Source organism: Camelus ferus, chromosome 14 (assembly GCF_009834535.1).
Source record: "Camelus ferus isolate YT-003-E chromosome 14, BCGSAC_Cfer_1.0, whole genome shotgun sequence".
Taxonomy (NCBI): domain Eukaryota; kingdom Metazoa; phylum Chordata; class Mammalia; order Artiodactyla; family Camelidae; genus Camelus; species Camelus ferus.
In genome coordinates this window covers 61,623,028-61,695,116 of record NC_045709.1, presented here as the reverse complement: position 1 = coordinate 61,695,116, position 72,089 = coordinate 61,623,028, and positions in this window count along the sequence as shown.

Genomic DNA, 72,089 nt, shown 5'->3' with positions numbered 1-72,089 from the left:
TGCAGGGAAGTTTTATAAACAAAGCTGAAGGTGTTGTAGCATGTATATTACTTGTGCTAACATGTATGTTACTTGTGCTCAAATTGCATTTCAGAAAATATAGGCAAGTAGTCAATTCCAAAACATCTGGGAAATTTAGTTCAGTTGTGTGGTAGAGAGGAGAAAAGAGAATAGAAGTTCAAGTGGTACAATTATGACTATGGGAAACTATGAACCGACTCCTAAGATATCTGAGAAGAAAATTAGAATCGTTGGAATAGAAATGATGAAAGAACTTTTCCTTTCTATACGTCAAAGAAAATTTAAAAAAAGTTTATCAAATTCTGCAATCACAGTATGTAAGATCTAGACCAAAATTTAAATAAAATAAAAATTACCCACTCAACTTGAAAATTCACAGGTCTTTAGAGACCTTAACAAACAAAACCTAAGCACAAGGGACAGTAGAGGCAAAAGCCAGGTTGAATTGAGCAGAGGAGGTACAGATTTAGAAACATCAAGTGTAGACTCCTTTGTGAGAAAGATTGGCAAGGAAATGACAAAAAATGTTTGTTGGTAGAGGTGAGCTTAAAACTGAGGAAAAGTGTTGTGTGTGTATGTGTATGTGTATGTGTGTGTTGAGTGTGTGTAGGATTACCAAGACAAAGCTGAGAATGGATAAAAATATAAAATGGAAATACTCTTTCTAATGTACCAACATGCATGTAGAAATATGACAGGGAGAAATATTTATTATGAGTGACACACTGAAACAATTCATAAGTGTTGGGGACTTTATATTGTAATAGCCACAAGAAACCTATGAGCTAAATACTATTTTTTAATATATCATTTTGAAGTTGGGGATATTGAGTAATATCCCTAAGCAAAACTCCAGCTAAGTAATGAAGAATCTAGAATTCAAAGCAGCAGCATTCTGATTTTAGAAACATAATTCTTAAATACTGTGCTTTTACTATTACAGTATACACTTTCCAGATGTTGATTAGAAGTAGAGAATACACTTAAGAGTTGGATGAAAATACAAATAGCTTATTAATATGACAGAAGAAATATAGGAGTAAACAATGGTCTAAATTGTATCCATTCAGAGGGAACTAAGTTCATATTCTATGAATGAGAGAAAGTTGTTGGAATTGGGTTCTTTGGCAATGTAATGAGGAATTGGAACAGTTACTGATAGCAATTAAAATATTAGTTATTTAGGAATCCATTTTAAGATTATAAGACTGAGTTGAAGATCCAGATGAATTCAGAAGCCATTCATCAAACTCCTACAAACCCAGTTTCTAGAAGAATTACTTAAATATGCCTCCTCTTTAAGCATGGTATTGAAATGATATTTGAGAAGTGTTTCTCTTCACATTGGCTTAGTTAGTAGTATAACTCTTAAAAAGAACTTGAGGTGAAATTTGATGTATGATGTTGACCTTCATTTTTTCAAGAAGAAAGCAGACCACTTAGGATCTAAGATTGTTGGCATGCTGAAGTTCATTGTCTTCGGAGTAACATTATTGTTTTACATTGCTTGTAAAGCTTCTTTCAAATATTTGACATTCTAATTTTGTTCATGGTTATGTATGAATTTGAATAAGCTTTAAGATCTTCAGGAAGAAATAGTTTTCTTGCCATTTCATCATAATGTCTATGATATTCTCTTACATTTATTAGACATTCAACTGTTGTATATTTAAATAAATAAGAAGTGTTCAAAGATAAAATGTTTTCAAAAGTTTTTGAAATATCAACAAGATAAACACCCTTGATCTCTGTGTATAAGAATTTTCCTGTGGATATGATTGTCAGATCTTTTGTAATTCTTTGTTTTATACTAGAAGTATTTGCAGGTTAACTTGATTAAGTAGATTACACCACACTGGAGTAAAAAAATGTATAAAACTTCTATGGGAAAGTAATTAACAGCTAGAGTTTTGGTGATGAATATAGGAGAAGAGATGAATATAGAAGAAGAGATGCTAGTTATTGCCTTTCACAAGTTTAAGAATTATACATATATAAAAATATATATAATATATATAATAAAAATTGCATATATATATTCTGACTATGTATGATTGAAGTATCTTCCCATTGTAAAAGGATGTTATATTTTGAAGACTTATGAGTTATATTTTCTAAATTGCCTGATAACAGGAATTTACAGTAATAAATAAGAAATACTATATTAATAGGATCTCTGGTCCAAAAATGTGTACCAAAAAGCCTTTGGGTACTTCAGCAAACTCACAGGAGCACAGTATGACATTATGAATGTTCAAGGGAAACATGGTAATGCACAATATCTGTGGAAAAGCACATAAAACATTTGCTCAAGATAGTTTATAGTTTTCTTAGTAGATGGTGGTACATTTTTTTCAATGACATTATATCTTCTTCAAGCTGATTTTCAGCAACTATTGTGGTAAAAAGTGACTATTGCATGAAAATTAATATGGAATGAGAAATGAGGGCTCAGTGTGCAGTCTGATTCCTAACAGTGTCCATTCACAACAACACACCCCATTAGTAATTGTGGTTATTTAACAATATTTTTTAAAATTCAAGAATGCTATTAAAAAATTACTTAGTTGTTAAAATATAATTATACATTAAGTAGATTGAACATAATTTCCTAATAAATAGGATTTTTAAGTATTTCTTTTTGCCTGGGGAATAGTGAAAAAAATTACTGCATAACTAAGACTGTGGTGAACTGAGAAAGTTTGAGAACCTCTATAATAAAATAAAGAATTATTAATATTAATGTATGATCTATTGTCTCTGATGCTCTTTTTCCAACAATATAAAATTAAATTGGCTTTAGGCACCAACATGTGGTATTATGGACTTTTTTGGAATATTTTTTTCATGCTGAAACTTCTATGAAATATCATCCTTGCTCTTAAGTTATCAAACAATAGAGCAAATAGATAACAACATATTTCACACCTATTAAACATAAAGATGATGTTTGGCTTCAAGAAGAAATTATTTTACCAGCTGATGTAAACTGAAGTTAAACCACTTATACTTCCTCAATTATTATCTTAATAATAAGCTACACTTTTGGTCAAGAAGTGTGTGGACTCTAAATTTTCCTAAAGTTTTAGCTACTTGATTTATAAGCTGGGTGAATGTTAACTTCTGTCATTAAATTGGACATCTACCTAGTCCTTAGCCAAGATACCTACATATAATGGTATATTCACATTTGTGAGATACTTGCTCAGTCTTTCAATCTATAGTTTATAGTCCTTAGATAAGCCTCTGAGACTTGGATCATTCTAGTCATATGATGCTGACATTATGATGTTTACAACTGACTAAAATTAAAAGTTCAGTGGTCTTTACAGTGGTAGGCAAACATATACAAGCTAGGTTCTCCTGTGTGAGCAAAATGGCAACAGCAGTCATATTTATGATCCTCCGGTAGGCTTAGATTCTACCACTGGTACTGACATACCTTGGTGGATGCCTGTCCAAAAAAATAAAGAATCCTTAATTATCTGTAATCTCAAGACCCAGGTAAGAGATGACAAATCTGAAAATAATCAAAATTATTTTACTTCAAACATTTAAAGTTTTGATCCTGGTTGTTCCTTCCCCTCAGTTGCAAACTAGATGATGTGTTACTTAGACCACTGGTTCATTCATTTTTTTAACCATAATACACTGAGAGTTTAGTGATCTTTTGTTGTGTCAACTTGGCTCTGCTACAATGCCAGATATTTATCAAACAGTAATCTCAATGTTGCTGTGAAGTTTTTTTTTTTTTTGTATATGTGATTAAAGTCTATCACCAGCTTCAAATAAGGAAGAGTGTTGACAGCATCTCTTTTGTCAACCAAAGGACATCCTGAACATATCATGTTTTCTGTCTGCATTGCCCATAGTGTCCACCTTCTTGTCTTTTATCCACACTGTTATCAAGAACTAAAATATAAATATCCTTGTTTATCTGTGATATTCTAGTACATACAGGAATGATAGAAGACATAGTTTATTTATTAGACTCAACAGGCAGAGAAACCAAATTAGAGGAGGAATTGAAGTTGTTTAATATTAACATGAATATGACATATGTGTGTAGTCAAAATCAAGATAATGAGAAAAAGTTGTTTTAAGCAACATTAAAAAGAGCAAAGTATGAGGCAGGAGCAATGGCTAGGTATTAAAATGGCACTTTTTCTTATGTTAAGATATATTTATCCAATGAAGAAGGGTGTTTGACCTTACCATTTTGAATAGGACAACTCAGATCTAAGCTAAACAAAAATAAGTATTATGAGGACAAAAAAAAACAAACAATGTCCTAAGAATAAGAATTTTATTTTTAACACAGTTTTGCATTTAAGATTCATATAATCATTCCAACATGGAAGCAATGCAGTAGAACAGGAAAACCTAGTCCAATCAGATTTTATCTAAAGCAACCAAGTTGATTTTTCCATTTATTTTGAGCAAAATCTTTTCTTCTTAATTATTTGTGGGGGCTGGTTATTTATTTATTTATTTACTTACTTACTTACTTACTTACTTACTTATTTATTTATTTATGGAGGTACTGAAGATTGAACCCAGGACCTTGTGCATGCTAAGCAAACGTTCTACCACTGAGTTAAACCCTCTCCATGAAACCTTTTATTTTTATTCAAACTAACATTTTTGGTTTTATCAATCTTAAAGATACTTGTATAATCAGATTTTAAGGGATAGAAAAAAAAGTTTTCATTCCAGAAGTAATCACACATCCAAACACACACTTTACTTCTTTTTACCATTATATCAGTAATCTGCACAGCTGGAGGCTGCACTTGTAATTAAATGGACCAGAAGTAAAATGTGCTTCCTCAAAGTCAGATAATTCATGAAAGAATAAAATATTGGAGTGCAATAGAATGTAAGTTATATTGATATAGCTGAATATTTGCTCATTAGGCAAATAAAGATACTGAATGTAAGTTTCATACAATGTGACTATATGTGTGTGTGTGTATATACACACGCACACACACATACATACAGAGAGAAAGAGATAGGGAGAGAGAGACAACAGATTTTAAGTGACAATCTACACTACAATATCTTATATTCATTCAAGCAGAGGTAAGTATAAATTTAATTACCCAGCTGAAAATATCTAGTTTCTAAATATAAATAAAAATGTCAAATTATATTTTTGCTTTAACCATTTTTAGAACTTTCAAGTAAAGATCAAGAAAACACAGGGAAGTTGTGTTATGCCAACAGAAATATAATTAGAATTTATACAGCAGCAGATGTCTGAGAAAAAGCCCCTGTATATCTCCCCTTCCAGTTCCCAACCTTAGTTCTCTCTCTCTTTTTCTCTCGCTCTCTCTCTCTCTCTCTCTCTCTGTGTGTGTGTGTGTGTGTGTGTGTTTGTGTGTGTGTGTGTCTATGTGTCTGTGTATCTACACATGTGCACATTCATGTGTGGTGGGAGCCAGGGTGAGTATTAAAGAAAGTACAGATAAATTTGGAAATCCCTGAGCAGAAGGACTGTTATTTGGTTATCAAGGATGCAGGGAAATAGCAGCATATTATTTCACTTCCTACTGATAAAAAAGAAAAGAGACATAAAAATGCTGAGATAATTTTGGAGAGCAAGGTAGCCCAAGGGTTAGAACAAGAATGATGAACAGCACTGTGATCAGAAATTATAGTTGAGTCAGCAACTTCACCTTTGGTTGCTGACCAATAAATGCCCAAGATGAGCTAAGAACAGCTATATGTGGCCATGTGGTCAGTGTATCCCACATACTTGACAGTTCTATTTATTAATTTTTTATACTAGGCTAAAGAAAGGGGAAAACTCATGTGTAAATCCACCTTCTTCTTAAAATCATTGGCTCAGAAATAACATACGTTATTTCAACTTAAGCCTCATAACTGAGAACTATTGTTTGCCCACATCTAAATTCTAAGACAGAAGCTATGTGCTCAAGAAGAAATAAAAAGCATGCATTTTGATAAAGAGCTAGGAGTCTTTATCACAAATAACTATTGGATTTAGAGATACTGTTATCATGAAAGTTGTTTCAAAAGAGTGATAAAAGTGACATTGGAGTGGATTGAGAAGTGGAAAAAAAGCAAAGTCAAGGCAGTAGGTGTAGACCATGCTTCCAAATGTGGGTGTGAAGAGAAGCAAATTATGACTAGTAGTTGCAATGGGATGTGAACATGAGGTTTTAAAAATGTTTTCTGCTATCAACTCCATTAGCAGTATTATTTTTTTTCAGGATTTAAGGAAAGCTTCCTGAAACCGTGCAAAAGTTATAATAATATACAAGGGAAAAACTGAGAATATAAGAAATAAAAATATATTAATATTAGAAAATGCCTAAAAGAAAAGTGTATTGAGAAACATATGAAGAAGTATTTTATCTATTTAAGTGTATGTGTAAGCTAGTTGTGCCATTTGAAGGAGACAATGTACTCTGTTAACTAACTACACTACCAAAAATTGTACCAACACCTTTACAGAGGAAGGAAAAAATAGTAAAATATGTATTTAATTTTAGATTTTTGATAATCAGTGAGCTTTTATCTGTCAGTTATGGGCTACGGGCATTGAAAAGTGAGGATATAGGAAATATATGAGATAACAGGTATGGGAAAAGAGTTAGAGATTTGAAGAAAGGGGGCTTGGGGAAGATTTAAGATATTTTTTGGGAAATGTGGATAAACAGCAACAACAAAAAAGACCAATTTTTTAGTGTTTAGTGCTAGTTGTTTTGAATTTATATGAAACTGATATGTTCTTTTACATGACCCAGAATAAGTAAAAATTGAGTGTAGGCACAGACAAATCAATAACTTAGTCAACCCAGAATTGGGTTTGCTCCAGATTGGTGTAATGAAATGTTAGAGAAGCAAACAGAATACAAGGTGTTATTGAAAGTATTATGAAAATTCATATAGATAAGACATGAAGAAAAAAGAGGACTCACTAATGGTGCTAATTATTCTAGCCAATAATACAGTCAAATGAGATTTAGTTGTGGCCATAATGGAAGTAGTTGAACAAGCAGTCTAAGAGAAGTGAAAGTAGTCAAGGAATGAAATATATGAATTATTGTAATTACAATCAAGTACTTACGAATACTGATGATGTTAAATTCCATGTTTTTTTCCAGAAAAGGAAGTGGTAGAGGTGCAATGGAAGTGGGGGATAATGAGAAATGAGTCAGTCAAGGGAGCAGCCAAGATGGTGGAGTAGAAGGACGCTCTTAACTCACCCTCTCCCATGAATACACCAAAAGACCCACCCATTCACTTAACACTTGCTGAAATTTGACAGAATTTTGCCTTCTTCAAAAGAAAAAAATGTTTCTCATAAATTCTGGTAGGCGAAAACAAAGAAGAAGAAAAATAAAATTAGTTTGAGACTTGCCCTGCAGGGAGGAATCTTCAAAGGAGGGATAGTGCTCTTACACATGGATGCCCCCCTCCAACAGAGAAATCAGCTGAGATAGAGGGGGAACCTCCAAGGCTCAAAGGAGTGCACAGCAGCTCCTTGGCTAGTAGAACTGAGAGTAGTTGGCACAAACCCTCCAATCCCCAGGCTTAAAAGTGAGCCAGCAGTGGTGGGGTAGGGACTGGCTGCCCAAGCTGGGTGGAGGGCTGGGGCCAACTCCTCAGAGATAGACTCAGGAGTCTGGAGTGTGCTATGGGGCCATGGCTTAGAGCATATAAAGAGTATAATAGCCTGGGCCCTTCTTAAATTTTTTAATGAATAAAGGTGATGCTGGTGCACTTTCCAGGCAGGGGAGCAATGTGGCCAAAGGCCACTGTCTCCTCAATCCTGAGGTACCATTGCTGGCTTGTTCTCCAGAGAAGAGAGGCAGGGATCATCCATATCCATCATATTAGCTGGATACATGGTTTCCAGGTGGAGATGGGGTTGAAACCTCAATCCATATTTAGGGGCTCTGCAACTTCATAGGTGGTACTGAGATCTGTTTATAGCCCCAGGTAGAGGGGACTGATTTGTTCCATTGGTACCTTTGTGGACACACACATGTAAGACAAATGAGCAGGAGTGGAGTTCTAGCATGCAACAGGGTTGAGGGCCTAGCTACCAATATACAGATACAGTGCTGGGGACAGCGCTGACCCAATAGCATGACTGCACAATCCCTACAGGTCTGGGGGCTATGTGAGTGCAGGCCTCTAAGACTAACAAGAAGAGTTTTCACAGCAGGAGCCAGTGCAGGGGAGTTTGCACAGCAGTGGCAAGTGCAAGAGCAGCATTTGGCACTGGGGATGGTGCTGACTGGAGAGTATGCCATGATCCAGGTGAGCCAGAAGTAGGTAAGCCTGCATTGGTAGCACTGAGGGCAGACAACTGGGGGACAACAGAGCAGAGCAGAGTATCAACATTCCACAGTTAAAGAAGGGACAAAGGCAGCATCAACAATGGGTACTTCAAGTGCTCCCAACCATGCCTATCACACACTGCAGCTCATAAATGGATCTGGAAGCTTCCATTAGAACAAAAAGGGAACAGAGCTGACCCCGTCAGTGCTGTAACAACTACAGAACAAAAAGGAGGCCCCACTCCAAATCCAGGGCAGGCTCTGATCACAAGAGAATTGGCTACACCCCAAATCAAAAGAATAAGTGCCAAAACATAGAAAAAAGATGTGGCAAGCATAAATACTAAAAATAGAATTCACAATAAAAGTATTAGATGTGTACAGTCTACAAAGGAATGCATCCTCCTTAAAAAACAAACAAACAAAGAAAAGCAACCCTTCAAGACCACAGTACATAACTGAAACTCCATAATTCATAGTGGCAGAGATATATAAGTAAAATGAAGAAGCAGAGAAACAATTCTCAATTAAAGAAAAAGAGATGTCCCTTGAAGAAACAATCAATGAAATAGACCTCAATAGTCTACTAGATCATGACTTCAAAAAGGAAATGATAAAAACACTGAAGGAAATAAGAGAGAATATGAATAAATGTGCAGAATAATATGAAAGGAAATACTAGAAAGGAAATAGAAACTCTAAAGAGGAGCCAATTAGAAACAGAAAACTCAATGGATGAGTTAAGAGCCAAGGTGAAGGCATCAGAATCAGACTAAATAATGCAGAGAGATAAATAAGTGACTTAGATGACAATATAACAGAAATTACCTAATCAGAACAATAAACAGAAAAACAAGTGAAAACTAATGAAAGCAAAATAAAAGACTTATGGGATAATATAAAGCATCCCAATCTATGCATAATAGGAGTCACAGAAGGAGAAGAAAGAAAAAGGTACTGAAAAGGTATTTGAAAAGTTTATTACTGAAAACTTCCCAAATCTAAAGAAGGAATCAGATATCCATGTATAGGAAGCACAGAAGGTCCACAGCAAGAAGAACCCAAATAGACTTACACCAAGACATATTATAATTAGAATGGCCAAGTTTAAAGATAAAGAAAAGATTCTAAAGGCAGCAAAGGGGGAAAAAGAGTTAACTACACGAGAAGCCCCATAATGATTTCAGCTGATTTCTTAACACAAACATTGCAGGACAGAAAGAGGTAGCAATATATATTCAAAGTCCTGAATGAGAAAAATGTGCAACCTGGGTTACTTTATCTAGCAAGGCTAACCTTTAGAATTGAAACAGAGAAAAAGAATATTACAAACAAGCAAAAACTAAAACAATTAATCAATATTACACTTATGCTAAAAGAAATATTAAAAGGTCTACTTTAAATAGAAAAGAAGTGGGACAATATAGAACAGATAAAACTATAATTGGAAATGTGATAACTAAAATGATTTGCAATAGAATAAACATGAAGCTGTAAAGAAGGACATCAAAATCATTAAAGATGGGAAAGGGAAGCAAGAAAATATAGATATTTTCATTCTTTTTAGGATGAACTTGAACCTCTTTGACTATCAGTTTAAAGCAAACAGATATAGTAATGGTTTAATATACTTGAAAAACAAGGTAACTACAAATCAAAAGCATACAATAGTAAAAAAATCAAAAAGAAACCAAGCCAATACAAAAGAAAATTATCAGACCACAGAAAGAAAAAGAAAAGAACAAAGAGAGAAGTAATACCAAATCAACTGGAAAACTAAGTTCAAAATGACAATAAACACACATCCATCAATAATTACTGTAAATGTCAATAGACTAAATATTCCAATCAAAAGATGTAGAGTGGCAGATTGGCTAATAAAACTAGAATCTACAATATGTTGCATAAAGAAGACCAACTTTATGGTGAAGGACATATTAATTAAAAGTGAGAGAATGGAAAAAGATATTTTATGTAAATGGAAATGACAAGAAAGCAGGAATAGAAATAGAGATTTCAGAAAAATGGATTTTAAACCAAAGGTTGTAAAGAAAGATAAAGAAGGACACTACATAATGATTAAAAGAGTAATACAAAATGAGAATATTGCATTCATTAACATATAAACACCTAATATAGAAGCACTTAAATACATAAAACAAATAGTAATAGACTTAAAGGGGGAAATTGACAAAACACAAACACAGTAGGACACTTTAACACCTCATTATCATCATTGGACATATCTTCCAGACAGAAAATCAGTAAGGCAAAGGGAATACTAAATGCCACAATGAAACAGATGGAATTGGTTGATATTTTCAGGATGTTACATCCAAAAAAATAAAAAGAATATTCTTTTCAAGTGTGCATGGATCATTCTCTAAGATAGATCACATAAACTTGAGGCACAGAGAAGCTTCAACAAATTTAAGAGGATAGAAATTATTTCAAATATCTTTTCTGACAATGAGGCCATGAAACTATAAATCAACCACAGAAAAACAAAGGAGAAAAAAAAGCATGGAGATTAAAAAACATGCTACTAAAAAAAAAAAAAACAAAAACAAAAATCAGTGGGCCATTGATTAAGTCAAAGAAGAAATTAAGAAAATACCCTGACACAAATGGTAATGAAAACACAACCACACAAAAACTTGGAATACAGTAAAAGTAGTCCTAAGAGAGAAGTTCATAGAGGTATATAGGCTTCCTCAAGAAAGAATATTCTCAAGTAAGGAACCTAAACTATCACCTAAAAGAATAACACTGATGAACATAGATGCAAAAATCCTCATCAAAATCTTAGCCAACAGAATCCAACAGCACATAAAAAAGATCATACACCATGATCAAGTTGGGTTCATCCCAGGAACACAAGGATGGTTCAACATACACAAATCAATCAATGTAGTTTACCACTTCAACAAGAAAAAGAATAGAAAACACATAATCATCTTATTAGATGCAGAAAAAAAATTTGATAAAGTTGAACATCCATTTATGAAAAAAACCCTCACCAAAGTAAGTATAGAGGGAACATAGCTTGACATAATAAAAGCTATTTGTGACAAATCTATAGCCATCAAAGTACTCAATGGTGAAAAACTGAAAACATTCCCATTAAAATCTGGGACAAGACAAGGTTATACACTCTCACCACTCCTATTGAATATAGTTTGGAAGTCCTAGCCACAGCAATCAGGCAAGAGAAAGAAACAAAAGGGATCCAAAGTGGAAAACAAGAGGTAAAATTGTCACTATATGCAGGCAACATGATATTATATATAGAAAACACTAAAAGCTTTTCAAAAAAAAACTAGTAAAATAATTCAGCAAGTTAGCAGGATACAAGTTTAACATTCAGAAATTAGTGGCATTTCTGTACACTAAGGATGAAAAACAGGAAAAGAAAGGAAAGAAACAACTCCTTTAAAAATAACACCCAAAGTAATAAAATACCTAGGAATAAATCTAACCAAGGTGGTGAAGGAATTATACATGGAGAAATGCAAAATGTTGATTAAGGAAATTAACGAAGACTTAAAAAATGGAAAGATACCCCAGGCTCCTGGATTAGAAAATCAATATTGGTTAAATGGCCATATTGCCCAAGACAATCTACAGATTTAATGCAATCCATATCAAATTACCTGGGACATATTTCACAGAACTAGAATAAATAATCCCCAAATTTATACAGAATCACAAAAGACCCAGAATTGCCAAAGCATTACTGAAGAAAAAGAATGAGGCTGGAGGAGTAACCTTTCCAGACTTCAGATAATACTACACATCAAAACAGCATGATATTGATACAAAAATAGGCATATGGATCAGTGGAACAGAATAGACGGCCCAGAAATGAACTCACAAACTTTTGTCACTTAATCTTTGACAAAGATGACAAGAACATACCATGGAATAAAGACAGTCTCTTTAGAAAATGGTGCTGGGAAAACTGGACAGCAGTATGTAAATCAGTGAATTTAGAATACTCCCTTACACAAAATAAACTCAATTACAAAATAAACAAAATAAACTCAAAATTAATGAAAGACTTAACCATGACAGGACACCATAAACATCTTAGAAGAAAACATAGGCAAAACATTGTCTCACATATATCTCAGCAATGTTTTCCTCAAGCAATCTCCTCAAGCAATAGAAAGAAAAGCAAAAATAAACAAGTGGGCAAGCTTTTGCACAGCAAAGGAAATCATAAGCAAAACAAAACAACAACCTACAGAATGGGAGAAAATATTTGCAAAAGATGAAACTGACAAGGACTTTATTTCCAGTATACATAAACAACTCATATGACTTAATGAGGAATAAAACCAAACAAACTCAATCCAACCAAACACAAAAATGGGCAGAAGACCTAAACAAAAAATTCTCCAGTGAAGATATATGAATGACCAATAGGCACATGAAAAACTGCTCGATATTACTAATTACCAGAGAAATGCAAATCAAGACTACAATGAGCTATCACCTCATACCAGTCAGAATGGCCATCATTCAAAAGTCCACAAATGATAAATGCTGGAGATGGTGTGGGGAAAAGCAGATCCTCTTACACTGTTGGCGGAAATTCAGTTTGGTGCAGCCATTGTGGAAAATTGTATGGAGTTACCTCAAAAGACTAAAAATAGACTGAACCATATGACCCAGCAATCCCACTCTTGGGCATATATTCAGAAGCAACTCTAATTCTAAAGGACACCTGGACACCAATGTTCATAGCAGCACTATTTACAATAGCCAAGACATGGAAACAACCTAAATGTCCACTGACAGATGACTAGATAAAGAAGTAGTGATATATTTATACAATGGAATACTACTCAGCCAGAAGAAAATGATAAAAGAATGCTATTTGCAACAGCATGGATGTCCCTGGAGAATGTCATTCTAGGTGAAGTAAGCCAGAAAGAGAAATAAAAATACCATATGACATCACTTGTATGTGGAATCTAAAAAAAAAAAAAAAAAAAAAAAAAAAGACAAATGAACATATATAAAAGAGAAATGGACTTAAGTAGACAAAATACAGGCTTGTGGTTGCCAGGGGAGAGGCTAAACTGAGAGTTTGAGATTTGCAGATACTGACTGGTATATGTAAAACAGATAGACAAGTTTATATTGTAAAGCACAGGGAAATATATTCAATACTTTATAATAGCTCATAATGTAGAAGAATAAGAAAATGAATTTATGTGTATTTATGTATGACTGAAGAATTGCACTGTACACTATAAATTGACACAGCATTGCAATCTGACTATACATCAATTTAAAATATATATATATATATCATACAAAAGAAGAAAAAGATAAAAATAAGAAAAAAATCTATAGTCAGCAAAAGGAAAGAAATAAAGATCAAGGAAAAATAAATAATATAGAGATTAAAAAATAAGAAAAAAATAATCAAACCACGAGCTGATTTTTTGAAAGAGTAAGCAAAATTCACACACCTCTGTCCAAGTTCACCAAGAAGTAAAAATAGAGGACACAAACAAAATAAGAAAGGAAAATGGAGAAATCTCAACCAATAATACAGATATACAAAGAAACATAAGAGAAATCTATGAAAAACTATATGGAAACAAGTTGGATGACTTTGTACAAGTGGACAATTTTCTGGAAAATTACAGTATGTCAACAATGAATCAAGAAGAAACAGACCACTTGAAAAGACTGATCACTAGTAATGAAACAGAATCAGCAGTAAAAAAAATTTTCCCTGCAAACAAAAGTCCAGGACTAGATGGTTTCACTGAGGAATTCTACAAACCATACAAATAAGAACTCATACTGATCTTTCTCAAACTCTTCCAAAAGATTGAAAAGTAGGGAATACTCCCAAATCATTCTATGAAGCAACCATCCATCATCCTGATACCAAAACCAAAGACATACCCTCAAGAAAATTATAGACCAATAACAATGATGAACATAGATGCAAGAATCCATAACAAAATTTTAGCAAACAGAATCCAAAAACACATAAAAAAATCATACAACATGATCAGGATGGATTCATCCAAGGGACACAAGGACATTTCAACATACACATATCAAATAATGTGGTAAACCACATCAAAAAAGAAAGGACAAAAATCACCTGGTCATCTCAATAGATGCAGAAAAAAAATTTTCATAAATTACAACACCCATTTATGATAAAAACTCTTATCAGAGAAGATATATAGAAAACATATCTTAAAATAATAAAAGCCATTTTTGACAAACCCACAGCCAGCTTAATACTCAATGGTGATAAACTGAAAGCCTGCCCACTAAAATCTGAAACAAGACAAAGATGCCCTCTCTCATCAGTTCTATTCGACATAGTCTTGGAAGTCCTAGCCACAGCAATCATGCAAGAAATATAAATAAAAGAGATTCAAATTGGAAAAGTAGAGGTAAAATTGTCACTATAGGCAGATGATATGATACTATATATAGAAACCACTAAAAGCTTTACACAAAAACTACTACAGCTGATAAAAGAATTCAACAAAGTAGCAGGATACAATATTAACACACAGAACTCAGTTGCATTTCCTTACACCAGCAATGAATTAGCAGTAAAAGAAAGTAAAGGGAATAACCCATTTTAAAATTGTACCCAAAACCATAAAATATTTAGGAATAAATCTGATGATGAAAGACATATATGGAGAACTACAAAATATTGATTAAGGACATAAAAGATGACTTAAAGGAATGGAAAAAATCTCATGCTCTTGGATTGGAAGAATCAATATTGTTAAGATGGCCATACTGCACAAGACAATCTACAGATTTAATACAATTCCTATCAAATTACTGAGGACATTTTTCACATATCCAGAACAAATAATCCTAATATTTATATGGAATCACAAAAGACCCAGCATTGCCAAAGCAATATTGAAGAAAAAGAACGAAGCTGGAGAAATAATCTTCCTAGAGGTCTGGCCATACTACAGAGGGACACTAATCAAAACAGTGTGGTTTTGACATAAAAATAGACATACAGATCCATGGAACAGAATAGAGATACCAGAAATAAGCCCACAAAGGTCAATTAATCTTTCAAAAAGAGAGCAAGGATATACAGTGGAGAAAAATTGTGTTTTGAAAACTGGATAGCAGCATGTAAATCAATGAAGTTAGAAAACTCCTTAACACTGTACACAAAATATATATTCAAAATGGCTTAAAGACAAATATAAGACAAGATATGATGGAACTCCTAGCAGAAAATATAGGAAAGCATTCTTTACCATAAGTCTTAGCAATGCTCTCCTGGGCAGTTTAGGCAGGCAATAGAAATAAAAGCAAAAGTAAACAAATGGGACCTAATTAAACTTATAAACTTTTGCATAACAGAGGAAACCATAAGCAAAACAACAAGCTATGAAATGGGAGAAAATACTTGCAAAGATGTGACAAAGTTTAAATTTCAGAATATATAAATAGCTTATACAATTTAATAACAACAACAACAACAGCAAAACTCAATCCAAAAATGAGCAGAAGATGTAAACAAGCGATTCTCCAATGAAGTCATACAAATGACCAATAGGCACATGAAAAAATTTTCAATATCACTAATTATCAGAGAAATGCAAATCAAAACTAAAATGTGGTATCATCTCACACCAGTCAGAATGGTCATCATTAAAAGTCCATAAACGATGAACATTGGAGAGGGTGTGGAGAAAAGGGAACCCTCCTAAACTGTTGGGAATATAGTTTAATGCAGACATCATTGAAAACAATATGGATATCCCTCAAAAAAAAAAAATAGACTTACTGTATGATCCAGCAATCTCAATCCTTGGCATATATCCAAATGGATCTCTACTTCAAAAAGATACATTCATCCCAATGTTCATAACAGCACCATATACAATAGCCAAGATATGGAAACAACCTAAAGTTCAGCAACAGATGACTGGATAAAGAAGTTGTGGTATATTTATAGAATGGAATACTATTTAGCCATAAACTATAATGAAATAATGCCATTTACAGCAATATGGATGGGCCTGGAGATTGTCATTCTGGATGAAGTAAGCCAGAAAGAGAAATAAAAATATATTATATCCCTTTATGTGGAATCTAAAATAAAGAAAAAAAAAAAAGAGGCCACTAATGAACTCACCCACAAAACAGAAACAGACTGTCATAGTAAAAAATTCTTAGTTACTGGGGTGGGAAGAAATAAATTTGGGAGTTTGAGATTTGCAAATATCAACCATTATGTATGAAAACAGATTTAAAAAGGAACAAAATTCTTTATAGCACAGGGAAATATATTCAATATCTTTTAATAACCTCTAATGAAAAAGAATCTGAAATGAATATATGTATGTATATTCATGATTGAAACACTGTGATGTCCATCAGAAACTGACACATTGTAACTGACTTTACTTCAATGAAAAAAATAAAGGAACAAGGGAGAAAGGAAAGAAGAAAGAAAGGAAGAGAGAGAGAGAGAAAGAGAAAGAAAGAAAGAAAGAAAGGAAGGAAGGAAGGAAGGAAGGAAGGAAGGAAGGAAGAAAGAAAAAGAAAAAATTAGTTGGTTAAGCAACTATATGAGTCTATGATGTTGAAATTTTTCTTAATGATGGCCAGGACTTGATAGAGAGGAAAATTGAATCAAGTTATAAAATTTTAAATAATTTTTGGGACATAAACAGATAAAAATCATTGATGTCTGGGGAAAATTGTACAGGAGTGACATGGATGCTGTCCCAAAAACAGAGTTGTTGGTTTACTGGGTGTTTTTATAGGACAGTAAAGAGATAATTTTTTTAAAGGAGCAGTGCACATAAGGAACTGTGATGCAATCTCTCTCTACATTAGGTTATGAGAAAAGGATCACACTCAAGAGAATGGCAGGAAAATCAATGTCTTATGAATAGAGCCAAATTTTCAGTTCAATTAGTAGAGGCATGTGGAAATGTTGAATTTGCTAAATTTGGAATAACAGTTGCAAAATTCACACTATGAAGATGTGGAAAATAATGACATTTTGATATTTTCATGTACTAAAACCTTATTAAGCTCCTATTACCTACTTATCCAAACTGGACAAACATTTATCTCTGTCGATTCTAAAGCACCGTGAAAGCTCTTAGGGTCAAAAAATTAAACATTCTTCAAAACTGAATGTCAAAACATACAATTACCATCTGTTTGAATTTATCATCAATATTTTGTTGAATACTTAGTATTTTAAGAAAATGCTAATCAATTCCACTACTCTGAGAAAGGAAACTTTCCCTTACACAATATAGATGGTTAGAAATACTGCTGACAGAAGAGTTTGCAGAATGTGAGCTGGCCTTGAGATGAGTTAAGGCTGTGGGACCCAAGGCCACAATCAGAGCATGTTTGTAGTATGCAGTAAATAATTGCTGTACACATGTGTCAATTATATAAGATTTAGAACAAAGAAAACAGAAGTACGCATGTGCTAGAGATATTCTGTAAGCCTAATGAACAAAGAAATTCACATTGCGCATGTGCTGGCAGAGAAAAAGCAGGACAGGTACATCATAGGTGCACACCACCCTGTGGCAATAGAATAAAGTGTTGTTAACCCCATTGTGTCTCCTGCTGAAGTCTGTCTGGCTGTATCGCAACTATTCGTACATATTTTTCATTTTGGCCACTCACCTTCGAGAACCCCACATCAGCCTCCATTGGCTGACACATTATATTTTAAATAATTTATAAAAATATAACAAGTTAATATTCCCAACACAGATTTATATTTTCATGGATGATAATAGCTTTATTTTAAATAAGATTAAGAAACATTACATGATATTTTGTTTAGTAAAATAGATTTCTAATGCTTCACCAAATATTATCTTCTAATTTTATTTAAATTTTCTAGATATTGAAACACTGTTCATTCTTTAGTTGATAAGGCATTATTTGTTAAGAAATGAGCAGTGGCATCCCCCACAAGGTCACAAAGAAGCTTTCATCAGTAACAGCTTTTAGAGCACAGTTGGCAATCTGTGAATATTTATATTAGTAGCAATTGCACCAGATAATAATTATCTTATCACAGAAGAGAAGGTTAAAAGAAGCTTCTCCATTGGGCACCCATTGTGTGGGTAATTAAGTGTCTCCACAACTTCTTTCATTATTACATTCAATAATAGTTAAATCCTAGGGAATCTGGCTCTAAATCAGATGTGATTTGATGAGACAGAGAAATACAAGAACAAACCATTTTTATCTCTAGTTTTACTTGCTAAATTCCTTAACTTGATAGACAATGATAAACACTTTTTATATCTTCTAGTTACCTACTATTGTCCAAAGAATAAATGTATTGAGTAGAAGTACTAACTTGTATCTTGTGCATTTCAGAAAATATATTAGGATATCTAAAACAATGTTTTCTTTTAAAAGTGTATTGAAAGTTATTCATGAGGATAATTATTAAAAGCAATTTATTTCTGACACATTTAGGTGATATTTGGATATTTTGAGTAAAAAATTCTTCTGTATTAATTTAGCCCTTGGATGTCTCTCAAATAAAATTATATACATTCTCTCTTTCAGATTATTAAAATAAAATTTCTTTAACAAACTACTTATACAGGTTAGTATTAGTCATCTGAGAAGCATTGAAAAATACTGCATTTAATTCAACTAAAATTTGTATAGAAAAATTTAAAGAAACGCCAGTAACATTTTAAAATTATACAGAAAATTAAAGGGCTTGATGCTTCAGTTTCTTGCAAAAGGTATTGCCTTATTACATACATTATTACTAGTTCTTCCCTTCTCTCTTCATAAACTGTCACTTCAGAACTCATGCTTCAGTAATCTGAGAACATTCTGTAGGCACAGATTGTGCCTGCTCATGCATTTACTTATTAATTTAATAAATGTAAAGTAGGTGTTATTTCCCAGGAACAACTCTAGGCACAAGATATGCATTGGAGATAAACATAGGATACAATTATGTAAATGAGAGAAATTAGAGTGCCATATCGATGGTCAGAAAAGACTTAAAATTTTATCCCACTACACTCAATTCTAGAAATTAAGGCATATAATTTCTTCATACTATTGCATTTTAGAAAGCAATACATTCACAGATTAGGCTTCTATCCATATTCATAAAACATTTTATTAAAAAAAGTATCTCCAAAATTTTGTCTCTCCCAGTTTCCAGTTTCTCATGTTAAATGAAGAGTACAGAAATAAATTTCTACAGACTTTCTAGTGATATATAGTAGTGCATGAGGAGAGGTCAAAAAAAATTTTTTTTAAATGAGGAGTCAGGGAATTTTAGATTGAGTAACCAGTGTGATAATAGGAGAGCTGTGATTATATCAGGGAAGTTGTAACATGATTCAAAGACAAAATGATTAACTAGATAAAATGCTGTTGATAACTCGAATAATGACAAAGAGATGACACTGGCAGATCAAGCTGTCTTTAAACTTGACAAGAAAAATTTCAAAAAAAAGTCAAAATCAGAATTACTGATGGAGGTTGAGAAGTAAATCCAAAATGAATATTTATTTTAAGAAGTTTTGATAAAATAAGAAACACATATGGGGCATAGGCAGAAATAAAGATGGGTCTTTATTTTTAAGGTCAGAAAACATTTGAGCAGGGTTCTTAATATAAAGTTCATGAACAGAATTCATAAATTTTGTGGAATTGAAAGGGGGAAACGTTCATGCTTATTTTCATTGAGTTCTAATCAAATTCAGTATTTCATTATTATTGAACAGGAAACACTCAAGTTATATAAAGTTATAAAAGTCATTCAACCAGTTTCCCCTATTGCAAAAATTTTATATTGACACAATAATTTTATCACAACAACAAAAACTTATATTTTATTATTAACTAAATTGCAAACTTCAATAGTGATTTCAAGTTTTTATATTAATGTTCCTTTGCTGTTCATGATCCAGACCAAGAGACCACTTTAGTCAGCCACATCTCCTTAGCTTTTTCTGGTCTGTGACAGCTTCTCAGTCTTAGTTTTTCATGACTTTGACAATTTGGAGGAGTACTACTGGTCAGAAATTTTGTATATGTTTTCTTAATTTGTTCTTGAAATAATCTTCTGGTATTTCACTGCTTCACACTCATCTTTATTTTTTCTTGTTGCAGCCTAATATCAGCTATTTCTCCAAGATATGCTAATTATTTTATGGGAAAAGATCTGTGTCTTGGATGTGCTAATTGCTATTAGGGTCTCACTGCTTCTAAACTGTCTCAGCAGACAGAGCTTGAAAATATATGTATGTATACTAATCCATATATATATACATAAAACTAATATGTGTGTGTGTGTGTGTGTGTGTGTGTATATATATATATATATATATATATATATATATATATATTTTCACAAGATTATCTTTGTTTTTCCCTTTTCTTATCTTGTAACTTTATATCAATATAATTGCTTTCTTTTGTAATCTCATGTGTTCTTATTTTAGCCAATTATTATTATTTTTTTCTTTTTCAAAAGGGATCCCTGGGCAAGACTGTCAAAGATAATCACAGTATAGAAGGTTAATAACTTCAGGTATTAGAACATATTTTCATGCTAATAAGAAAAATCCAATATAAAAATACCAAAAAAATTAATGTAATAAAAAGACATATACAAAATCAAATATCTGGGGTAAAAATAAATGACATGATCTGGAACATACCTGAAGGAGTAAAACTGAACAGGACACTGAGGGACCCTCCCAGGTACTAAAACTTTTCCAAGTCCCTTGTTTCTTGTTAGTAGGAAAAAAGGTTAACCCTCTAGACGTTCCCTGATTTCCAAAGGGCTGGCTCAAATAGTTTCTAGTTAGAGTGAGGGAATGCAGTAACAGAGGAAAGAGAGTCAAGAAACAAAAGTGCAGAATTTACCTTTGAAGCCATGTGGTCCTGAACTATTGTTTTTGGAAGTTTTAAAATTACTGATACCAAACATTTAGAGAAGAGTTAACACCTGTTCTTCTGAAACTATTCCAAAATCTTGCAGATGAAGGATCACTTCCAAAGTCATTCTATGAGGCCAACATCACCATGATAAAAAAACCAGACAGATATATCACAAAAAAAAAAAGAAAGAAAGAAAATTAGAGGCCAATATCACATATAAATATAGATGCAAAAATTCTCAACAAAGTACTAACAGGTCAATTCCAACAATGCATTGAAAGTATCATACACCATAATCAAGTGGGATTTATCCCAGGGATGCAAGGAATTTTCAATATCCACAAGTCAATCAATGTGATACATCACATTAACAAACTGAAGAATAAAAACCATATAATCATCTCAGTAGATTCAGAAAAATACTTTGGATAAAATTCAACATCAATTTATGATAAAAATACTCTCTAGAAAGTGGGCATAGATGGAACAAACCTCAACATAATAAAGGCCATTTATGATAAACCCACAGCTAACATCATACTTAATGGGGAAGAGTAGAAAGCATTTTCTCTAAGATCAGAAACAAGACAAGGAAACCCATTCTGTCCACTTTAATTCAACATAGCTTTTAAAGTCCTAGCTAGAGAAATCAGAGAAGTAAAAGAAAAAAAGAAATCCAGGCTGGAAATGAAGAAGTAAAACTGTCACTGTTTGCAGATGACACAATATTGTACATAGAAAACCATAATCAAGCAACCAGAAAACTACTAGAACTCATCAATGAATTTGGTAAATTTGCAGGATACAAAATTAATATAAGAAATCAGTTGCATTTCAATACATTAACAACAAAGTAGCAAAAAAGAAATTAAGGAAACAATACAATTTATCATTGCACCAAAAAGAATAAAATACCTAGGAATAAACCTACCCAAGGAGACAAAAAAACCTGTACTCTGAAAACTTTAAGACACTGATGAGAGAAATTGAAGACCACATAAACAATTGGAAAGATATACCTTGTTTCTGAATTGGAAGAATCAACATTGTTAAAATGTCCATACTACCAATGGAAACATACATATTCAATGCAATCCCTATCAAATTACTAATGACATTTTTCACAGAGCTGGAAGAAAAAATGTTAAAATTTCTATAAAAACACAAAAGATCCCAAATAGCCAAAACAATCTTGAAAAAGAACAGAGCTGGGGGAATCATGCTTCCTGTCTTCAGACTGTACTACAAAGCTACAATAATCAAAATAGTATGGTATTGTCATAAAAACAGGCACATAGATCAATGGGACAGGATAGAAAGCCCAGAAATAAACCCACACACTTATGGTCAATTAATCTATAACAAAGGAGTCAAGAATATACAATGGAAAAAAGAAAGTCTCTTCAATAATTGGTGCTGGGAAAACTGGACAACTATCTGTAAAAGATTGAAATTAGAACATTATCTAACACCAAATACAAAAATAAACTCAAAATGGAGTAAAGACTTAAATGTAAGATTAGATACTATAAAACTCCTAGGGGAACACATAGGCAGAACACTCTTGGACATAAATCACAACAATATATATTTTTGAACCAGCCCCTGGGGTAATGGAAATAAAAGCAAAAATAAACAAGTAGGATCTAATTAAACTTGCAAGCTGTTGCACAGCTAAGGATGCCATCAACAAAATGAAAGACAGCCCACAGAATAAGAGAAAATATTTGCAAATGATGTGACCAACAAGAGACTAATTTCCAAGATATACAAACATCTCATACAGCTTTACAAAAAAACAAAAACTTAATCAAATAATAGACAGAAGACCTAAAATTACATCTCTCCAAAGAAGACATACAGATGGCCAACAAGCACATGAAGATGCTTAACATCACTAATTGTTAGAGAAATACACATCAAAACTACAATGAGATATCACCTCACACCAGTCAGAATGGCCATAATTAAAATCTATAAGTGATGAATTCTGGATGAGATGTGGAGGAAAAAGAACCCTTCTACACTGTTGATGGAATTTTAAATTAGTGCAGCCACTTTGGGGAACCATACAGAGGTTTCTTAAAAAAAAAAAAAAAACCTACAAATAATTACCTTATGATCCAGTAATCCCACTCCTGGTCATATATCCACAGAAAACTATAATTCAAAATGCACATGAACCCCAATGTTCATAGCAGCAAAATTTATAATATCCAATACATGGAAACAGCCCAAATATGTCCACTGACAGATGACTGGATAAAGATATATATAATACTACTCAGTCATACAAAATAATAAAATAATGTCATTTGTAGCAACATGGCTGGACCTGGAGATTGTCCTTCTAAATGAAGTTAGTCAGAAAGAGAAAGAAAAATATCATATAATATCATTTATATGTGAAATCTTAAAAATAAGACACAAATGATCTTATCTACAAAAAAGAAACAAGCTCACAGACATAGAGGATGAACTTATGGTTAGCAGGGAAAAAAAGGGGGTGGAAAGTGATAAATTAGGTTTTTGTAAATTGTACCTCTTGGGGAGTGATGGAAATGTTAGTTGTCTTGGTTGTCATACTGGTTTCACTGGCGTATATACATGTATCAAAATTCATCAAATTGTACATTTGAAATATGTGTAGTTTACTGTACAGGAAGCATACCACAATAAAAGTGTTAAGAAAAAATAAAGAAAGAAAGAAAAGAAACAATAGTGCAGCAATGGAGCAGCATCCTGGTTCCTCCTCAAGGAATATACAGAACAATCTGATGCATAACTTTTGAGTTCTTTTGCAGGAACTAAAAGCCCCACCCAGGTGGGGGATGGTAACTTCAGGATAAGCTGAAGCATCTTGACCCCGACTGGTTGTTTCAGACAGCTGATAACTGAGATTCCTGGGTCACCATCTTTTCATCTCACCACCAACCGGTCAGAGGAATATCACATACCCTGCAGTCCTCCCTCAAAATTTGCCTATAAAAATTCTTCCTAGGAAAACCATCTAGGAGTTTGGGTCTTTTGAATTTGAGTGGTCTATATATTTATTTATTTATTTTTGTATGGGATTGCAATAAATGTTTCTGTGCTCCAAATTTCAAAATCAGGCACAGGAAATTGCATTCATCAGCAGGAATTAAAGCAAGGGCATTTATACTGTGGCATAGAGAAAGAAATAATTTTGAAAAAATTGTGTAGTTTTTTTGAAGAAAGATGTAAGACAAAGTTTTTCACCAGGCATAGAATTGGAGAGGTACCTTGGACATTTGAGAAGTGAGTAAATAACTTGAAATCATTTCCTCAGGAAAGATTTTAAAATTAAAGTATATTTGGATTTCCTTGTAGTTTTGAGAACCCATTAATTTTATTAGAAATGAGTCAACAATTATTTGTAAGGTTGTGTGTGTTTTGTAATATTCATCTTCTTATGAGAAAAATAGATCAAATATATGAGGGATTTCCATTTAAGTATGCTTGAAAGAAGGGCAAGGCAATTGAGTCTTTTTTCAAAAATAATTAAACTATATTTCAGTGGAACATATGAATAATAAGGAAGGCCATTAATGTGTTTGTAAAAAAAGATGAAAAATTGATTCAATTGAAATATTAGAATAAATATGATGAAAATATTGACAGTGGTAGTCAGAAATTGGGAGAATTGAAACTGGGCTTTAGATAGTTGTGTTGTTTTTAATGAGAAGTTAGCACAATTAAGATGATACAGCTTGGTTTTCTTGAAAGTTTTGTTTCCTGAACATGATGACTAAAGTGATGATGAATGAAAAGTGACCAGGATGCTGGCAAATGACAATAACAAGGTGTAGGTATTTTTACTAGAATTGACCTGGCCTTAAAAATACTGGTTTTATGAAGAGTGATGTAAGAAAAATATTTCTTCCAAGCAGTATTAGAAAATCAGAGAATATATTTCCTGACTAAGTACATTAGTAAGGACAGATAAAGAGCACAGGCTGTATCTTGCTTTAAAAGAATAAAACATCTAGAATTTTAGGAGAAAATTCCATTGATAAAAAGAGGGAATGGTTGATTTCTCAAAAGTTTTGATATTATTTGATCAGTAGCACAGAAAAGAGAATGATTAGATGCAACAGTAACCATCTTGCTGATGTAAATATAAAAGTTGTTGAGGGAAATTTAATGATGTCTTAAAATCTGTTTAAAAATATACAGGATTCATGGTAACACAAGTTCTTGCTTAAGTTAAAGGAAGAGCATTAAACATGACTCTGAACAGAAACTGGTGGGGCTGAGAAATTAATTGAACAATTTCTTTGTTTTACAAAATAAAATTTTAGAGGATTAATGCCTGTTAACAAAAAATTTAGAAACAGAGAACTGACTGAAACAAAAAAAATCTTTATTTGGGGTTTGTTAGTACTGCAGCCTTGGATATAGTTTCAAGAAGTACTTGAAGTGTGTTCTGTCAGACTAGAAAGTGGGAGAGGCTTATGAAGGCAAAAATCACAAAGTTACAGTTAGTAACATGTTACATTTATCAAGAATTATAATTGGAGTTGGGTGTTTTTTAAGTAACGATTGGTTGGGGTCCAAAATGGTTGCATAATTATGGAGACTTTGAGACCATGATGTTACAGGTTACAGGTGTTATTCTGAATACAAATGATAGTGTCCTTGAGTCTGGTTTGGTTCAAAGAAAGTTCTCAGTGAGGCAGAGGCATCTCTGAGACCAGACTCTCAATGGACACTTGACTCCCTATTTGTATGACTGAACTGTGATTATCCCATTATAATTTTAATTTGTCATTATGCCCATTATTGAGGAAAATATATATCTTAAAATATATTACTTTTATTAACTATACATATTACATATTTATATATTAATAGTTATAAAATTTAAGTACAAAACATATTTTATTTAAGTATTTTTATTGGAAAGTCAACTAAATTTTAAAATGTTAGTCAAAGAAATTATGGAAGACTGCATGGTTAGATTAAACTTTAAAAATTTAATTATGAAGATTTGATTTTTTTGGTAAACCCAATAGTCTTTTCCCTAGCATGTTCCTTTGTTCATTAAAAAAAAAAAAAAACCCAAAAGACGGACTTATGCTTCTATTATCTTCTTCAAAACTTATATTCACATGTTCTTTTCCTTAAATACTTTTGGAAATGTTTCTTTTAAACTGGATCTAAATTTCTTTCACGTAACTTCTAAGTGTTTATTGCTGTTAAGATTGACAATGAATGCACCAGGAAGAAAAGTTCCTATAATTTTTAAAAGATTATTTTCCTGTTTTCTTCTGATATGCATGATAAAATTCAACCTCATCAAAACACTGATATATGGTTAAAATAAATTAATTTTAAGATGCAGAAAAATATCTACAATAGCATTAACTAAATATGCATAATATACATGTATATATACATTCTAACATTGTCATTTCAGAAAATTGAAATGATACAATAGAGTGACAGAAAAGATGGTGGAGTAGAAGGATGCTCGCCGGTCACCCTCTACCACAAATACACCAAGACCCACATCTACAGACACACTCAGGAAACCAGAGCACCTGCACAACTCCGACAGAACATCGCCCTCTTCAAAAGATAAAGACACCAAAAATCTGGTAGGAGAAAAGGAAAAAAGAAAGAACAAAAGGCAAAGCAGCGTGGGACAGGTCCCGCGGGGAGGGAACGGCAAAGGACAGGCACTCGCTCGCTGGGTCTCCCGTCTACAACTGAGAGGCCAGCGGGACAGAGGGGGAGCCTCCGACGCTCGGATCTGTACAGGGCAGCCCTTGAGTAACAGAACTAAGTTAAACAGGCACAGAGCGTCCCCCCGACACCCAGCCTGAGACGCGGGCTAGCAGCGGCGGGCAGGGCCAGGCTGCACAAACCTGATGAAGGACGGGGGCGGCTGCACGGAGGCAACCCCGGGGGAACGTAAGGGGCTGCGCGCCCTGGCTGTGGGTGCACAGGGCAGAACAACCTGGGCCCTCCATAAAACAGCAAGGTTGATGTGCTCTTGGGGGAAGGGTGCACACCCCCATCTCTGAAAACCACGGAAAGTTTTCAGGGGAAGAGAGGCGGGGCTCAGGCACAGCCGCCATATCCTCCGGCGCTGAGCACCCAGGCAGGGGCGGGGGCGAAACCTGCATCCTCACCGAAGGGCTTAGCAGCCTCAAAAGCCAGACTGACACTGGCCTGCAGCCCAGGGCAGATAGGATCCTTCCATTCTGGTCCCTCAGAGAACTTGCTCCATAAAGGCAAACAAGGAGCTGGGTTCTGGCTTGGAGCTAGGAAAAGGCTGTCCCTCCAACTTCCCCGAGCCCACCTGCGGAGCGCCGACCAGGGCTGAGCGCGCAGCTGCACAGAGCAGTGGAGCTACCAGCGGCGCAGGTAGAGGGAGAGCGGCCCCCCGCCTTTCGGGCAGGAACACAGCCCCTGACCGAGGTGCTGGGACGGGGCACAACCCACCCTCCTACCTTGCCAGTCAGCAACATCTGATTGCGGCATCGGGAGGGGCAGCGACCCGCCCGCCCACAGCAGAGGAGAGCTGCACTTGACCCAGTGTTAGGAGGAGGCGCGATCTGCTTGCCGACAGGTGCTGGGAGCAGCACAGAAGAGGGCGCCAATGGAGGGCCTCTGAAAAGAGCAAGCTGAGCTTCCAAAACAGGACGAAGACAGAAAGACTTCACATTAAAAGCACACAGACTACAGGAGAACACCGACAACTCCCCTCCTCCTTTTATTTTAATCTGTTTTTACCTGTTCTATTTTCTATTACCCTCTTAAATTTTACTTCTTAATTCATTTCTATTTCTCTTGGGTTTTGATGTCCTGCTATTGATTAGACACAGGTTTCAAATACATCTATTCATCCTACCCCCCTTTTTTTTTTAAAAGGTTTTAAAAGGACGTCTCAACCCGATTAATACTCTGCTTCAACTCGCTCTTCTACTATTCCTTATACACTGTTTTCGAAGCCTCTTTGTCCCTTCTTTTAAAATTCTTTCTCTCTCTCTCTTATTTTTTTCTTTTTTTCCTAAGTTCTATTCCTAAATAGGCATCAGATAGATAAAATCCTTAAGGACCAAACTAAACAACTGATACTCCATAAACCACAGTGCCAGAGAGGTATGAGCAAGATGAAGAAGCAGAAAAACCTTTCCCAATTAAAAGAAAAAGAGAACCCCTGAAAGCAAGATCAACAAAATAGACATCGATAGCCTACTAGATCAAGATTTCAAAAAAGGAGTGATCGAATTGCTGAAGGAATTAAAAGAGATAGTGTTTAGAGATATAAAATATGTCAAAAATGAAATTGAAGCTATAAAGAAGAGCCAAGTAGAATGGGTAAACTCATTGACAGAGATGAGGAATGATCTAATAGCTGTGCAAAGCCGAGTAGATAATGCAGAGGAACGAATTAGTGATCTAGAAGACAGGGCAATAGAAAGCACCCATTCAGAAGAACTACAAGATAAGCAAATAAAAAATAATGAAAATAGCATAAGGGACCTATGGGATAATATAAAGCGTCCCAATCTTCGCATAATAGGGGTCCCAGAAGGATCAAAGGGGATTGAAAAGGTTTTTCAAGAAATCATGACTGAAAACTTCCCAAACTTAAAGAAGGAATCAGATATCCAAGTACAGGAAGCTCAGAGGGTCCCAAACAGGGAGAACCCAAATAGACCCACACCAAGACATATCATAATCAAGATGGCCAGAGTCAAGGATGAAGAAATGATTCTAAAGGCAGCAAGAGAAAAGCAAAGAGTAAGTTACAAGGGAACCCCTCATAAGGCTGTCAGCTGATTTCTCTACACAAACACTACAGGCCAGAAGGGAGTGGCAAGATAGATTCAAAGCCCTGAATGAAAAAAAGATGCAGCCTAGGATCCTTTATCCAGCAAGGCTATCCTTGAGGATAGAAGGAGAAATAAAGAGTTTCACAGACAAAAAAAAAGCTGCATGAGTTTAGCAACACTAAACCCATGCTAAAAGAAATATTGAAAGGGCTATTCTAAATAGAAAAGCAGCAGGATGCTACAGAAATGAGAAACACACAACTGGAAAGGTGATAACTGATGAATTACAAATAAAGTAAACATGAAATTATAAAAGAAGACATACAAATCACTGAGAGTGGGAGAGGGAGGCAGGGAAATATAGAATATTTTTCTTTCTTTTTTAAATTTTTTTAACAGTAGGATGGGTTTGAGATCATGTTACTATCAGTTTAATAAAATCAGTTATAGTAATGGGTTAATAGATTTACAAAAAAGGGTAATCACAAGCCAAAAATTTACAAAGGAGTCACAAAAATTAAGTAAAATCCATGATAATACAAAGGAAAATTACCAAACCACAAAAGGAAGAAGAAAGGAACAAAGAGGATATACCAATTGAACTGCAAAGATAAGTTCAAAATGGCAATAAACACACATCTATCAATAATTACTGTAAATGTTAATGGACTAAATGCTCCAGTCAAAAGACATAGAGTGGCAGACTGGATAATAAGGCAAGAACCTTCAATATGCTGCATACAAGAGATCCACTTTAGGGAGAAGGACGCATATAGATTGAGAGTGAAAGGATGGAAAAGGATATTCCATGCAAATGGAAAAGCTAAAAAAGCAGGTGTTGCAGTACTGATTCCAGACAAAATAGACTTTAAAACAAAGTCCATAAAGAAAGATAAAGAAGGACATTTTATAATGATTAAAGGAGTGATACAAGATGAGGATATTACACTCATTAATATATATGCACCCAATATAGGAGCACCTAAGTACATACAAGAAATACTAACAGAGATAAATGGGGATATTGATGGGAATACAATCATAGTTGGAGATTTTAACACTGCATTAACATCACTAGACAGATCTTCCAGACATAAAATAAACAAGGCGACAGAGAAATTAAATAATACAATAGAAAAATTAGATTTGATGGATAATTTCAGAGCATTACATCCACCAAAAATAGGATATACATTCTTTTCAAGTGCACATGGAACATTTTCCAGGATCGATCATGTGCTTGGACACAAAAGAAACCTCAACAATTTTAAGAAGGTAGAAATTATCTCAAGCATCTCTACTGACAAGAATGCCATGAAACTGCAAATCAGCAAAAGAGAAACAAAGGAGAAAAAAATGAAAGCATGGAGATTAAATAATATGTTATTGAAAAAACAATGGATCAATGAGGAAATCAAAGCTGAAATTAAAAAATACCTTGAGACAATTGATAATGAAAGCACAACCACTCAAAAACAAAGGGACACAGCAAAGGCAGTGCTAAAAGGGAAGTTAATAACGATACAGGCCTTTCTCAAAAACGAAGAACAATCACAAATAAACAATTTAACCCACCACCTGAATGAATTAGGAAAAGAAGAACAAAAAGCCCCAAAAAGCAGCAGAAGGAAGGAAATAATAAAGATCAGAGAGGAATTAAATACAATAGAGATTAACAAGACCATAGAAAAAATCAACCAAACCAAAAGCTGTTTTTTGGAAAAAGTAAATAAAATTGACAAATTCTGGCCAAACTGACAAATAAGAAAAAAAGAGAGAGCATAAATTAGCAAAATAAGAAAGGAAAATGGAGAAATTAAAACAAATATAATAGAAGTACAGAATATCATATGAGAATATTATGAAAAACTATATGGAACCAAACTGGATAACCTAGAGGAGATGGACATGTTTCTGGAAACATACTGTCCACCAAAACTGAATCAAGAAGAATCTGAACACTTCACCAATCCGATCACTAGAAAGGAAATAGAAATAGCAATTAAAAACCTCCCTACAAATAAAAGTCCAGGACCGGACGGCTTCACCAGGGAATTCTACCAAACATGCAAAGAAGAACTCATACCACTCCTTCTCAAACTCTACCAGATGATTGAAAAGGAGGGAATACTCCCAAACTAATTCAATGAAGCCACCATCACCCTGATAACAAAACCAGGCAAAGACACTGCAAAAAAAGAGAATTATAGGCGAATATCACTGATGAACATAGACACCAAAATCCTCACCAAAATTTTAGCAAATAGAATCCAACAACACATAAAAAAGATTATGCATCATGACCAAGTGGGGTTCATCCCAGGGACAGAAGGCTGGTTCAACATACGCAAATCATTCAATGTAATACATCACATCAACAAGAGAAAGGACAAAAACCACATGATCATCTCAATTGATGCAGAAAAAGCATTTGATAAAGTTCAACACCCATTTAAAATAAAAACTCTCTCCATAGTGGGTATAGAGAGAACATATCTCAACATAATAAAAGTTATATATGAGAATTCTACAGCCAGCAGAGAACTCAATGGTGAAAAACTCAAAAGCTTCCCAGTAAAATCTGGGACAAGACAAGGATGCCTACTATCACCACTCCTATTCAACATAGTCCTGGAAGTCCTAGCCACAGCAGTCAGGCAAGAGAAAGAAATAAAAGGGATCCAAATTGGAAAAGAAGAGGTAAAAGTGTCATTATATGCTGATGACATGTTACTATATATAGAAAACCCTAAAAGGTCCACACAAAAGCTACTAGAACTGATTGAAGAATTCAGCAAGGTAGCAGGTTACAAGATTAACTTTCAAAAATCAGTTGCATTCTTTACACTAATGATAAATCTACAGAAGAAGAAAGCAAAGGAACAATCCTTTTTAAAATAGCACCCAAAGTAATAAAATATCTGGGAATAAATCTAACCAAGGAGGTGAAAGAATTATACACAGAAAACTATAAACCATTGATGAAGGAAATTAAAGAAGAATTTAAAAAATGGAAAGATATTCCATGCTCTTGGATTGGAAGAATCAATATTGTTAAAATGGTCACACTGCCCAAGGCAATCTACAGATTTAATGCATCCCTATCAAATTACCTAGGACATATTTCACAGTAGTAGGACAAATCATTATAAAATTTATATGGAGCCATCAAAGACCTAGAATTGCCAAAGCATTACTGAAGAGAAAGAAACAGTCTGGAGGAATAACTCTCCCAGACTTCAGACAATACTATAGAGCTACAGTCATCAAGACAGCATGGTATTGGTACCAAAACAGACATATAGACCAATGGAACAGAATAGAGAGCCCAGAAATGAACCCACAAACTTTTGGTCAACTCATCTTCGACAAAGGAGGCAAGAATATACAATGGAATTAAAACAATCTCTTCAGCAAATGGTGTTGGGAAAACTGGACAGCAGCATGTAAAACAATAAAGCTAGAACACTCCCTTACTCCATATTCAAAAATCAACTCAAAATGCATTAAAGTCTTAAACATAAGACAAGATACAATAAACCTCCTAGAGGAAAACATAGGCAAAACACTATCTGACATACATTTCAAAAATTTTCTCCTAGAAGAAATAAAAGCAAGAATAAACAAATGGGACCTAATGAAACTTACAAGCTTCTGCACAGCAAAGGAAACCAGAAATAATAAAGAAGAAAACCTACGGAATGGGAGAAAATTTTTGCAAGTGAAACCGATGAAGGCTTGATCTCCAGAATATATAAGCAGCTCATATGACTCAATAAGAAAAAAATAAACAACCCAATCCAAAAATGGGCAGAAGACCTAAACAAGCAATTCTCCAAGGAAGACATACAAATGATCAAAAAGCACATGAAAAAATGCTCAATATCACTAATTATCAGAGAAATGCAAATCAAAACTACAATGAGGTATCACCTCACACCAGTCAGAATGGCCGTCATTCAAAAATCCACAAATGACAAATGCTGGAGAGGCTGTGGAGAAAGGGGAACCCTCCTACACTGCTGGTGGGAATGCAGTTTGGTGCAGCCACTATGAAAAACAGTGTGGAGATTCCTCAAAAGACTAGGAATAGACTTACCATATGACCCAGGAATCCCACTCCTAGGCTTATATCCAGAAGGAAATCTACTTCAGGATGACACCTGCACCCCCATGTTCATCGCAGCACTATTTACAATAGCCAAAACATGGAAAGAGCCTAAATGTCCATCAATAGGTGACTGGATAAAGAAGAGGTGGTATATTTATACAATGGAATACTACTCAGCCATAAAAACCGACAACATAATGCCATTTGCAGCAACATGGATGCTCCTGGAGAATGTCATTCTAAGTGAAGTAAGCCAGAAAGAGAAAGAAAAATACCATATGAGATCACTCATATGTGGAATCTAATAAAGAAAAACCAAAACAAACAAACAAACAAAACAAAGCGTAAATAAAGGACAGATATAGACTCACAGACAGAGAATACAGACTTGTGGTTACCAGGGGGGTGGAGGGTTGGAAGGGATAGACTCGGATTTCAAAATTGTAGAATAGATAAACAAGATTACACTGTATAGCACAGGGAAATATACACAAAATGTTATGATAACTCACAGAGAAGAAATGTGACAATGAGTGTTTATATATGCATGAATGACTGAAAAATTGTACTGAACACCGGAATTTGACACAACATTGTAAAATGATTATAAATCAAAAAAATTAAAAAAAAAGAAATGATACAATAAATTTTTATTGTTAAGTAAATTACATTTTTATTTGGTTATTATTTTAGAAAATTAATTTTGCATGATATTATGAATAATATTGGGAAATTATCCCTAGTTTTTGTTGTTTATATGTAGTGAAGTAGCATTATAATAGAAATTATTTAAATCAATGTAGGAAATTAATAAAGTTTTCATTAACCTTAATGAAAAATGCTTTTATTTTGTTTTATTTTATTTTTAAGATTTTTTTTATTGAGTTTAGTCATTTTACAATGTTGTGTCAAATTTCAGTGTAGAGCACAATTTTTCAGTTATACATGAACATACATATATTCATTGTCACTTTTTTCTCTACAAGCTACAACAAGATCTTATATATATTTCCCTGTGCTATACAGTGTAATCTTGTTTACCTTTTCTGCATATGCCTGTCAGAATCTACAAATTTGGAAATCCCAATTTGTCCCTTCTCACCCCCCAAACCCTTGGCAACCACAAGTTTGTATACTATGTCTATGGGTCTGTTTCTGTTTTGTATTTATGTTCTTTTTTCTTTGTTTTAAGATTCCACACATCAGCATTCTCATATGACATTTTTATTTCTCTTTCTGTCTTACTTTACTTAGAATGACATTCTCTAGGAACATTCATGTTGCTGCAAATGGTGTTATGTTGTCAGTTTTTATGGCTGAATAGTATTTCATTGTATAAATATACCACATCTTCTTTATCCAATCATCTGTTGATGGACATTTAGGCTGTTTCAGTGTCTTGGCTATTGTAAATAGTGCTGCTATGAACATTGGGGTGCAAGTGTCATTTTGAAGTAGGGTTCCTTCTGGATATATGACCAGGAGTGGGATTCCTGGGTCATATGGTAAGTCTATTCCTAGTCTTTTGAAGAATCTCCACAATGAGGACACTTGCTAATATATGTGCACCCAATGTAGGAGCACCTAAGTACATAAAACAATTACTAACAGAAATACAGGGGGATATTGATGGGAACACAATTATAGTTGGAAATTTTAACACCACATTAATATCACTAGACAGGTCTTTGAGACAGAAAATAAATAAGGCAACAGATAAATGAAATGATACAATAGAAAAATTAGATTTGGTGGATATTTTCAGAGCATTACATCCCCCCAAAATAGGATATACATTCTTTTCAAGTGTACATGGAATATTTTCTAGGATTGATCATGTACTTGGGCACAGAAGAAGTCTCAACAATTTTAAGAATATAGAAATTATCTCAAGCATCTGTACTGACCACAAAGCCATTAAAGTAGAAATCAACAACAGAGAAATAAAGGAGGAAAAAAGGAAAGCATGCAGATTAAATAAAATGCTATTAAAAAACCAATGGGTCAATGATGAAATCAAAGTTAAATTAAAAAATACCTTGAGACAAACTAAAATGGAAACACAATGACACAAAACATGGGAGGCAACAAAGGCAGTGCTAAGAGGGAAGTTTATAAAAATACAGGCCTTCCTCAAAAAAGAACAATCTCAAATAAACAGTCAAACCCACCAGGTAAAAGAATTAGAAAAGGAAGAGAAAAAACAACAACAACAACAACAACAACAACAACAACAAAACCCAAAAGTCAGCAGAAGGAATGAAATAATAAAGATCAGGGAGGAAATAAATAAAATAGAGATTTAAAAAAATAGAAAAAATCAATCAAATCAAAAGCTGGTGTTTTGAAAAAGTAAATAAAATCAACAAACCTCTGGCCATACTCACAAAGAAGAAAAAAGAGAGAACACAAATAAGCAAAATAAAAAGGAAAATGGAGAAATTTCAACAAATAACATAGAAATACAGATTATCATATGAGTATTTTATGAAAAACTGTAACGAACCAAAATGGATAACCTAGAGGAGATGGACAAGTTTCTGGAAACATACAACCCACCAAGACAAAATGAAGAAGAAACTGACCACTTGAACAAACTGATCACTAGAAATGAAATCGAATTAGCAACAAAAAACCTCCCTACAAATAAAAGTCCAGGACCAGATGGCTTCACTGGGGAATTCTACCAAACATATATAGAAGAACTCATACCAGTTCTTCTCAAACTCTTCCAGATTATTTTAAAGTAACATTTTAATTAAATTTTAATTTAATTTAATTTAATTTAATTTAATTTTAATTTAGGTGAACACAGATGTATTAGTATTCTCCAGAGAAATGTAACCAATAGGATATTAGGAGTGTTTATTTGTATGTGTGTGTGTGTGCAAAGAGGTGTATTCTAAAGAATTGGCTCAAATAATTGTGGGGATGGGGGCCACAAAAGTTTAAGGGCAGATTGACAGTATTAAAATTCAGTCAGAATTTCTATGTTACAAAGTTGATGCAAAATTTTCTTTTTTTCTGGGAAAACTCAATCTTTGCATCTTAAAGCCTTCACCTGATTGAATGAGGCCCAGCTACTATTACCCGTTTAATGTTCTTCATTTAAAGACAACTAATTATAAAGCATCAGTGTTTAAACAAATAACTGGGTACTATGGCTATCTTTCTCTTTTCTAGCTGCTGTGATAGAATGACATAGCTGAGATAGCTCATAAACAACAGAAATTTATTTCTCACAGTTCTGGAGAATGGAAAGTCTAAGATCAAGGTTCTGCTAGATTCTGGTAGATTAGGTGTCTAGTAAGAGTCTGCTTCCTGATTCATAAAGGACTTTTTTTTTTTTTTTTTTTTTGCTGTTTTCTCACATAGTAGGGGAATGTGGGCTCCCTCTGAAACCTTTATAAGGATGCAAATCTCATTCAGGAGGCTCTACCTCATAACCTAATCACCTGCCAATAGTCCTCCATACAAATACCCTCACATTGGGCATTGGGTTTCAAAATATGGATTTGGGGGAGGTACAAACATTCAGTCCCTGGCAATTGCTTAGCTAAGTTGACACATAAAATTTTAGCATAACAATGGGTCAATATATTTATTTAAAATTTAAAATTAGCTTATATTCTAAGCCCATCAAAAATGCTTAATTTGCACTTGCACAGCATTTTGATGTTCTGTAATTCATTTATCTCATTGTTCCTAGGTAATATACCAAGCATGTTGAATAAAGTTATTTATGTTTTTTCGCCGAAATTTCCAGGCAATGTATACACTTAATGTCATAATTAACACATTGTAAAGAAAGTTCTAATTACCCTCACTTAGCTAGATATTTAAAACTTATATGTGCATCATATCAGTCACTTTATTTGCTTCCCACTGAAGGACACAGCTACACAGGTGAAGTATAGAGATTTGTTTTTTTTATGAAAACTAGTGCTGTAAAACATTCATCACAAAAAAGGACAAAATCATTTATTAAAATATAATTTTATTCTGATTTTATTTCTCAAATAAATATTTTGAACACTTAAATCACTTATTACAGAATAAAATAAAACTCTGTCCAACATTTAATACATAATACATTCTCTCCCATATTATTAGATTCAATATTGTCTTTTTTCATTCACAATATAAATTTCCACCAAAGTTATTCTCATATGCACAGTTTTTCATGTATATGCCACTTGAAATTTCCACTGCTAGAGTTTTAACATTTTGTGTCCACTTTTTGGAATATACCTATTTCCTTTGTAATATTCAAATTCTACTCATGTTTCAATGTTGTTTAAAATGACCATCCTGCCTACAGTTTGTGGTATTGTTACAGGTACATTCAATAATATCTTTTGTTACTCTTTATTACTACTAAGATAAACATATTATTTCCAAATCTAAGCACATTAAACATGAAACTAGTTGTGTGAAAATTGATGTAAAGTATTTTTTTTCAAATGACAAATAATGTTCTTATCCTTGAACAGTAAGGCTGCTGGGGGGAATAATAGTCAAAAATGGATAGATAGGTAGGTAGATAGATAGACAGACAGATAGATAAAAGCATGTAGATGAAAGGGTGCAGGAAAATAAGGAAACAAATTACCATGATATTCAACCTTTTAAAAAAATTCTATTTAAAAATATATCAATAATATTACAGGATTTTTCCTGAAACAATAAATAAACATTATCTTGTGCTAGGTCTCAATGTTATGCATTCTTTATATTATAATCTTATAATTTTTTAAAAGAATACATAGAGTGTATCAAATGGCTCTATTACTGAAAGACATCTTTTGAGTGAAAGTTTAATGAGGAGAAGTTAGCATTTAAAGGTAATATGACTACTAAGTTGTATTCATTTATCAGAACACATAAAATCTAAATTTATATTTTCATAGAGTTAATGAGAGTATCACTGTATATAAGTTTAAGTCATTAAATGGTAATTAGCATGGAAATGTAATTTACTATTATTTATTTATTTTTTAACGTTTTTTATTGATTTATAATCATTTTACAATGTTGTGTCAAATTCCGGTGTAGAGCACACTTTTTCAATTATACATGCACGTATACATATATTCATTATCACATTACTTTCTCTGTGAGCTACCATAAGACCTTGTATATATTTTCCTGTTTTATACAGGATAATCTTGTTTATCTATTCTACAATTTTGAAATCCTAGTCTATCTCTTCCCACCCCGCACCCCTTTGGCAACCACAAGTCTGTATTCTATGTCTATAAGTATATTTCTGTTCTGTATTTATGCTTTTTTTTTTGATTCCACATATGAGCAATCTCGTATGGTATTTTTCTTTCTCTTTCTGGCTTACTTCACTTAGAATGACATTCTCCAGGAGCATCCATGTTACTTCAAATGACATTATGATAATCGGATTTTATGGCTGAGTAGTATTCAATTGTATAAATATACCACATCTTCTTTATCCAGTCATCTGTTGATGGACATTTAGGCTGTTTCCATGTCTTGGCTATTGTAAATAAAGATGCTATGAACATTGGGGTGCAGGTGTCATCCTGAAGTAGGGTTCCATCTGGATATATTCCCTGGAGCAGGATTCCTGGGTCCTATGGTAAGTCTATTCCTAGTCTTTTGAGGAATCTCCATACTGTTTTCCACAGTGGTTGTACCAAACTGCATTCCCACCAGCAGTGTAGCAGTGTTCCCTTTTCTCCACAGCCACTCCAGCATTTGTAATTTGTGGACTTCTGAATGATGGCCATTCTGACTGGTGTGAGTTGATATCTCATTGCAGTTTTGATTTGCATTTCTCTGATAATTAGTGATACTAAGCAATTTTTCATGTGACTATTAATCATTTGTTTGTCTTCCTTGGAGAATTGTTTGTTTAGGTCTTCTGCTCATTTTTGGACTGGGTTGTTTATTTTCTTCTTATTGAGTCATATGAGCTGCTTCTATATTCTGGAGTTCAAGCCTTTGTCAGTTTTCTTTGCAAAAATTTTCTCCCATTCTGTAGGTTGTCTTTTTGTTTTACTTATGGTTTCCTTTGCTGTGCAGAAGCTTGTAAGTATCATTAGGTCACATTTGTTTATTCTTGTTTTTATTTCTTCTAGGAGTAAAGTTTTGAGATGAATGTCAGATACTATTTTGCCTATAGTTTTCTCTAGGAGGTTTATTGTATCTTATCTTATGTATAAGTCTTTGATCCACTTTGAGTTTATTTTTGTGTATGGTGTAAAGGAGTGTTCTAGCTTCATTGCTTTAAATACTGCTGTCCAGTTTTCCCAACACCATTTGCTGAAGAGACTGTCCTTATTCCGTTGTATACTCTTGCCTCCTTTCTCGAAGATTAGTTGACCCAAAGTTTTTGCGTTCATTTCTGGACTCTCTCTTCTGTTCCATTGGTCTATATGTCTGTTTTTGTACCAATACCATGCTGTCTTTATGACTGTAGCTCGATAGTATTGTCTAAAGTCTGGGAGAGTTATTCCTCCAGACTCTTTCTTTCTCTTCAATAAAGCTATGGCAATTCTAGGTCTTTGATGGTTCCACATAAATTTTATTATGATTTGTTCTAGTTCTGTGAAATATGTCCTAGGTAATTTGATAAGGATGCATTAAATCTGTAGATTGACTTGGGCAGTGTGATCATTTTAACAATATTGATTCTTCCAGTCCAAAAGCATGCAATATCTTTCCATTTTTTAAATTCTTCTTTAATTTCCTCATCAATGGTTTATAGTTTTCTGTGTATAATTCTTTCACCTCCTTGGTTAGATTTATTCCCTGATATTTTATTACTTTGGGTGGTATTTTAAAGGGGATTGTTTCTTTACCATTTTCTGTTGATTCATCACTAGTGTAAAGAAATGCAACTGATTTTTGAACATGAATCTTGTAACCTGTTACCTTGCTGAATTCTTCGATCTGCTCTAGTAGTTTTTGTGTGGACCTTTCAGGGTTTTCTATATATAGTAACATGTGGTTGGCATATAGTGACACTTTTACCTCTTTTTTTTCAATTTGGATCCCATTTTTTTATCTCTCTTGCCTGATTGCTGTGGCTAGGACTTCCAGGACTATGTTGAATAGGAGTGGTGATAGTGGGCATCCTTGTCTTGTTCCAGATTTTAGTGGGAAGCTTTTGAGTTTTTCACTGTTGAGTACTATGCTGGCTGTAGGTTTGTCATATATAGCTTTTATGATGTTGAAATATGTTCCCTCTATACCCACTTTGGTGAGATTTTTTATTATAAATGGGTGTTGAATTTTATCAAATGCTTTTTCTGCATCTATTGAGATGATCATGTAGTTTTTGTCCTTTCTCTTGTTGAAGTGATATATTACATTGATTGATTTGCATATATGGAACCACCCTTGTGTCACTGGGATGAATCCCACTTGGCCATGATGTATAATCTTTTTTATGTGTTGTTGGATTCTATTTGCTAAAATTTTGGTGAGGATTTTGGCATCTATATTCATCAGTGTTATTGGCCTATAATTCTCTTTTTTGATAGTGTCTTTGCCTGGTTTTGGTATCAGGGTGATGGTCGCTTCATAGAATGAGTTTGGGAATATTCCCTCCCTAGTAATATTCTGGAAGAGTTTGAGAAGGACTGGTATGAGTTCTTATTTGTATGTTTAGGAGAATTCCCTGGTGAAGCAGTCTGGTCCTGGACTTTTATTTGTAGGAAGGTTTTTAATTGCTATTTGTTTCATTTCTAGTGATTGGGTTGTTCAAGTGGTCAGATTCTTCTTGATTCAGTCTTGGTGGACAGAATGTTTCCAGAAACTTATGCATCTCCTCTAGGTTATCCAGTTTGGTTCCATATAGTTTTTCATACTATTGTCATGTGATATTCTGTATTTCTATTTTATTTGATGTAATTTCTCCATTCTCCTTTCTTTTTTTGCTAATTTATGCTCTCTCTTTTTTCTTCTTTGTGAGTTTGGCCAGAGGTTTGTCGATTTTATTTACTTTTTCAAAAATCAGCTTTTTGTTTGGTTGATTTTTTCTATGATCTTGTTAATCTCTATCGTATTTATTTCCTCCCTAATCTTTATAATTTCTGTCCTTCTGCTGTGTTTTGGGGCTTTTTGTTCTTCTTTTCCTAATTCACTCAGCTGGTGGGTTAAATTCTTTATTTGAGATTGTTCTTTTTTGAGGAAGGCCTGTATCGCTATAAACTTCCCTCTTAGCACTGCCTTTGCTATGTCCCATAGTTTTTGAGTGGTTGTGCTTTCATTGTCATTTGTCTCAAGGTATTTTTTAATTTCAAATTTGAGTTCCTTATTGACCCATTGTTTTTTTTAATAGCATATTGTTTAATCTCTATGCTTTCCTTTTTTTCTCCTTTATTTTTCTGTTGTTGATTTCTAGTTTCATGGCATTATGTTCAGTAAAGATGCTTGAGATAATTTCTATCTTCTTAAAATTGTTGAGGTTTCTTTTGTGCCCAAATACACGATCAATCTTGGAAAATGTTCCATGTGCACTTGAAAAGAATGTATATCCTATTATTTGGTGGTGTAATGCTCTGAAAATATCCACCAAATCTAATTTTTCTATTTTATCATTTCATTTCTCTGTTGCCTTATTTATTTTCTGTCTGGAAGATCTGTGTAGTGATGTTAATGTGCTGTTAAAATCTCCAACTATGATTGTATTCCCATCAATATCTCCCTTTATCTGTGTTAGTAATTTTTCTATGTACTTAGGTGTTCCTATATTGCATGCATATATATTAATGAGTGCAATATCCTCATCTTGTATCACTCCTTTAATCATTATAAAATGTCCTTCTTTATGGCCTTTGTTTTAAAGTCTATTTTGTCTGAAATTAGCACTGCAACACCTGCTTTTTTGTGTTTTCCATTTGCATGGAATATCCTTTTCTATTCTTTCACTCTCAATCTGTATGTGTCCTTCTACCTGAATTGGGTCTCTTGTATGCAGCATATTGAAGGTTCTTGCTTTATTATACAGTCTGCCACTCTATGTCTTTTGACTGGAGCATTTAGTCCATTAACATTTACAGTAATTAATGATAGATGTGTGCTTACTGCCATTTTGAACTTATCTTTGCAGTTGAATTGGTATATCCTCTTTGTTCCTTTCTTCTTCCTTTTGTGGTTTGGTAATTTTCCTTTGTGTTATCATGGATTTTATTTATTTTTTGTGACTCCCTTGTAAGTTTTTGGCTTGTGGTTACTAAACTGTTTGTATTTGTATTCAACTGATAGTAACAAGATCTCAAACCCATCCTACAGGGAACAAAAAATTTAAAAAAGAAAAAAAATTTCTATATTTCCCTGTCTCCCTCTCCCACTCTTAATGATTTGTATGTCTTCATTTATAATTTCGTGTTTATGTTATTTGTAATTCATGAGTTATCACCTTTCCAGTTGTGAGTTTCTCATTTCTGTAGCATCATGCTGCTTTTCTATTTAGAGTAGACTTTTCAATATTTCTTTTAGCATAGGTTTAGTGTTGCTAAACTTCTGCAGCCTTTTTGTTGTCTGTAAAATTCTTTCTCTCTCCTTCTATCCTAATGGTTAGCCTTGCTAGATAAAATATCCTAGGCTGCATCTTTTTCTCATTCAGGATTTTGAATATATATTTCCACTCCCTTCTGGCCTGTAGTGTTTGTGTAGAGAAATCAGCTGATAGCCTTATGGGGTTCCCTTGTAACTTACCCTTTGCTTTTCTCTTGATGACTTTATAATCATTTATCCTTGTCTCTGGCCATCTTGATTGCGATATGTGTTGTTTTATGGCGGGCCCAGGTTGTTTTGCTCTGTGCACCCACAGCCACAGAGCACAGTCCCCTGCAGTCCCCTGGGGCTGCCTCAATGCAGCTACCCCAGTTCTCCACTCAGCTTGGCAGCCTGGCCCTGCCCCAACCTGCCAGCCCGCGTCTCGGGCTGGGAGTTGCGGGGACCCTCTTTGCTCATTTAACTTAGTTCTGTCCATCAAGGGCTGCTGTGTACAGATCGGAACCTCAGAGGCTCCCCCTCTGTCCTGCTGGCCTCTAAGTATAGAGGGGGAACCCAGCGAATGAGCGCCAGTCCTCCTTTGCTGATCCCTCCCTGTGGGACCCTGCTCTGCTTTGTCTTTTCTTCTTTCTTTTTTCCTTTTCTCCTACCAGATTTTTGGCGTCTCTATCTTTTGAAGAGGGTGATGTTCTATAGGAGTTCTGCAGGTGCTCTGGTTGGCTGAGTGGGTCTGTGGATGTGAATCTTGGTGTATTTGTGGGAGAGTGTGAGCTACGAGTGTCCTTCTATTCCTCCATCTTCTCTCTTCCCCTACTTACTCTTTTTTAATACAAGTTTCCCTATAACCTTTCTAACAGGTCCTGCTATTTTTTATTTTTTGCTTTATTGCTTTGCTTCAAAATTGCATTAATGGTTAGGTTTAAATATATAAAACCAAAAAATAGTTACAGTTCTATATTTTTTTTGTGATCAGGTACAGCAGAATGTAAAAATCTGTTAATTCACTTATGCTTGAAGGGCATAAAATACTTATTCTAGGTGGGTTTATTTGATGAAAGGATTTAAAGAACTCTCATGAAAGTGTCAAAACTTTCCTTATTTAATAACACATCCAGGGTTAGTTTTTATATGTTGTCTCATTCTTGGCAGAATGGGGTAAAATTATAAAGAGGCAAAGTATCTGAGTATACATGTAGTGTTCACTGGATTATTTATTTTCAAAAAAATTAAGTACATTTGGATATTGTATTAATCAATACTAATATATTTTAATTTTGGGCTTTATTTCAAAGAAAAATGGCTTGGTTCATAAAGATAACACTGGAGAATGAATCAGAACTTGAGATAAAATATTTTATTTATTATATTTAAGTAAAAGATATATTATATTCTGTAGTAAAAAATGCATGTATAATTTTCCAAAATATGTTATTGATGAAAGAGAAAACCTGAGGAAACCGTTACATTTAAATATTGAAAATATGTTACTTCCATAAATGTCCCTGTGGAGATGATTCTTTCAATGTTGTCTTTCAAACTTTCTAATGAGAAAAAATGTCCATGCTCTTAAAGTGTATTTAAGAATATATATCAAATAGAAAACTACCAAATTTATTTTTTGATCTGGTATCAAAACCAAGCCAAACAAACCAACACAGGAAAACAATAGACTATTTACAAGAGATTTTTGGTGCTATTACCTGGTACATGTTGACTGGAAAAAAGAAAAGCACACAACCTAAAATTTGAGAATTATGTTTAGTTCAGCAGACTCTGAGGACCCCAGCCCAGGAGGCAGCCTCTTAGATAGCTCTGAGGGACTGTTTTGAAGATGTAATTGGAGGACCCAGGATATAAAGGAGTTTTGCAACAAAAATCAGGTAGTCATAGCATCAAAAGATTACAGTTAATTAAAGAAAAACAGACATCTCAAGTTAATGAATTAAGCACATTTCTATATATGGCAAGATGCAAGAATCTGGGTTTATTGAATTCATTTTTTAAATATGTACCTTAGCTGTATAAAACCAGTATCTTGGTTTTTTGTTTTTGTTTTTCCACTCTGAATACATTTAGAGTACACAGTTAGAGGTAGCTGTAGTGGCTACTGGCTTGATGTCCTCAACTTCCTTTATTTATTTTTATAGCAGGTAACATTTTTCACCCACATAGATAAAGTTTTGAACACATATTAACGAGGCATAAAAATATACCACTTTATTCTTAGCTTATAAGCATTGGTCCAGTCTGTCTTCCACTTTCTTAGAAAATAATTGAACTTTTCTCTCCCTCTCTCCAACTTCCTACATGTTCTCATACTCACTCATAGCTGATGACAATTATACCTAATTTAGTGAGAAAATTGAAACAATTGGAAATTAATTTCTACAAATTCTCATTACTACTTTGCTATCTCAATCTGCTCCCATAACTTTTTTTTTTTCCTCCGATATCATGGATGAAATATCTTTGCTTCCTGCTAGGTTAAACTCACTTCTTCTGCACAAGATGCCAATAAAGACACGGCTTCTGCATTTTTTCCTTCTCTTTATCATTACTGTTTTACTTCACTCTAATTAAGAAATATCTATGATAACTCATTTTTACTAGAAAATAAGGTCCTTTCATGCCTGCAACTCTTAGTTTTGTATCATTACAACCCTCTAGGGTCCCCCTTCATTTACTTCATACCAGCTACTTTGTCATTTTTAATTTTTCTTTTGAAATATTCTAGTCATTTTTTCACCTTAATCTCTTTTGGTATCTCTTCTGCTTGAAATATTTTGCCCCAAATACCTGTATTCCTTAATCCTTTTAATCTGAATTTGTGTAATATTGAGTTCTTTACAAATTAATATGTTTCAGGTTTACAATGTAACTCTAATATCATCTAAAAAATTACACTAGAATAGATAATTTTTTTCAAAACACATGAATTTTGTCTAATAAATAGTGAAACATATTATAATCAATGATAGATGTAATAGACCATAATACACCATATATGACATCATTCTGGAAGTGCTTTTCCTTACAGAGTAAAAATATTGATTTAAAATGCTAAAATATAATAATGCACAGTCCCACTGTAAATTAACATACCATCTCTAATAAGCTTTATTCATTATCAGTAAAATCATTCATTTTATAGTGAATTTGTGTACTTTGTATGTTTTTTAAATCATATAAATCAATATAACATAAGCGTTTAAATAGCATAACAGTTAAATCAATGTAATATAGGCAGACCACATTATACAATATATGATACTTTGGCATAGGAAAAACATGTACTCTCAAATCAATAGGAAAAGATGCCCAAAAAAGCTAGATTAATGGCTAATTTTTTAAGTGAAAATCTGCTTAGACCTTTGTCTCAGCATATACTTTAATCATCAGATGGATACAAGAAGTTAAATGAAACACAAAAATCATATTAATAAAATGGACAAAAGTAAAATTGTTAGGTAGTTAGATAAGTGAGGGCACCAAGCAGCTAGGTGGAGGGGACAGAAGACTATCTGAAAGATGGCATTATATCTGCCTCCAGCATAAAGGGGCTTTTCTTCTAAATGAGTGCCAACTATTTCTTCTAAATGAGTTGAAACCCAACAGCTTCAACTGGGCAGTAGTAAGAAGGACCTAAGTGGACATGACATAGTGCTCACTGTAATGTAATTAACACTGTGGTTTAGGCCCTCCATGGGTTTTTCTGTTTGCATCATGGGTAAGATAAGCACAAAGAGGACAAACATGACTAACCATTCCCTGGGGCAAGAGTCATCGCTCAATAAAAAAACCATTTTTAAGTGAGAGTGTAAGAGAAGGGACACAGACTGACACTTTTCCTCCCTTGGAACAGACTGCCTCTTGTTTTTGAGGTGTACTTTTCTTTTCCTAAATAAATCCTTTAAAATCTTACTCTGCACAACTCTCCATCTACTATTTGAAATCTTATCTTTTGAACATGACTTGAAATGGGTTTTTTCCCTTCCCCTTTTGGGGTAATATCTTTGGTGCTGTGAATTTAACCTTGTCTCTTCTCTCTATCTTGCTCTCCCTTCCTCTTATCATCCTGGTTGATCAGATCTCCTGCTCCTGGGGTCACACACATGATGGCTGCTCTGACTATTCCAGGTGGGGCTGGGCTGGTGGCAGGAAGCCAAGCCAGGACCCCATGCCAGAACCTGAATGAGGACAGGGAAGCACAGCTTCACCTCCTCCCCACCCTACACTCATGAGTCACAGAAGGATGTCCAGGTAGCACAGGGCATGGCCACACTAGAACCACAGCAAACTCAGATCACTGATCACCTCTGTAAGTATGCAGGAGTATTTGATTTTTCTATGCTCTATCCATAACCGCTCTTTCTCCTACAGACCACGAATTTCTTTGCTGTCTAACTTAACAGACACCATGTAATTTCTGTTACTTCTCAGGTCACACATGCCACTTCTGTTCTATCTACTGTATAATTCTTACTCCCCCACAACTTTTCAAGTGCTGGGACTTCCAACAAAGACTTTCTTGGATCTTTTCAAGTAAACCCAGGTCCTTTGCCTAAGGACACTTTAGGGAAAAACATTCACCCTGGCCACACCCAATCTCATTGCTGTGACTTTTTTATACTAATCTCTTTCTTCCACTGGGGATCCTTGCTTTTACTTTCTGACCTCTGTGGTGAGGTTCTCTGGAAAAATATCCTCCTTCATCCTCTAAACTTCCTTCTTCCCACTAGCTACCACAAGGTCCTATGGCTCTGACAAGTGTGGTTTCCTCTTGGGCTATTAACTTACTCTTTATAATGGGGAGCTCTCCTTGGCATCCTAATGCAGCTGAGGCCATGTCCTTGTTACCAGTATCTTGATCTATGATGCCTAAGGAACTCTTGTGACTGCACCTTGTTTGCCTCATTCACCACCCAACAAGTATTTGGCCACCTCCTTTGTGCATGACTTGAGTGATATCATCCCTGGAGCCCTTTTCCAGGAGGCACCACTATGGATGGTAGTCATGGGCTGCAATGTATCTGACTCCTTATTGGCTTCATATCCCTCCAGGGACACTTGCTCAGGCAAGGAAACATCTCTGCCTTAGAAAATTCAGCTGCTGGAGTTTTAGCACAAGCTCTCATTTCCTGCTGCCTTCCCCATTTGGGAACCTCTGAATGGAATCTCAAATTCAAATTTGTTTCCTTATCTCATTCTTCCTCTCTCTGGCTATCCTAGTCAAGCAGATTTCTTGCTTCTGAGTGATCAACCATGTGCTAAGCTAAAAGTATATCACTCCAATCAGACCATGGAGTTTCTCAGCTCACGATAAGACTGTGGCCACTTTCCCCTTCTAGAGTGGAGGCTTGTTCACTGGATCCTCCCACTTTGGACCAAATGACCCTAGGAAGCCAAGCTCTCTTTGACCCATGGCTTCAGGGTATTACTGGTTATAGGAAGAAGACTGAGATGTCAGGCTACAGCCTCTGGGCTCTCACCTCAGATACTGACTTCTGAAAGCCCCTCTTCCCCCATAACTTGCCCTTGCTTTCTCTTTGCTGGGACTCCTTTGGGCTGCATCTTGGCTAACTGGGACCATTTTGATTTACAAACTCTAAAAAGAAAAATGCTTATATTCCTCTATAATGTTGCTTAGCCACAGTACCAACTTCCTTGTGAGGAAGCACAGCCCATAATTGGGAGAAACAGCTTTTCCTCCAATGGCGCCCAGATGGGACTATAATGAGCTTAATCAGAAGTGGGAAATGGATCATTTTTTGATCTGTATTAAGGCAGGAATCCAGGCAGCCTGACAGAAGTTATCAGTTATTCTAAGGTGTTAGCTGTTAGTCAGGAGCCTGGAGAAAACTCCAATGCCTTTTTAGAATGGCTCTAGGAGGCACTCACTAAGTATACTAATTTGCACATTAGCTCATATGAGGGACAAAACATCTTAAAGGACAAATTTCTCACCCAGTTACCCCCTGATACTAGGCAAAAACTCCAAAAAGTTGTTGAGGAATCTGTGGTGACCTCTGATGAAATGCTGACCATCATTGCCATGGTTTTCTATAATCAAGATCAGGGGCAAGAGGCCAACTATCAGGAAGAGAAAAGAAAGAAGGAGGCCATTCATGCCCAAATCATTGCAGCCCTTCAATGGCAGCCACTATGCCTAAGTCCTTGAGCCCCAGAAGCCTGAGGCAAACCTGATGATAAATGCAACCTCCTCTGCCTACCTGGTCACTGGGCCAAGGAATGTCCCAACAAGGACAAACCTCCAAAATCTGCCTGTTTTTGGTGTAACAAGCAAGGTTATTGGGCAGCCATCTATTCCTTGAACCAAAAGACTTACAGTGGAGAACCGGGCTGCAATCTGAAGATGGTTTTTTAGGACTGAAGAAGCACCCACTAGTTGGTCCCAACACAAGAGATCTTCATTACTGGGCTGAAGCCTCAGGTACAAATGGATGTGGGAGATAGGGCAGTAACATTCCTTTTGGATACTGGAGCAACCTACTCTGTCCTTATTTCCTTCTCTGGACACTTCCTTCCTAGATCCTCCACTGTCATGGGAGTCACAAGTAAACCAAATCTAAATTTTTTTACTCACCCCCATTTGTTGCTTATAGGATGAATGGTCATTTACACATTCTTTCTTATGTTAAGCTGGAGTGTCCTAGCCCACTTTTAGGCCAAGATATTCTTTACAAATTGGGAACCCTAGTTGTCCTGGGAGAAAACCCCCAAACATTCACTTGTCTACAACTTATAATGTTCTCTAGGGAAGAAGAGAACTCTCTTAACACAGAGGCTTGGGAAAATAAAATTGACCTTCAACTAATAATTTCTAATTACAATGAGGACTTCTGATTCCTATTAACTCCTCCTGCAACACGGGTATCCTTCCAGTCATTAAGAAGAATGGAAACTTAAGCCCTTGTCAGTTTCATCTTTTGCAAATATTTTCTCCCATTCTGTTGGTTGTCTTTCTGTTTTGATTATGGTTTACTTTGCTGTATAAAAGCTTGTAAGTTTAATTAAGATCCATCTGTTTATTTTTGCTTTAATTTCTGTTGCCTGGGTAGGCTACCCTAGGAGAACATTGCTAAGATTTATGTCAGATTATTTGTCTGTTTTCTTCTAAGAGGTTTAAAGTGTCTTGCCTTATGTTTAAGTCTTTAAGCCATTTTGAGATTAATTTTGTGTTTGTTATGAGGGAGTATTCTAACTTCATTTATTTACATGCAGCTGTCCGGTTTTCTCAAAACCATTTGCTGAAGAGATTTTCGTTACTTCATTGAATGTTCTTGCCTCCTTTGTCAAAAATTAATTAACCAAAAGTTTGTGGGATTAATTCTGGACTCTATTCTGTTCCAATGATCCATATATTTATAACTATACCAATACCATGCTCTTTTGATTACTGTATCTCTATAGTATTGTCTGATGTCTAGAAGGTTTTTTCCTCCAGCATCATTCTTTTCCTTCAGTATTGCTTTGACAGTTGTGGGTCTTTTGTGATTTCATATAAATTTTAGGATTATTTGTTTTAGTACTGTGAAAAATGTCCTGGGAAATTTGACAAGGATTACGTTTAATCTGTAGATTGCTTTGGCCGGTATGGCCATTTTAACAATATAAATTCTTCCAATCCAAGAATATGTGATATCTTCCTATTTCTTTAAGTCACCTTTAATTTCCTTAGTCAGTGTTTGTAGTTCTCCACATATAAGTTTTTTACATCTTTAGTCATATTTTTCCTAATTAATTGCCTTTTGTTTTGCATGCAATTTTAAAAGGGATTTTTTTCTTTACTTTCTTTTTTTCTGGTATTTCATTGTTAGTATAAAGAAATGCAACTGATTTATGTATGTTAATCTTGTATCCTGCTGCCTTGCTGAATTATTTTATCAGCTCTAGTTTTTTTGTATGGCACGTTTAGGGTCTTCAATATATATTATTTTGTCATTTACCTATAGTGACAATTTTACTCTTCTCTTTCAATTTGGATCCCTTTGGTTTCTTTTTCTTGTCTAATGGCTATGGTTAGGACTTCCAATACTATATTTTATAGAAGTGGTGAGAGGGGACATCTCTGGTTTGTTCTGGATTTTAGCAGGACAGCTTTCAACTTTTTACCATTGAGTATTATGCTGGCTGTAGGTTGGTCATAAATAGTTTTTATTATGTTGAGGTATGTTCCCTCTATACCCATTTTGGTTAGAGTTATTATCATAAATTTTATTTTATTTTTATCAAATGTTTGTTATACATCTATTAAGATGACCATGTGATTTTTATCCTTTCTATTGTTAATGTGGTGTATCACATTGATTGATTTGTATATGTTGAAACATCCCTACGTCCTTGGGATGAACCCAACTTAATCAAGGTGTATAATCTTCTTTATGTATTGTTGGATTGTGTCTGCTAATATTTTGTTAAGGATTTTTGTGTCTATGTTCATCAATGATGTTGGCCTATAGCTTTCTTTTTTGATAGTATTTTTTGCTTTGGTATCAGGGTGATGATGGTTTGATTTGGGAAGTATTCCCTTCTTTTCAAACTTTTGGAAGAGCTTGAGAAGAATTGGTATGAGCTCTTCTTAGTATGTTTGATATAATTCCCCAGGGAAGCTATTGGGTCCTAAATTTTGTTTGCAGGGAATATTACTGATTCTATTTCACTTCTAGTGATTGGTCTGTTCAAATGATCTGTTTCTCCTTCTCCTTTTATGTATTTTTATTGAACTATAGTCAGTTTACAATCTTGTGTCAATTTCTGGTGTACAGCAAAATATTTTATTCGTATAGGAATGTTCATACGTTCATTTTTATATTATTTTTCACCATAAGTTACTACAAGATATTAAATGTAGGTCCCTGTGGTATACAGTATAAAATTCTTTACCTGTTTTATGTATATTAGTTAGTATTTGCAAATCTTGAACATCCAATTTATCCCTTCTCACCCCCTCCCTGTCCTTGTACCATGTTTGTTTTCTATGTCTGTAAGTCTGTTTTTATTTCATAAATAAGTTCATCTGTCTTTTTTTTGTTTGTTTTAGATTCCACATATTAGCAGTATCATATGGTATTTTTCTTTCTCTTTCTGGCTTCTTTCACTTAGAATGACAATCCCCAGGTCCATCCATGTTGCTGCAAACGACATTATTTTATTCTTTGTATTCCATTATATAAATTTACCACAACTTCTTTATCCAGTCGTCTGTTGATGGACATTTAGGTTGTTTCCATGTCTTGGCTATTGTAAATAGTGCTGCTATGAACATTGGAATGCAAGTGTCTTTGTGCATTAAGGTTCCCTCTGGATATATGCCCAAGAATGGAATTGCTGGATAACATGGTAAATCTATTTTTATTTTTTTGAGGAATCTCTATACTGTTTTCCATAAGGGCTTCACTAAACTACATTCTCACCAACGTGTAGGAGGGTTCGCTTTTCTCCACACCCTCTCCAGCATTTGTCATTCATTGACTTTTGAATGATGGCCATTCTGACTGGTGTGAGGTGATACCTCATAGTTTTGATTTGCATTTCTCTGATAACTAGTGATATTCAGCATTTTTTCATGGGCCTATTGGTCATTTGTATGTCTTCATTGGAGAATTGTGTGTTTATGTCTTCTGCCCATTTTTGGATAGGATTGTTTGTTTTTTGCTTATTAAGCTTTATGAGCTGTTTATATATTTTGGAAATTAAGCCCTTCTCAGTCTCATATTTTGCAAATATTTTATTCCATTCTGTAACTTGTCTATCAGTTTCCTTTTGGTTTCCTTTGCTATGCTAAAGCTTATAAGTTTAATTAGATCCCATTTGTTTATTTTGTTTTTATTTCTACTGCTTGGGTAGAATACCTTAGAAGGACATTGCTGAGATGTATGTTAGATAATGTTTTGCCTGTGTTTCCTTCTAAGAGGTTCATAGTGTCTTTTCTTATGCTTAATTATTTAAACCATTTTGAGTTTATTTTTGTTTGTGTTGTGAGGAAGTATTCTAACTTCATTGATTTTAATGCAGCTGTCCAGTTTTCCAAACACCATTTTCTGAGAAGACTGTCTTTACTTCATTTATATTCTTGCCTCCTTTGTCAAAGATTAATTGACCAAAAGTTTGTGGATTTATTTCTGGGCTCTCTGTTCTGTTCCATTGGTCCATATGTCTGTTTTTGACCAATACCTTGCTGTTTGATTACAGTAGCTCTATAGTATTTCTGAAGTCCGGGAAGATTATCCTCAAGCATCAATATTTTTTCTTCAGTATTGCTTTGACAATTCTGAGTCTTTTGTGATTCCATATAAATTTTAGGATTATTTGTTATAGTTCTGTGAAAAATGTTCTGGGTAACTTGATATGGACCACAGTAAATCTGTAGATTGCTTTGGGTAGTATGGTCATTTTAACATTTAAATTCTTCCAATCCAAGAGCATGGAATATCTTTCCATTTCTTTAATTCATCTTCAATATTCTTAGTCACTGATATGGAGTTTTCCACATATAATTGTTTTACATCCTTGGGCAGATTTATTCCTAAGTATTTTTTTTTTTTGGATGCAATTTTAAAAGGGGTTGTTTCCTTGCTTCCTTTTTTTTTTTTTTGTATTTCATTGTTAATGTAAAAAAAAAGTCACTGATTTATCTATGTTAATCTTGTAGCCTGCTACCTTGGGAAATTCTTTTATTAGCACTAGTAGCTTTTGTGTGGAGCTATTAGTGTTTTTTTCTATATATAGTATCATGTCATCAGCATATAAGGAATATTTTATTTATTCTCTTCCAATTTGTACAGTTTATTTCTTTTTCTTGTCTAATTTCTATGGCTTGGACTTCCAATACTATATTGAATAGAAATACTGAGAGTGGGCATTCTTATCTTGTTTAAGATTTTAGCAAAAAGGCTTTCAGCTTTCCACCATTTAGTATTGTTCTGGCTGTAGATTTTTTATAAATAGCTTTTATTATGTTGGGATATTGTCCATCTATATCTATTTTGTTGAGATTTTTTGTCATGAATGGATGTTGAACATTATCAAATATTTTTTATTCATTTATTGAGATGATCTTGTGGTTTATGTCCTTTCTCTAGTTGAAATGGTGTATCATATTGATTGATTTGCATATGTTGAATGATCCTTGTGTCCCTGGGATCAACTCAACCTAATCATGGTGTATGATCTTTTTTATGTGTTGTTGGATTCTGTTTGCTAATGTTTTGTTGAGGATTTTTGCATGCATGTTCATTAAAAATATTGGCCTTTAGCTTCCTTTTTTGTTAGTGTCTTATCTGGCTTTAGTATTGGGGTGATAGTTGTATCATAGAAGTAGTTTGGCAGTATTCCCTCCTCTTTAATCTTTTGGAAGAATTTGAGAAGAATTGGTATAAGCTTTTCTTTGTATGTTTGGTAGTACTCCCTATGAAGCCACCCGAACCTGGACTCCAATCCTGGACTTCTGTTTGCAGGGAGATTTTTGTTTTTTGTTTTTTTGTTTTTTATTGCTGATTCTATTTCACTTCTAGTGGTTGATCTGCTCAAGTGATTTACTTCTTTTTGATTCAGTTTTGGTGAACTGTGAGCTTCTAGATATTTGTCCATTTCTTCTAAGTTGTCCAATTTATTGCCATATAGTTGTTCATAGTAATCTCTCATGATTTTTTGTATTTCTGTGGTGTTGATTGTAATCTCTCCATTTTGATTTCTCATATTGTTTATTTGTGTGCTCTCTTTTCTTCTTAGTGAACCTGGCCAGAGGTTTTCCAACTTTGTTAACTCTTTTGAAAAACCAACCCATAGATTGATTAATTTTTTAATTTTTTAAATCTCTATTTTTTTTCTCCCTAATATTGATTATTTCTTTCCTACTGCTGATTTTAGGTTTTCTTTTTCTTCTTTTTCTAATTATTTTAGATTATAATTTAGGTTGTTTATTTGAAATTGTTCTTGTTTTTCAGGACAACTTATATTGCTATGAACTTCCCAGATCTTAGGGTTACTTTTGCTGCATCCCATAGATTTTAAGTGGTTGTGTTTTCTTTGTCATTTGTCTCAAAGTATTTTTAAAATTTTTCTTCAGTTTCATTTTAGACCCACAGGTTTTTTAGTAACATGTTGTTTAGTCTCCATGCTGGTCTTTTTTCATTTATTCTTCTGTGATTGATGTCTATTTCCATGCCATTGTTGTCACAGATGCAGATTAAAATAATTTCTATACTTTTATATTTTTGAGCCTTCTTTTGTGCCTGAATATATGATCTATTTGGAGAATGTTCTGTAAGTACTCGAAAAGAATGAATATTCTGTTTTTTGAAGATGTAGTGTCCTAAAAATCCCAACCAAGTCCAACTGCTCTATTTTGTCATTTAATATCTCTGTTGCCTTATTGACTTTCTGCCTCAAAGACCTGTCCAATGATGTTAGTGGGATTTTAATGTCTACTACTATTATTGCATCCCCATCAATTTCTCTCTTTATGTCTTTTAGTTTTCTTTTATGTATTTAGATGCTCCTATATTGGATGCATATATATTAACAAGTGTAATATCCTCATCTTGTATTTCTCCTTTAATTATTACGTATTGTCCTTTTTTACCTTTCTTTATGACCTTTGTTTTAATATCTTTTTCCTGAATATGAATATTGCCACTCCCACACCATTCAAAAATGGGCAGAAGACCTAAAACAGCAATTCTCCAATACAGACATACAAGTAGACAATAGTCAAATGAGAAATTGCTCAGTATCACTAATTACTATAGAACTGCAAATCAAAACTATAATCAGGTCTTACCTCACACCAGTCAGAATGACTATCACTAGTAAGTCCACAAATAATAAATGCTGGAGTGAGTGTGGAGAAAAGAGAACTCTTCTACAGTTGGTGGGAATTTAGTTTGTTGTAGCTGTTATGAAATACAGTATGGAGATTCCTCAAAAAACTAAAAATAGTCTCACCATATGATCCAGCAATCCCACTCCTCAGCATATATCCAGTGGGAATTTTAATTTGAAAAGCTACATGCACCACAATGTTTATAGCAGCAGTATATACAATAGCCAAGACATGGAAACAACCTAAATGTCCACCAACAGATAACTGGATAAAGAAGTTGTGGTATATATGTAAATTGGAATACTACTCAGACAAAAAAACACTTACAGCAGCATGGATGGGACTGGAAATTGTCATTGTAAGTGAAGTAAGCCAGGAAAAGAAAGAAAAATATCATATGATATCACTAATATGTGGACTCTAAAAAAAAAAGAGAGAGAGAAGAAAAAAATGAATTTATTTATAAAATAGAAACACATTCACAGACTCACAAATACAAGAACCAAACCTATGTTTACCAGGAATACAGTGGGTGGGAAGGGATAAAGTGGAAGTTCAAGTTTTACAGATAACTACTATATGTAAAATAGATAAACAACAGTTTTATACTGTATAGCACAGGGGACTATATCCTATATCTTGTAGTAACCTGTAATGAAAAAGAATATGATAATGAATACATTATATATGTGTGACTGAACTATTATTCTGTACACCAGAAATTGACTATGCTTCAGTTTAAGAAAGACAGAAAGACAGAAAGACAGAAAGACAGACAGACAGACAGACAGACAGAAAGAAAAAGAAAGAAAGAAAGAAAGAAAGAAAGAAAGAAAGAAAGAAAGAAAGAAAGAAAGAAAGAAAAAGAAAGAAAGGGACCTATAGACTAATTCAAGTTTTAAGAATCATAAATGAGGATGTAGTGCCTTTCATCCAGTGCTTCCAAACCCTATGCATTACTAGGGAACAGAACTCCAGGGATCCATGGCTATACTACCTTCAATCTAAATGATTCTTTCTTCTGTATCCCCCTTAGTTCCCATTCTCAATACTTATTTGCCTTTCAGTAGGATTATCCCTATAGATATTAAACACTAATTAACCTGGATAATGCTACCCTAGGGATTTAGAGATAGTCCTCACCTCTTTGGGCAAGCTTTGGCTCAAGATTCACAGAACTTACAGCTTGAACAAGGGACCATTCTCCAATATGTGGATGACCACCTTATGAGTTCCACTATTGGAGAACAGATCATTCAGCATGCAATTTGAACTCTTAATTTCGTGGCTGAGCAGGGATACAGGGTTTCTAGGTCTAAGGCCAAGATGGTCAAATAAGAGATAATTTATCTAGTAATTATCCTCACTCCTGGGTACCATAGCTTTCCCCTGAAGAAATTCATGGAATTTTACTACTCCCCAATCCCACTACCCAAAAATATCTCAAGGCATGTCTCAGAATAATAGGTTACTGTAGGCTTTGGTTCCTTAACTATGGGTCTATAGCCTAACACCTAAGGAAATTTAAAGGGTAAGGATGACTCAGTACTTCTACAGTGGGGTCCTTCCAAGCAAGAAGCAGTGGAAGAGTTAAAAAAAACCTTCTAGTGAGATCCCCATCATTGGGGCTTCCAGATCCCACAGAGCCTTTCAAGCTGTGTGTTCATAAAAGGGGTGGATTAGCCTTGGGTGTCATCATCCAATGGCTGAATCCAGCCCAATGACCCATGGTATATCTCTTCCAGTGACTGGATCCTACTAGTGTTTTGTTGGGGGCCCTCTCCATTCTCCTGGAGGAAGTTTTAAACTAACTATGGGAGCCCCTATACAATCATATATTAACCGCCAAGTTCCTGATCTTTTAAAGGGCAAGGAACATTTCTAGCTCCCAAATGCTTGACTTTTTAAGTATCCAGCCTTATTATTCAAAAGCCTGGATGTCACTGTCTGTTTGTGGGACACTCAATCCCACTGCATTATTACCATTACCAGATGAGTCTCTTCCCTTTCACCTATGTAAGGAGACCCTATCCATTTCCCTGGGAGCTAGAACAGATCTTAATGACCAATCCATAGAAAACCCTGATGAGACCTATTTCAGGAGTGCTAACAAGCTTTTAATCAAATTACACACACACACACACACACACACACACACACACACAATCAGCTTAGTCTAATCCTATAAATCATGAATTTTACTGTCCTAGATGGGTCCTCTAGTTGAGTTTTAGGAGATGAAAAGATAGAAGACAAGGTAATATTGCACACCTTCAAAATACTTGTTGAGGATTAATCAATAGTCTCAGTTAAGTAGATGTGGAAAAAGTAAAAAGTATCCATATTATATTTGGGCAAATTGAATGAGCTGGTTAAATATATATGACAAAAATAAGCCACAAAGTTATTTTATAAAAATATCAAAACAAGACAGAGAAAACATTTCAAAAGAAAAGTTCAGATTGAAAAGAAAGATATCATCCATGGGGAAAAAAAGACCCAAACACACACACACACACACACACACACACACACACACACACACACACACACACACACACATACAAAACCCAAGAAATATAATTTGTCACAGAAGCACATAGATTCCTGAATGAAAAAGGGAAAAATAACAACTGTTAAAGAAAAAAATATAGATGCATTAGAGGAAGTGACCAAGATGGAAAAGTAAGACAAACTTGAGCCCACCTCCTCCCACAAGCAGCCACAAATTACAACTACTTGCATAACAACTGTAAATGAGAATAACCTGAAAACTAGTAGAAAAGATTTTTCACAGCTAAATATATAAAAAAGGAATCACAATGAGACAAGAGAGAAGCACAGAGACATGGTATATTCAAGATGCATAGCCCTTGGTAAGCAACCCACAAATGAAAAAAATAATCACAGTTGTAGAGATTCTCCCCAAAGAGTGAGGGTTCTGAGCTCCACAACAGACTCCCAAGCTCAAGGGCACCCCCTAAATGTCTGGTTTTTAACACCATTGGGGCTTGCATATGGGAGACCTAGAGGGCTGTGGAAATAAAAATGTCTCTCTTAAAGGATGCATGCAAAACCTCACATGCTCTGAGATGAAACACAGAAGCAATAATTTGGAAAGATCCTAGTTTAGATCCACTTGCTGATCTTGGAGAGACTCCAAGAGAGACAGAAAGCAACTCAGACTCCCTCTAGGAATGGAGGAATGCAGATGTTGGCAGTAACCATTTCTAGGATCTTATTCTACCATAAGATGGCAGGAAATATTTGTAGTTCTTTCCTGGCCTATTAGTGCTGGGTGTTCACCCAGTCCAAGCCAGATGGTACCATTATTGGGACACCTCATACTGAGCATCAAGCCACATCACAGCATACTGCCAACAGGCCAACACCAGCCCCAGGCTCTGACAAGCCCCTCAGAAACTTCCCTTGGACCTGGCACAATCTATTGGCAGCTGGTATAAGCCCCAGATGCTCTGGGCCATGCAGTCAGCTGTGCATAGAACTGGCCCACCCACCAGAGGGCTGACAACAATCACACAATACAGGGCTTAGTAGCCAACTGGACAGGAGACAGCCCCAGTTACCAGGAAACCTACAATAGTTGACCACATTACAGCAGAATAGCCCATGGATCCCATATAGGGGACACCCCTAGAGAATATTAGCTCTAGTGATCAGAAAGGAGTGTCCTGTTAAGCTAAAAAAAAGTCTCCTAAATAAAGCTACTTTTCCAAGGTTGAGAAATATAACTAATATACCTAATGCATAGAAGTAAACATAGATAATTAGGCAAAATAGGGAGACTGAGAAATATATTACAAACGAACAAAAAGAAGATAAAACTCAGAAAAAGAACTAAATGAAATAAAGCTATGTAATCTACTTGATAAATGGTCATTAAGTGGTTCAACAAACAGGGGAATGGATGAACAGAGTGAAAAGTTTAACAAAGTGTCAGAAGATATAAAAAACCAAACAAATATAAACAGTACAATAACTGAAATAAAAATATGCTAGGAGTTATCAACAGTAGATTAAATGATACAGAAGAATGGATCAACAAAATGGAAGACAGAATAGTGGAAATCATCCAAGCTGAATAGGAAAAAGAAAAAAAGAATTTCAAAAATGATGATAGTTTAAGAGACATCTGATACAACATCAAATACACTAACATTAACAGTACAGGTTTCCCAAAAGGAGAATAGTGAAAGAAAGGGGCAGAGAAATTATTTGAAGAAATCATAGCTGAAAGCATCCTTAAGCTAGGAAAGGAAGTAGATACCAAAGTCCAGGAAGCACAGAAAGTTTCAAATGAGATAAATCCATAGTTCTACACCAAGACACACTATGAGTAAAATGACAAAAATTAAAGATAAAGAGAGAATCCTAAAAGCAGCAATAGAAAAACAAATAGTTACATACAAGAAAGCTCCCATATGGATATCAGCTGAATTTTGTGCAGTGCTGGGAGTGTATATATTCATGGAATATTCAAAGGGATGAAAGAAAAAAAAAACAATAACCAAGAATACTCTACCTGACAAGGCTATTATTGAGTTTGAAAGAGAGATAAATAGTTTTACAAACAAGCAAAAGCTAAAAAATTTCAGCACCAAAGAAACAGCTTTATAAGAAATATTAAAAGTGTTTTCTAAGCAGAAAAGAAAAAGCCACAATTGGAAATATGAAAAAAGTTAAAAAGTAAACCTCATTGGTAAAGGAAAACATACAGTGAAGATAGGTAGATCAATCACTTATAAATCTAGTAGGAAGTTTAAAGGCAAAAGTAGTAAAGCCATCTATATCAATAATGAGGAGTTAAGGGACACACAAGACAAAACAGGTAAAATATAACATCAAAACTAAAACATGGTAAAGGAGGTTAAAAGTCAAGGTTATTGGAGTATATTTGAACTTAAGAGATCAATAACATAACATAACCACACATACATATATAATTGATTCAGTCATACATATATATACATATATTTTTTTCAGGTTCATTTCCATTACAACTCATTATTAGAAACTGAATGTTGTTCCCTGTGCTATACATTAGGTCTTTGTTGTTTATCTATTTTATAAGCAGTGATGTGTATATGTTACTCCCAGACTCCTAATCTATGCCTATTCCTCCTTTCCTCCCTGGTAACCACAGTTTGTTTTCTATGTACATGCGACTATTTCTGTCAGTAAATTTTTTTGTATTTTTTAATATATTCCACAAAAAGTGCCATTCATTGTATGCTATTTGTCTTTCTCTGTCTGACTTCATTCAATATGATAATTTGCAAGTGACATTATTTCATGCTTTTTAATGGCTGAGTAATGTTCTAATGTGTGTACATACCACTTTATGCATTTTTCTGTTAATGTACATTCATGTCTTAGCTATTGTAAAGAGTGCTGCTATGAACATTGCTGTGCATGTGGAGTGTTTTTGTTTTTTTCAATTTATAATTTTCTCAATATATGCCATTATATGGTAAGTCTATTTTTGGTATTTTAAAGAAACTCCATACTGTCCTACATAGTGGTTGCACCAGTTTACATACCTAACAACAGTGTGGGAAGGTTTCTTTTTCTCCACACTCTCTCTAGCATTTATTGTTTGTGGATTTTTTAATGATGATCATTTTGATTGTTGTGAGATGATATCTCATTGTAGTGTTGCTGTGCATTTCTCTAATTATTAGTGATATTGAACATCTTTTCACATGCCTGTTGGCTCCCTGGATGTCTTCTTTGGAGAAATGTCTGTTTATAGCTACTGTCTATTTTCTTTATTTTATTTTATTTTATTTTATTTTAATTTAATTTATTTTTTATTTTATTTTATTTTATTTTATTTTATTTTATTTTATTTTATTTTATTTATTTTAGTTGTTTTATTTATTTTATTTGTTTTATTTTATTTATTTATGTTTTTGATACTAAGCTGTATGAGCTGTTTGTATACCTTGGAAATTGGTCCCTCATTTTTTATGTCATTTGCAAATAATTTCTTCCATTCTGATGGTTGTCTTTTTGTTTTGTTTATGGTTTCCTTTGCTGTGCAAACATTTTTAAGTTTAATTAGGTCCTATTTATTTATTTTTGCTTCTATTTGCACTGCACTAGGAGACAGAGCCAAAAATTTTATTACTGGTTTAAAAAAAATATTGTTGTGATTTATATGAATGAGCATTCTACTTAAGTTTTCCTCTAAGAGTTTTATATTATCCAGTCTTATATTTGGGCCTTTAATTTATTTTATGTTTATTTTTGTATAAGATGTTAAAAGAATATTCTAATTTTATTTTCTACACATAACTGTCCGGTTTTTCCAGCACCACTTATTGAAGAGACTACTTTTTCTCCATTATATATTCATGCCTCTTTTGCTGTACATTAAATGACAATAACATGTAGGTTTATTTCTGGAAATGCTATCCCATTCCATTGATGCATGTGTCTCTTTTAGTGTCAGTACCATATTATTTTGACTACTATAGCTTTGTAGTATAGTCTGAGTGGGGAAAGTGATTTCTCAGCTCCGTTCTTTTTCAAGATTGTTTTGGCTATTCAAGGTTTTTCATATTTCCATACAATTTAATTTGTTTGTTTGTTTCTGCTCTGTGAAAAATGTCATTGATGATTTAATATGGGTTTGATAGGATAGTATGGCCATTTTAACAATATTGAGTCTTCCAATCCCAAAACACAATATATCTTCTCATCTGTTTGTGTAATCTTCAGTTTCTTTCATCAGTGTCATAGTTTTTGGTGTATAATTCCTTTGCATCCTTAGATAGATTTACTCCTAGTTATTTTATTATTTTTGATGGTATGGTAGCTAGGATCATTTACTTAATTTATTTTTCTGCTATTTCATTGTTAGATTATAGAAATGCAACTGATTCTGCATATTAATTTTGTATCCTGCAACTGTATCAAATTTATTGATGAGCTCTAGTAGTTTTCTGGTGGTTTCTTTAGGATTTTCTATGTATAGTATCATGTCATCTTCAAACAGTGACAATTTTATTTCTTTCCCTATTTGGATTCTTTTTATTCTCTGATTACTGTAGCTAGGTCTTTCAAAACTATGTTGAATAAAAGTGTCTAGAGTGGACACTTTTGCCTTATTCCTGATATTAGAAGAAATTATTTCAGCTTTTTCCCATTGAGTATTATGTTAGCTGTGGGCTTGTCATATATGACTTTTAATATGTTAAGGAATATTCCCTCTATGCCTACTTTCTGGAGAGTTTTTATCATAAATGGATGCTGAACTTAATCAAAAGATTTTTCTGCTTATATTGAGATGATCATCCGGTTTTTATTCTTCAATTTGTTAATGTAGTTTATCACATAGAGCGATTTGCAGATATTTTATCATCAGGCTGATGATAGTTTCATACAATGAATTTGGAAGTGGTTCTTCCTCTTCAATTTTTTTTTTAGAATAGTGTCATAACATAGGCATTTAATCTTCTCTAAATGTTTGGGAGATCCCCTATGAAGCCATCTGGCCCTGGACTTTTGTTTGTTGGGAGTTTTTAAATTAATGATTCAATTTCATTGGTAGTAATTAGTTTGCTCATATATTCCATTTCTTCCTGATTCAGTCTTGGGATATTGTACCTTTCTAAGAAAGTATCCATTTCTCCTAGGTTTTCCATTTTTTAGTGGACAGATACTCATAATAGCCTTGTTTGTATTTCTGTGATGTTGGTTGTAACTACTTTTTCACTTCTGATTTTATTAATTTTTTTTTATTTTTTTTTCCTTGATGAATCAGGCTAAATGTTCATCAATTTTATTAATCTTTTCAAATAATCAACTTTTAGTTACAGTGATCATATCTATTATTTTTAGTCTCTATTTCATGATTTATGCTCTAATTTGTATGATTTCTTTCCTTCTACTAATTTGGGGTTTCATTTTTCTCTTCTTTTTCTTGTTGTTAAGTGTAAGGTTCTATTGTTTATTTGAATTTTTTCTTGTTTCCTGAGGTAAGCTTGTATCATTATAAACTTCCCTCTTAGAACTGATCTTATTCCAGCCCACAGATTTTGGATCATTGTGTTTTCATTTTCTTTTGTCTCTAGTATTTTTGATTTCTTCAGTGATCCATTGGTTGTTTAGTAGCATATTGTTTAGCTTCCATATGTTTGTGTTTTTTACAGTCCCTCCCACCCCTCATTAGTTGACTTCTAAACTAATAGCAGTGTGGTCAGAAAAGATGCTTAATATGATTTCAATTTTCTTAAATTTATCAAAGCTTGCTTTGTTTCCCAACATGTGATCTATCCTAGAAAATGTTCCATGTGCCTTGAGAAGAATGTGTATTCTTCTGCTTTCAGATGGAGTGCTCAATAAATATCAATTGAATCCATCTTGTCTAATTTGTGTTTCCTTATTAATTTTCTGTCTGGATGATCTGTCCATTAAAGTAAGTGGTGTGTTAAGGTCCTCCACTATTATTGTGTTACTGTCAGTTTCTCCTTTTATGTCTATTAACAGTTGCCTTATATATTGAGATGTTCCATTGTTGGGTACATACATATTTACTATTGTTACACCTCCATGAATTGATGCCTTGATTATTATGTAGTGTTCTTCTTTGCCTCTTGTAATAATCTTTATTTTAAAATCTACTTCATCTGATGTAAGTATTGCTACCCTAGCTTTCTTTTCATTTCTATTTGTGTCAAATACCAACTTTCATCCCCTCACTTTCTGCCTGTTTGTGTCCCGAGCTGAGATGTGGTTCTCTTGTTGACAACATATATATGGGCCTTGTTTTTATTTCCATTTAGTCTGTCTTTTGGTTGGCGTATTTAAGTCATTTACATGTAAGGTAATTAACAACATGTATGTTCCAATTGCCATTGTGTTAATTGTTTTATATTCATTTTTATAGATTTTTTTTGTTCTTTCTTCTTTTTTTATTCTCTTCCATTGTGACTTTATGACTTTAATGTTACATTTGGATTTCTCTTTATTTTTGTGTGTATATCTATTATAGATTTTTGGTTTGTGTTTACCATGAAATGTCAGTATAGATGTCTATATATATATATACACATATATATATATATATATGTTTTAGTTTGCTTATTTATTAATTTCAAATTAATTTTAGATACCCTGTATTAATACTCTCTTTTTCTCATGATTACTGATTTTTACATATCATATTTTACATATAATTATATTATGTATCCCTTAACTGCTAATTGTAGATACAGATACTTTACTACATTTATCTTTTAACTTTTCTATTAGTTTGTGTGTGAGTGATTTCTTAACTTTACTGTATGTTTGACTTTACTGGTAAGCTTTCCCATTTTTTAATTACCTTTTCTCTAGTAGTGGCCTTTTCTTTACTATATAGAGATGTTTCCTTAGCATTTGTTGTAAAGCTGGTTGGGTGGTGCTGAATTCATTTAGCTTTTGCTTATCTGTGAAGCTTTTTATTCCTCTGTCAAATCTGAATAAGAGTATTCTTGTTTGTAGGGTTTTTTCCCCTTTTATCACTTTAAACATATCATCCCACTCCCTTCTGTCCTGTAGAGTTTCTGCTGAAAAATCAGCTGATAATTTTATGAGAGTTCCCTTGTATGTTACTTGTTACTTTTCTTTTGTTTCTTTTAATATTTTCTCCTTATCTTTAATTTTTGCCACTTTGATTACTCTGCATCAGTGTGTTTCTGTTTGGGTTAGTCCTTTGTGGGACTCTCTGTGCTTATATATAATAAAAGATAATACACATTCTTTTTAAGTGCTCATGAAACAATCTGTAGGATAGATCACATATCACATGCTAGGTCATAAAATCTCAATATTTAAAAAGCAGATCAAGCATCTTTTTCTGATTAAAATGATGTGAAATCAATTACAAGAAAAAATGCAAAAAATACACACATGTGGGGGTGTAAAATATAATATTAAACAACCAATGGGATACTGAAGAAATCTAACAAGAAATTTTAAAATACCTGGAAACCAATGTCAATGGAATCAAATAATCCACAATTATGGAACAGAGTAAAATATGTTTTAAAAGAGAAGTTTATAGTGATACAAGCCTAACTTAGGTAACAAAGAAACAAAAATTTTAAATAAACAATCTAACTTTAAGTCTATAGGAACAAGAAAAATAACAAACAACACCTAAAGTTAGTAGAAAAGAAAGCATAAATATTATAATAGAAATAAATTAGAGACTGAAAATAAATAAATTAAACTAAGACGTAGGACTTTAAAAAGGTAAATAAAATTGATAAATTTATAGCCACACTTATCAAGAAAATAAGTTAAGTGGTCCAGGTAAATAAAATTAGAAATGAAAGATAAATTTCAACCAACTCCACAGAAATACAAAGGATTATAAGAGGTTCCTACAGTGAAAAATTATATGCAAATTAAGTGAACAGATTAGAAAAAGAATGATACATTCTTGGAAATGTAAATTCTCCCTAGTCTGAATCAGGAAGATATAGAAAACTATGAAGAGACCAATTGCCAGTAATTAAAATGAATTAGTAAAAAAAAAAAAATACCAACAAACAAGAGTTCAGGACCAGAAAACTTCACAGGTGAATACTATCAAATATTTAAGGAAGAGTTAACACCAATCCTTCTAAAAGTACTCCAAAATCTAAAGAGGATGAAACTCATTAAATAAAGCCAGTATTACACTGACACCAAACTCAAAGATACCACTTAAATAGTCAGAAACATATATAACTAATAAACATAGATGTAAAATTTTAACAAAATATTAGCACACAAAATTCAACAACACATTAAAAGGTTCATATACCATAATCAAATAGAATTTATCCAAGATGCAAATATGGGTCAATATTCACAATTCAACCAGTGTGATATACCAAATCAACTAATAGAAGAATAAAATTTTAATAGTTACCAAAAAAGCCTTCCACAAAATTCAACATCTATTTTTGATAACAATTCTCAGCAAAGTGAATATAGAGAAAACATACCTCAACAAAATAAATTTCATATATAACAAGGCCATGGTTAATATCATATTCAACAGTGATAAGATCAAAGAATTTCCTCAAGGATCAGAAACAAGTCAAAGATTATCACTTCCACCAGTTTTAAACAGCATTATATTGACAGTCCTATACACAGCAATAAGATAAGAAAAATAAATTAAAAAATTCAGATTGGAAAGGCATAATTAAAACTAGCTATTTGCAGATTACATAATGCTGTATATAGAAATGCTAAATATGCCACACACACACAAACATGCAAAAATACTGTTAGAACTAATGAATGAATTTAGTAAATTTTCTGGATAAAAAATTAATGGACAGAAATCTGTTTCATTCTAATACACTGTAGTAAATTATCAGAGAAATAAATTAAGAAAGCAATCCCACTTACAATTACATCAAAAAGAATAAAATATCTAGGAATAAATTTAACCAAAGGGATAAAATACTTTTAATCAGAAAACTATAAAAGACATTTATGAAAGAAATTATAGACTGAACAAACAATTGAAATAAGATATCATGCTAATTGATGGGACAAATTGATATTGCTAAAATGACCACACTACCCAAGGCAATGTACATATTCAATTAAATCTCTAACAAAATATCAATTACACTTTTTACAGAAAAATTGATTCTAAAATTTGTATGAAAACACAAAAGACCCTGAAGAGCCAAAATAATGTTGAGAAAGAAAAACAAAGTTGGGTGTATCATGCTTCTCGATTTCAAACTCTACCTCAAATCTATAGTAATCAAAAAAGTATTGTAGTAGCACAAAACATATACATAGGTCAATGGGATGAAATAAGAGACCAGAAATGAACCTGCACACATATGATCAATTATTCAAAGACTAAAGAGGCAAGAATATACAATGGAGAAAAAACAAGTAGATGGTGTTGGGAAAACTGGACAGCTACATGAAAAGAATCAAACTGGACTACTTTCTCACATCATATACATAAAATAAACTCAAAATGATTTATAAACTTAAATGTAAGACCTGAGTTCCTAAAACTACTAGATGAAAACAGAGTATTCTCTTTCACTTTGGTCTTAGCAATATATATAAATATATAGACATATAGATATATAGATATCTCCTCTGACAAAGAAAACAAAACAAAAAATATACAAAAAGACTACAACAAATTAAAAATATTATGCATAGTGGAAGAAAGTATCAACAAAATGTAAAGTCCAGCTGCTGAATGGGAGAAGATTCTTGCAAACAGAATATCTGATAAGGGGTTAATATTAAAAATACACAATGAAATCATACAACTCAACATCAGTAATACAAACAATCCAACATGTGCAGAGGACTTCAATAGACATTCTTCCAAAGATGACATAATGAAGACTAAAGGATACATAAAAACATGTTAAGATTACACCTTCCATAATAGTCATTATCAAAAAAGAACTAATACTGGAGCAGTTGTGGCAAAAAAGAAACCCTTGTGCATTGTACGTAGAAATGTAAATTGGTGCAGCAACTATGGAAAACTATATGGAGTTTTCTCAAAAATTAAAAATTAAACTACCATAGACTCCAGCTATTCAACTTTGGATGTATTTCAAAGGAAACAAAGACACTAAATCAAATAGATATATGCAGCCCTATGTTCATTACAGCATTATTCATATTATATTTATAATAGCCAAGATAGGAAAGCAACCTAAGTGTTCATTCATAGATAAATGGATTTAAAAAGGTGTTATGTATCTTGCTATATATTACCCAAATATAAAACATTAGTTCTTGTCATCTGCAACAAAAGGGGTGAAACAAGAGGATATTATCTTAATGAAATGAGTGAGATAGAAAGAAAAATAACTTACGATTTCACTATAATGTGGAATCTAATAAAACAAAAGAACAAATATAACAAAACAGAAGCAAACTCATAGATAAAAAAGAACAAGCCAGTGGTTGCCATACTGTAGTGTCTATACATGGTTGAGAGATGGTAACTAGACTTAGATCATTTTGCAATATATCAAAGTGATCACTATATTGTACACAAAGAGCTAACATAGTGTTGTAGATCAATTATATTTCAAATGTAAACAAACAACCTCATAAAAAAAGAGATCAGATTTGTGGTTACCAGCAGTGCAGAGTGGGGAGAAGGGGAATGGAGGGGTAGTCAAAAGGTACACACTTCCAGTTATAAGAAATTAATACTGTGACGAGGTATAGCTCAGTGGTAGAGTGCATACCTAGGATGCACAAAGCCCTGGGTTCAATCCCCAGGATCTCCATTAAAAAATAAACCTAATTACATCCTCTGACCAATTTTTTTTAATTAAAAAAATAAATTAGGACTAGGGATGTAATGTATGTAATGACTATAATTAACACTGCTATATGTTATATATGAAATTTGTCAAGAGAGTAAATCCAAGTGTTCTCATCACAAGGAAATTTTTTTCTTTTTTTATATTGTTTGTATATGAGATAATGGATGTTCACTAAACTTGTAAACATTTCATGATATATGTAATTCAAATCACTATGTTTTATACCTTATACTTATACACTGCTGTATGTCAGTTACATTTCAATATCAATGTAAGAAAAAATATCACATACACAATTATAAATGACATAATGAAATGCAGTATGATATTAAGCTTTGTAAATATAAGAAGAAATATATTTAAGAAAATATTATAATAACAAAAATAAAATATATATATATATATATATATACATAAAATACACATTTAGTTTTAACATCTTTTTTTGTATTTATTGTTTTACATTATGTATTCTAAATCCAAGTTATGAAAATAAAAACATATAATGTTTTTATGGTTAATGATGTAGATTCATAGGATCAACTATGCACTATTTGCCTGGGAAATCATCTAAGAGAAATTCTTACACAGGCCATAGTTCATATATAGGTGTGAGTTCTAATAGTTTACTGATGAGTCTCACGTTAAGGATTTTCTATGTATAATATAATGCCATCTGTAAAGAGTGATAATTTTACTTCTTATTTTCCAAATTGGATCCTTTTTATTTCTTTTAATTGTCTGATTGTTGTGTCTAGTACTTCCACAGCTGTGTTGAATAAAGGTGGTGAGAATGTGTATTTTTGCTAATCTTAGAGGAAACACTTTCAGTTTTCACCATTTTGTATAATGTTAACTGTGGATATCTCATGTATGGCCTTTAATATGTTGAGGTATATTTCCCCTATGCTCACATTGTTGTAAGTTTTTATCTAAATGGATGTTGAATTTTGTCAAATTATTTTTTATACATATTGATGGTCTTATGGTTTTATCCAAGTTTTTACTGTCATGTTGATTGGTTGATTAACAAATATTGAAAATTTCTTTCAGCACTGGAATAAATACGACTGTTCATGGTGTATGATTATTTTAATGTATTGTTGAATTCAGGTTGCAAGTATTTTCAGGGGGGATTAATTTGTGACCTGTAATTTTACTTTTGTGTAATATCTATGTCAGAATTTGGTATGAGAGTAATTCTGACATCATATAAAGAGTTCAGAAGTATTCCCTTCTCTGTAATTTGTGGAATAGTTTGGGATGGATAGGTGTTACATCTTCTGTAATACTTTGTAAAATTTACCTGTGAAACCATATGACCCTGGTATTCTGTTTGTTGTAAGATTTTTAATTATTGGTTCAATTTCTGTTCTGGCAATTGTTCTGTTCAATTGGGAGATTGTACCTTTCTAAGAATTTGTTCATTTCTTCTAAGTTGACCATTTTGCTGGCATATAGTTGTTTGTTGTAGTCTCATAATCTTATGTATTTCTGAGGAGTTGGTATAACTTCTCCTTTTTCATTTTTTGTTTTATTGTTTTGGGTTTTCTCCCTTTTTAAATTGATTAGTATATTAATTTTGTTTATATTCTAAATGAATGAGATTTTAGTTTCATTGATCTTTTATATTTTTTAATCTCTATTTCATTTATTTCTCCTCTAAGCTTTATGATTTATTTCCTTCTACTTACTTTGGATTTTGTTCTCCTTTCTGTATTTCCTTTAGTTGTATGATTAGGTTGATTATTTGTGATTTTTCTTGTTTCTTGAGGTAAACTTATATGGCTATAAACTTCCATCTTAGTGATGTTTTGGCTGATTCCATAGATTTTGTTCCATTGTATATTCATTTTTATTTTCCTCTAGGTACTTTTTGAGTTCCTCTTTTATTTCTTCATTAATTCATTGGTTGTTTACTAGAATATTGTTTAGCCTTCAAGTATTTTTATTTATTTATTTATTTATTTATTTATTTGGTCATTGATTTCTTACAGGGTTGTGATCAGAAAAGATGCTAGATATGTTTTCAATTTTCTCAAATTTACCTAGGCTTGTTGGGTGGCCTAGTATGTGATCCATCCTGGAGAATATTCCATGTGCACTTTAGATGAATGTGTATTCTGCTGCTTTTGGATGGAATGGTCTATACATATGAGTTAAGTCCATTTGGTCTAATATGTCACTTGAGGCCAGTGTCTTTATTTTAAACTCTATTTTGTTTGATATAATTATTGCTTCATCAGCTTTCTTTGGATTTCCATTTGTATGGAATACCTTTTTCCACCCCCTCACTTTCATTCTGTGTGTCTGTAGGTCTGAAGTGTGTCTCTTGTAGGTAGTATGTATATGTGTATTGTTTATGTATCCATTCATCCACTCTGTGTCTTTTGGTTGGAGAATTTAGTCCATTTACATTTAAGGTAATTATTAACATATATGTTCTTATTGCTTTTTTTTAGTTGTTTTGTATTTGCTTTTTTTTTGGTGTTTTTTTAATTTTCTTCTTTTGTTTTCTTGTGATTTGCTGACTATATTTAGTGTTATGTTTGATTCACTTTTCTTCTTGTGTTTTTATCTATTATAGATTTTTGGTTTGTGTATTCCTTAATTGCTTATTGTGGATATTGATTATTTTACAACTTTTGTCTTTAACTTCCCTACTAACTTTGTGCATGAATGTTTTCCTACCTTAACTGTATATTAGCTTTTTAGTGGTGAGTTTTTCATTTTGTAATTTTCAATTTGTAGTTTTCTTGTTTCTAATTGTGACCTTTTCTTTTTTACCTAGAAAAATTCCTTTAATATTTGTTGTAAAGTTGGTTTAGTGGTGTTGAGTTATTTTAGCTTTTGCTTCTCTGTAAAGCTTTGATATCTCATCAAATCTAAATAAAGGCCTTGCTTGGTAGAGTATTTTTGTTTGTAGGTTTTTCCTTTTCATCAATTTATTAACTGATTGCAGGACCCAGGGATCCTCAGGGATACTGCTGGCACATTTGTGAGCAAAATAAAGGTCCAGAAGGCACATGGGTGTTTGCTCTTCAGCTGGTGGCTGAATCCAGGTCCTGAGGTTAGTGTTGGATTATTGGCAGGCAAAAGTGAATACTAGAGTCTGACTGCAGTGCCCAGGGATCCCAAAGCTGGTGTCAGATCACTGGTGGAGAGGATGGTTCCTGACAGAGTTTGTATGGGGCCTATTACATTCAAAGATTA